The following is a 62,281-nucleotide window of genomic DNA, read 5'->3' as shown; positions in this document are numbered from 1 at the left end:
GCACTATTGACATTTGAGGCCAGAGAATTCTTTGTCATAGGGGCTGTCCTATGCCTTGTAACACCTTCAGGAGCATCCCTACCCACTAGATGTCACTAGCACCCTCCCGTCCCCCAAGCTGTGATAACCAAAAATGTCTCCTGGGGGGCAAAATCGTCCCATATGGAGAATCATTGTTGTAGGCCAGGGGTCAGCAAACTTTTTCTATAAAGGACCATCTGGTAAGTTATTTTACACTTCGCAGGCAATGTGGCTTCTGCAACTGTTCACTGTAGCGCAAAAGCAGCCATAGATAATATGTCAAAGGGTGAGCATGGCCGTGTGCCAATACAACTTTATTTATAGATCCTGAAATTTCAGGGCACCTCAGTGGCTCAGTGGTTGAGCCTTTGGTTCAGGGCATGATCCTGGGGTCCTGGGATCAAGTCCCAAGTCCTGCATTGGGCTCCCCCACAGGGAGCCTGCTTCTCCCTCTGCCTATGTCTCTGCCTCTCCCTCAGTGTCTCTCATGAATAAACAAATAAATTATTTTAAAAGATACTGAAATTTGAAATTCACACGTGAATTTCATTTTCCCATGTCCTGAATTATTATTCTTTTGATTTTTTTCAGCCATCAGATAATGTAAAAACCATCCTTAGCATGAGGACCTTACAAATGCAGGCAGTGGGACCAGATCAGGGCCGTGAGCCATAGTTTGCCGACCCCATTTCTAATGCATTTTAGTGCTGGTTGGTGTATCATTGAACCTGAAGGTGTTACAAGTAACTGGCCAGTCAAGAGAAATCCAAAATGAAGACAAATGGCTGACAACTTAATGCAAGTTAGTGGGGTGTGTGTGTGTGTGTGTGTGTGTGTGCAAGGAATGGGCTTAACTAAAATTTGCATACAGTTTTGCTAGAGCATAGATGTGGGGCAGGGGGCTGCTGTGGCATTGAGGGACTGCTCCTGGAGCACTGCTGAGCAGGTGACAATGCCAACTGCTTCTAGGGAGAGAACTGGGCCTCTGAAACCCTCCAAAAGGCCTAGCAGCCAGGGCTCCAGTTGTAAGCACTGAGGTTAATCAGCATCCTCACTCATCTGAAATGGGAGATTCATTGCTTTGCTAAAAGCACAGTTTTCTTGCAAAGTCATTCTTTTAAAATGTGGGTACCCCTGGAAAGAGTTGTGCATCAGACAGTAGTACCTCACAGTAGTTTTGGCACCTGGTCCTACCTTGACATTGGTGTCTATCCAGATCCTGCACTACCTCTTACCTTGTTTGGCTTGGACTTTAGAAGGTACCTGCTCTAGGCTCAATACCTATAAAAATTATAAGTCTATCTGTTATGTGTAGACCTGGGGCCAAGCACCTTATCTTGGTTTGGGGCTTAAATTACTCATCCTCAATCCAATAATAAGGATATATTGAACACTTCCCGGTGGGTTTGGCCCTGTGCCCCATGCCATGGAGTGTATTGTTGCATGAGATCTAGTTAGACACTGCTCTTGAGGGACTTACAGACTAGCCACATCTTATCTACTCAGCCCTATTTTTCAATCCTTCCTAATATCCAGTCAACATTCCAGCTCATCAGCCTGCACATGCCTCTCCTGGAGTTACATGAACTATTGGTTAACTTTGTCTGAAATATCCTCTACTGATTGAAATCCTGCTTTTGAGGCCCAGGCCCCTCTTTCTCCTTGAAGTCTTTCTTGATCCCATCCAAATACCCTGATCTCTTCTCCATTTTCATACTTTCTTTCTTTTTTTTATTTTTATTTATTTGTGATAGTCACAGAGAAAGAGAGAGGCAGAGACATAGGCAGAGGGAGAAGCAGGCTCCATGCACCGGGAGCCCAACGTGGGATTCGATCCCAGGTCTCCAGGATCGCGCCCTGGGCCAAAGGCAGGCGCCAAACCGCTGCACCACCCAGGGATCCCCATTTTCATACTTTCTAGTTGAACTTTTATCATCTTTTCTGCCTCCTGTTTGAGAGACCTCCCTTCTCAAGAGATGGTAAGCTTCCTATGGGTAGGAACATCATTTATAGCCTGTCAGAAAGCCCAGTCAAGAGCCAATACACAACAACATGTAATTAAGAGGTAGCTAGATTGAGATTCTTTAGCAGTGTAGGGAGCTATTACACTTAAAAAAAAAGATTTTTATATATTCATGAGAGACACAGAGAGACGCAGAGATATTGAGAGAAGGAGAAGCAGACTCCTTGCAGGTAGCCCGATGTGGGACTCAATCCTAGGACCCTGGGATCACGTTCTGAGTCAAAGGCAGATGCTCAACCACTGAGCCGCTCAGGTGCCCAACTATTGCACTTTTCATTTTTTTAAAAGATTTTATTTATTTATTCATGAGAGACAGAGAGAGAGGCAGAGACACAGGCAGAGGGAGAAGCAGGCTGCATACAGGGAGCCCGACATGGGACTCGATCCCGGCTCTCCAGGATCAGGCCCTGGGCTAAAGGTGGCGCTAAACTGCTGAGCCACCCAGGCTGCTCCTATTGCACTTTTCAAACATTTAATTTTGGAATTGAGTTATGAGAATACTATAAAGTATATCCACATACTCTTGACTCAGATTCACCAGTTGATAACAATTTGCCTCGTTTGCTTTATCATTGGGTGCTCTGTGTATACAGATATAGATCTATGGATAGCTATACATTTTTTTTCTGAACTATTTGAAGGTAATTTACATGTATCATGGCTCTTTTCCCGTAAATATTTGTGGGCATTTCCTAATAATAAAGACTGGGTGACGGGCACTGAGGGGGGCACTTGATGGGATGAGCACTGGGTGTTATGCTATATGTTGGCAAATTGAACTCCAATAAAAAAAAATAAGGATGTTCTCTTATATAATCACAGTTATCAAGTTCAGTAAATTTAACATTTTTACAACACCTGTATCTATTGAATAACATGCTTTATAGCATTTTTTTCTTGCCATATAGGATTTAGTCTAGGATCACCCATTGTGTCCTATCTATGCTCCTTTAATCTAGACTCTTCCTTTGTCTGTTTTGACATTGATATATATTATCAATGTATGCATGTGCAGGAGAGGGAGCAGAGGGAAAGAGAATCTTAAGCAGGCTCCATGCCCAGTGTGGAGCCCAACACAGGTCTCGCTCTTACAACCCAGAGATCATGACCTGAGATGAAATCAAGAATGATTCACTTAACCAACTAAGCAAGCCAGGCACCTCATGACATTGATATTTTAAAAATCCCAATCTAAAAATAGATTGTTCTCGGGACACCTGGGTAGTTCAGCTGTTGAGCATCTGCCTTCGGCTCAGGGCATGATCCCGGGGTCCTGGGATTGAGTCCCACATCGGGCTCCCTGCATGGAGCCTGCTTCTCCCTCTGCCTGTGTCTCTGCCTCTGTGTGTGTCTCTCATGAATAAATAAAATCTTTAAAAAATACATTGTTCTCATTTTGAGTCAAGTTGTTGCCCAATTTCTCAACTATATAATTATTGGGTTTTTCCCCCTTCTTTGCTACTAATAAACAATTTGTGGGGAGAAACTATAAGTCCATGCAGATATCCTACTCCTCGTCAAAAATTTCCCCTGAGATTTAGCATCTATTGATAATTCTTGCCTGAATCCATCTACAAAATGATGATTTTCCAACTCCAGCACTCCCTTCATATTTATCAGTCAGCACATAGTGTTCGATTGTAAGCCAAGGCCCTCCCTTCTCCCACATTACTTCTTCATCTGCTTAGTACACTGTGGATTTATGGCTTCCCATTTTTTTCAATAGTTCATTGCTGTCCTTAATAATTTTGATGCTCAAATTACCAAGATTTGGCCAGTGGGAGCTCCAGCTATTGCTTTTAATCTGCTACGAAACATTCCTCAAGAAGATATTGTAGCGCAGACTACTCTGGTCAAGAACTTTTGGTGATCTAATTTCTGGGATAACGTATGGGGGGTGGGGCCAGGCTCTACGTCTCTGTCCTTTGTCCTTTAATCAGTCACTGATTCCTCCATAGGAAAGGGTAGGGAGGGAAGCTCAGAGCTGTTAGTGTGTGTAGTGTAAAGACAGTGGCAAGAGCCTGTGTTGGAGCAGAGAAAGATGATGAAGGAGAGGAGGATGGGTGATTTCAGGAAGTTTCTGTATCATTTTAGAATTGTGATGGCTCCCTCCTACACTTCTCTTCAACCATTATTCAAATAATTTACTTCTGTTTAGAGATCTCAGCTCCTGCTCACTAAGGAAATCTCTGTGGCTTGTGAGAAGGGAATGGGCTGAACATAGGTTGGCTGAAGGATTTTTTTTGATTATAAGGATTACCAGGGGGACACCTGGGTGGCTCAGTGGTTGGGCGTCCAGATCTGGTCCCACATTGGGCTCTCTGTGGGGAGTGAGCTTCTCCTTCTGCCTGTGACTCTGGTTCTCTCTCTCTGTGTCTCTCACGAATAGATGAATAAATCTTTTTAAAAAATGAAGGATTGTCAGGGAAAGAAGGTCATGGAGAGTCATGCAAATTTTTGTTCCGTTTTCCAGAGGATGGAACTGTTTTTTTCACAGTGGAGTTACAAATGGAATCCAGTTATGGCTGTCCCAAAGCAAATGGCCTCTTTTTTTTTTTTTGAAGATTTTATTTATTAATGAGCGACAGAGAGAGAGAGAGAGAGAGAGGCAAAGACACAGGCAGAGGGAGAAGCAGGCTCCATGCAGGGAGCCCGACGTGGAACTCGATCCTGGGACTCCAGGATCATGCCCTGGGCTGAAGGCAGCACTAAACTGCTGAGCCACCCGGGCTGCCCGCAAATGGCCTCTAATATCAGTTTCACTGCCTCTCATTTTGTAATCCAAGTTCAAAACTCAGATTACAATAATTTGTTGCTATATGATGGAAAAGTTTTAATCCAAGCTGAGAGGAAGTCGTTTTTATTTTTTCAAATATTTTTCTAGGATATTGAATACAATGCTGATTTTTTTTTTTACAATGCTGATTTTGATCAAAGTTGGCAGTTAAGGCAGAAATTAATCCAGCTGTGAAATAACAAATCGGCTTAAAATGTAGGCTCCAAGAAAATGAATTTCTCAAGATTGGAACAATGGAAAGAACCTTCATTCATTCATTCATTCATTCATTCAATGATTCATTTAATTCAACAAATATCTCTGGAGTGTCTACAGGAGCCAGGTGTAGGTGCTAAAAGCAAGATGGATGAGTTTCTTGTTCTCATAGAGCTAACATTCCTGGGGGGTGGGAACAGTCAAACTTTAAAAAATAAATTTAAAAAGTTGATACATGCTGTGAAGGAGAAAGAGGAGGAGAAGGAGAAGAAGAAACAACCCAGGGCAATGCAGTGGCAAATGTCTGGGGAAACACCGGATAAAGGAGTCAGGTGACAGAGATTCTGATCTCAGCTTTGCCGGGAACAATCTGTACAGCCTACAGCAAGTCAATTCACCTCTCTGGCCTTATTTTTCTCACTCATACAAGGGTGACTTGAATGTATGATTTCAAAGCTTCCTTCCTAGTATGTTCTCTGATTTGATGGTTTAAAGACAGCCATTACTTCAATAAACATGAATGCTTACCATTGGGTCAAAGACAAAGCACACTCTGCATAATGGGACAGACAGAAATAAAATCATTATGAAACAGTGTGAAAACTGCTGATATCTTCTGCTCTTCTTAGTCCAATATACCCCTACACATAAGACGTGTCATATAATGAGAAGTATGTCATTTAAAGAGTTAAAGAGTGCAGTGAGTCAAAGCCACCTCATCCAATGGTCCTGCTGCCAGTGGTACGGTGAGTTTGATGCAAGACTATTTTCTCCCTCCCAAGACTGTAATCAGTTCTAGGACAACAGAGAAAACCCTGTTTCTTTTTTTTTTTTTAATTTTTATTTATTCATGATAGTTACAGAGAGAGAGAGAGGCAGAGGCACAGGCAGAGGGAGAAGCAGGCTCCATGCACCGGGAGCCCGATGTGGGATTCGATCCCGGGTCTCCAGGATCACGCCCTGGGCCAAAGGCAGGCGCCAAACCGCTGCGCCACCCAGGGATCCCCCTGTTTCTTTTTCCTTTGTATTTCTACTGTATTGAGCGTACAGGAGGTGCTGTGTAAATCCCAGCTGAGAGACATTTGTTGATTACTTGACTATCGCAGGTTGGCGCAGACACAGACTGAGGAAGCTGCCTGGAGCAGACCCACAGGTGGAGTGATCCGTGTGACGACAGAGTGATTTAGCCATTTGCTGCTGTGCAGCTTTTAACTTTCTACTTTGAGCTCTTTTTGTGTTTCGTAATATTTTGCACGTTTTAAATTGATACATGACACACAGAATTATTTGCAGTTGCGATCCGATCTGTGTAAACATGGTGCCTGTATTTGCCAGCAATTGGAATGGCATATGGATGATGCAAGTGGCTGACTGGAGAAGTGGCGCTGTGGATGATTTTCTTTGCAAGTGTCACATATTCCCTATGTTTTCACAATAAAATGCAAAGCTAATGGCTCACGATGCAGAGGTTTTTAAGCTGGACTATGAAGAAAAAGCCCCTCAGGGAGCTGACATTTTTTTAAAAGTGTAAAATCTAAACCGAAGTGTCCACCCCTCCCCCATCCCCCGCCAAAAGGCACGGTCCTACTGTCCCACGGCTCAAACCCCAGCAAAAGCGCCAGGCGAGCTGTTGGGCCAACAATCATCCGAGGTCGCCTTCCAGGGATTTCACGGAATCCTGTTCCCGAACCTTAGAGAACCTTCCAAAATTCCCTTCCCAAAGTCCCCGCCCTCCGCTTGTCACCGTAGTGCGTCAAAGGCCGTTAGTCGTCACAGGAGGGGAAAATCTACCTCGCGCGAGATTTGGCGACGGAATTTCGAAGTTAGGGAACAGCCGCGGCGCACGCGCACTGGCCTCACAACCTCGGGGCGGCACGCGGGTAGGTAGGCTAGAGCTTAGAGGAGGGGGAGCAGCGCGTGCTGGTGGCTCCCCCGGTCGCCGCGCAGTGTGTGGGTCTGCGGGTCGCTGGAAGTGCGGAGCACCGGGCCGGGCCTGGCCTCCCCGGCGCGCGTGTGACTGCGGCGGGCGCTCTCCTGCGCCTCCACGAGTTGGAGGAGTGCTGCCGGCGTGAGCCCCGGCGTCGGGACGTGAGCTCGTGCTCGCCTTTTCCTTTTAACGGTCGCCCCCCCCCCCCCCGCACACACTCCAGTCCCCTGAGAGTTGGTCTTCGCGCCTAGGAGCGCCCCTCCTCACCCGGCCCCTCCCACCGACCCCCGTTCCCGCTCGCTCCTGGTGGGTAGCCGGCTTCTTCCTTGGGGTCCCTGCTTGGGGGCGGAGAAGATGGCTGGCGGACGTCTGCTGTTGGGGGGCGACTTCCTGTCGCCGCCGCCGCTGCCCCCCCTCCCGCCGCCGCCGTTGCCGCCCCTCCCGCCGCCCCCGCCCGAGCCAGTGCTGGAGCAGTGGCGCTATAGCCACGAAAGTGACTGGCAGTGGGCTCTGCGGCGCAGCTTCATCTGTCGGCACCTGCACAGCTATCCCGGGGCTGCCCTGGACCAGCTCCTCGCGCTCTCCGCCGCCTGGACCAACCACGTTTTCCTGGGCTGCAGGTGAGGAAGGTGTGAGGGTCCGGTTAGGGACGGGGTAAGGGGTTCGATGATGGGGGTCGGGATAGAGACGGGGGCAGGATACGGACGAGGGGTTAGAGGCTAGAGATTTGGAGGTGCTGGAGGACACCAGAGGGTTCAGTGTTGGTTTGGGGCGATCAGCCAAGCGAGGTAGAGGATATGACATAACAGCCAGAAGAAGGGTGCGGGGATCACGGGAGCAGCTCCTCTAGGAGCAGGGATGGAGATAAAGCAGCACCTGTAAGAGGATTGTTGAGGGGTGGTCATTGTGGCGCTGGTTTTGGAGGGCGTGGGAAATGACGAATAGCAGAATCTCGGACCTGCGTAGGACCTTCCAAGGATGCGGTATCCGCAGAGATATTCGACAGTACGGGCTTCGAGGGTCTGCGCGGGCTGCGGGGGGTGGGGGGAGGGCGGTGGACGAGGGGAACCTTGCTGATCTCCTCCTGACCACTCCCTCTTTCTATCCCCATTAAATAAAACAGCACCAGCTCCCGGGCGGCGGGGTTTTTCTGTCTTCTCCTGGGGAGGCGGTTTGTATGAGGTCTCTCAGCTGCAGGGTCCGCCTCGCTTGTAGATTTGCGCATAATGTGCCTGGACGCAAACAAAGAGATGGATATATCTTACTCTAAAAATGGATTGCCCTCCTTTCACCTTAAATGTGATCTGGAGGATTAATATTTGGTCTCTGGGTGAGGTTTTAGGTGTGTTTGTCTCTGTGTCTGTGTGTGTGTGTCTGTGTGTCTGTGTTCGTTCCCTCCCCCCTTCCCTAGATCCTGGTGCGCGTTCTGAACAGGCCTCTTTGAGAGCTCTTTGCATTCAATGGAGACTGCAGTATGGTTCCAACGCATTTTTTTAAACAGGCTACTTGGACTTCTGTCCAAGTAGCACCCCCAAATCAGTCCTAGACTAATCATTCCTTTGATAGACTGAGAGGCTTCTTTTGTTGGACACTCCTGCCTCACCGTGAATTTTTTATTAGGAAGGATGAGAAATTCTGGAAAATGATCAGATCAAATTCAGCCAATTCAGTTCTAAGAATGACCATAACAGATTCAGAAAAATAGAATTGTCTACTTCTACCTGTAATTGTTAAACATAGTATCCAGTGTATACTTTATTCTGCTCTAATCACCAAAGTTTATTTTTTCCTATATTCTCTAGGTTAGTATAATTTCTGCCTCCAGAGACAATGATGATTTCACTGGAGGAACTGGTTACAATGGGGAAGCCTCAGTTAGTAATCAATTCAGATAAATCTAATTGACCTTCACTTAACAATATTGTTTTTGCAGTTAAAAAAGTATCCTTATCCTATAATCATACATCTCCGTGATATCACAGAAGGCCAAGGGAAATTTGAATCCTGAAAAAATTTTTACATGTGGGAACTATCTATTGTATTAATAATAAATCTTCTCACAAGAGTCTAAGCTCCTTTGGGGAAGAGGTTTTTGCTGTCTTGTTCACACCTTTATCCTCAGGGCCCAGAAGAGTGTCTTCTACACAGTGGCCACTCAATAAATATGTGTGGGGTAACAGATGAATATAGCTTTATAATGTATAAAATATTTTAATTTATGTATCTCTCGTAATACGACAATCTTGGGAATTAGATGGTATCTCATTTTTACAGCTAAATCAATGGAGGTTAAGAAGTTAAGTGACTTTTCCAAGATCCTACAGTCGGGGCTAGAACTCAGGTCCTCTGATGCCCTTTCCACTGAGACACCACTGCTATATTTGGGAAGGATGGACCAGGAGTGAAAGGAAGTAACTGACACAAGACACATCATTATTATCTCAGGATTTCATTCCAAGAACAACAGCCCTTTACATAAACTAGGGCATTAAGCAATACAAAGCAGGCCAAAGATAGTTGGTGTTAAAAGCTCAAGCATCCAGGACATTTTGTGTGCATATGCACTCACCCAAGCACATCTGTGTGTAGAGTGTGTGTGTGTAACATGATGAATATACACACACATGCACACATTATTATATCATGTAACATTTTAGTTAAGTCAGCTCTGTCACTGCAAGAATTGCCACAACATTATCAAATAGCTTTACTGAAGAATAATGTTTGCATTATATCTGATAATAGTTACAGGAGAAAGGGAAAGGGCAATAAAGAATCTTGGAAGCTAGGGACCAAGTGCAGCTTTCCACCTTAGTCAGACTTTATGTTAGCTGTCAGCTTCAGGTGGGTAGAGTCTATTTTCCAGTACTTCTTAAAGTTGATGTTGGCACAGCTCATATTCTGGTCTGTTCTTCCGGGACAGAAGACTGTTCTCTCAAGGGAACTGCAGAATACATGTGCAACAGCCCATTCTAAATTTAAATTGTTAATTCGTTGTTCATCCCTTGATTTTTGGAACAGGTTGTAAATAGTAGCACTTTTTTTCCCCAATGAAGGGCTTTTTGTGTTCTTTTTAGTGGGGGCTGAACTCTTAGGTCAAGGATATCTTTGGAAACTCCTTGATCATAAGACCAAGCCAGGGGGAGCTCAACATGTACAGGGAGGCAAACTGTTTCATTCCTTTGGTAATAGTGGCGATTTGCATGTAACAAATGTAACAAGCTCAAATATCTCAGTTCTGTAACAGTGGTTCTCAAACTTAAGCATCAGAATCAACCATTAGGCTTGTTAAGCACAGACTGTGGAGCCCCACCGCAGGCTTTCTGATTCAGTAGGTCTGAGGTAGGACCCCTGAGTTTGCATTTCTAACAAGTTCCCTGGTGATACTGATGATTAGGAGATGCTGGTCCATTGATTATACCACAAGAACCACTGATTTGCAGTGTTTTCCAATCTGCTTTTTGATCATTTTTCCCTCATAGGCCCAGGCAACTAGGAAGCTCAAATAACTGAAGTTATTTCTCTTCACTATTTTGTCTGTTTCATAAAAGTAAACAACTGTCAAAAGAATTTCTTTTGCTAGCAATTTCTAAGATATATCTTGTGGCCAATGAAAGGTTAGTGCGGGTGGGTGAGGGAGTGGGATAACGGGGTGATGGCCATTAAGGAGGGCCCTTGATGTAATGAGCACTGAGTGTTATATGCAACTGATGAGTCACTAAACTCTACCTCTGAAACAAAGTTAGTGCGGTCTTCTAATCAATTGCATCTGTAGCACTTACATAATTGTTCATATGGACGCTGGGGAATTGTACAAATTTTTTAAAGATTTTACTTATTTAATCATGAGAGACACACAGAGAGAGGCAGAGACATAGGCAGAGAGAGAATCAGGCTCCATGCAGGAAGCCCGATGTGGGACTCGATACCAGGATTCTGGGATCAGGCCCTGGGCCGAAGGCAGAAGCTCAACCGCTGAGCCACCCAGGTGTCCCATGGAACTGTATGATTTTTACTTAAAAACTGTAGATAGGGATCCCTGGGTGGCGCAGCGGTTTAGCGCCTGCCTTTGGCCCAGGGCGCGATCCTGGAGACCCAGGATCGAATCCCACGTCAGGTTCCCGGTGCATGGAGCCTGCTTCTCCCTCTGCCTATGTCTCTGCCTCTCTCTCTCACTGTGTGCCTATCATAAATAAATAAAAATTAAAAAAAAAACTGTAGATAGTGTATCTATATTTTAAAATGAAACCAGGTTTGCCGCCTTGATGGTCTCTTCCTTGTTGCTGTGAGACTGGTTTTTGTAAGGTAGGTGCCAGTTGAGTTCGTGTTGTGAAACTAACTTTGCACATAGGTAGTGTGCATCAGTCACCAGCTAAAGAAGTGTGAGAGCTTTCAAAAGATTTATCAATTATCTGGTTGTGTGTTATTCACTTATGATGTTAAGAATCTTATTGATAGTTTTAAATAAATAAATTTATACTTGGAAATCTAGATTTGTTTAGTTTTCAAACCTCAGCGTTTTTTTGGACCCAGGAGAGCAGTTTAATAAATTTTTTTTTTAATTTTGGAAGCATTGCTAGATATTTGTTAAATTACAGGTGCCTTGTAGATCATAAGTATGTGCCTATCTTTTTTCAAGAATGTAAGATTCATGAAGTCACATGTCTTTGTCCATTATAAATCATCTTTATGTATGTCAGGCTTGGTGGGACGGTTGAATAGCATCCTGATTTAAAAGCTTAATACATCCTGATTTAAAAGCTTAGTACATAATAAGCTATCTTTAAAAACCCTAAAGACCTGCTGAGGCTTTTTGATTTTGTTTTTTAAGCATTTATGATCAAATGGGTAAATTAAACTTAAATATATAATATGCATGCATTGTAAAATTACTGTATTAGATTTGCCTTAATGATAAATTGGATCATGGTCTGTCCATAAGGTAAAATACTGTGTAGCCATTAAAACTCATGTGGTAATGGCATAGAACAAAACTTATACAGTAAATTAAGAACAACTCCCTATCCTGCCAGATTGCAAATCAACATAGGTGATCTCATAGGAGTTTTTTGGGGGAGGTGGAATGGAAAGCATAGAACAAGGAATAAAAAGTAAACTCCAAAATTTTAATGAAGTTATCAGTGGTTGGGTTTCTAGGTGCTTTTCTTGGTGGGTTCTCTAAAATTTCTGGAGTAAAGATGTTACTTTTTTAAAAGATTTATTTGTTTATTTGAGAGAGAGAGCAAGAGAGAATCTCAAGCAGACTCAGCGCAGAGCCCCAAGGCGGGGCTCAATCTCAGAACCCTGAGATCAGGACCTGAGCTGAAATCAAGAGCCAGGCACTTAACTGTCTGTGCCACCCAGGTGCCCCTCATAGTAGGTTTTATCTTTTTTTTAAAGATTTTATTTATTTACTTGACAGCACAAGCAGGGGGAGCAGGAGAAGGAGAAGCAAGTTCCCTGCTGAACAGGGAGCCCAATGCAGGGCTCAATCCCAGGACCCCAGGATCATGACCTGAGCTGAAGGCAGATGCTTAACCAACTGCACTACCCAGGTGTCCTATAGATTTTAAAGTAACACCTTTAGATGAGCATGGGTGGCGCAGTTGGTTGAGCATCTGACTCTTGATTTTGGTCAGGTCCTGACCTCAGGGTCATAAGATCAAGCCCCGCATCAGGCTCCGTGCTCAGCACAGAGTCTGCCTGGGATTTTCTTTCCCTCTCCCTCTCCCTCATCTCCACCTGCTCGTGTTCTCGTTCTCTCTCTCTCTCTCTCTCTTTTTCAAATAGATAAATCTTTTTTTCCCCCACATGTAGAGGCTGCTTTTATTTTTATTTTTAAAAATATTTTATTTCTTTATTTCAAAGAGAGCAAGAGAGCGCATGAGTGGTGGGAGGGACAGAAAGAGAAGGAGAAGCAGACTGCCCACTGAGCAGGGAGCCTGATGCAGGGCTTGATCCTGGGACTCCAAGATCATAACTTGAACTGAAGGCAGATGCTTAACTGACTGAGCCACCCAGGTGTCCCCATTAAATAAATCTTTTAAAGATAAAATCTACAAAAAATATATAATGGAAAACAGTAATAAAAGCTTTACTGGCTTGGCTTATATAAAATTTGTGGAACCACTTCTTTATTCTTGGATAGCTATTCTCTGAAGAATTTTAGAGGAGAGAATGAAATCCTAATGGTCTTATTAAAGATTCTAGATTAATATTTACATTGTTCTCTGAATAGTCAATAGTTAGGTACTATAGAGTCTTTTCCATTATTGTTTGAGCTGGTTGGGTTTCCTCAGTATTATGACTTCCTAATAAAGGACTGAGAAGCTGACTGTGTTCACAACCTACGCAAAGGTTTATTTTTATAGCCCATGGGTGATGTTGAATTTTGTGGCAGATGTAATGAATAGGGAAGAGTAAGTAGGTATAATCATCACTGATGCTGGAAGAAACTGGAGAGAAAAGTGAATGGAATGAGCCCCAAATGCATCATTCATGCACGCTTCTATGTATGACATACATGCCATTTACAGTTGTATGCCATATTTGGAATCAGGCTGGAATTGAAGTCTGGACAATTTTGACTGGAACTCAAGGTGAGTGGCTTGAGTGTAGTACCAATTCAAGTAGAAAAATTGGCATTACCAGGTTAAGATGCATAGACTTTTATTGTCATAATCTTTTGTTTTCATTCTATACCTTAGAGATTGGACTCCCAAATCTGAATGGAAGTGATATATAGAAAGTATAATGTTTTAGGTTTTACTTTCTTTTTTTAAAAAAGATTTTATTTATTCATTCATGAGAGACACACACAGAGGGAGAAGCAGGCTCCAAGCAGGGAGCCCGACATGGGACCTGATCCCGGGTCTCCAGGATCACGCCCTGGGCCAAAGGCAGGCGCCAAACTGCTGAGCCACCCAGGGATCCCCACCTTCTTTTTTTAAGGCTATACTTTCTTTTTTTTTTTTTAATTTATTTATTCATGAGTGACAGAGAGAGAGAGGCAGAGACACAGGCAGAGGGAGAAGCAGGCTCCATGCAGGGAGCCCGACATGGGACTCGATCCCGGACTCCAGGATCACACCCTGGGCTGAAGGGAGGCGCTAAACCGCTGAGCCACCCGGGCTGCCCCAAGGCTATACTTTCTGATGTTTAGATAAGAATAAATGAAAATAGGGGCACCTGGGTGGCTCAGCAGTTGAGCATCTGCCTTCGGCTCAGGGCGTGATCCCATGGTCCCCGGATCGAGTCCCACATCAGGATCCCTGCATGGAACCTGTGTCTCTGCCTGCCTCTCTCTCTCTCTGTCTCTCATGAATAAATAAATAAAATCTTAAAAAAAGAATAAATGAAAATAAAGTTACTCTTGGCATTTAAAAGCTGATGTTAGCAGCCGCAATATGAGCAATTATCCGTGGGAAGTGCAGGTTACAACTGAGCTAGCTCATGCTAATCTAATCTGTCAGTGAAGGCCACCATGTCTTGACTTCTCTGCTTTGCAAGGAAAGATGTCCGATGGGTGTGGAACCAGTTGTGCCAAATGTGGAAAATGTTTCCTTCAAGTTCAGAACCTATTCATGTAAAGGTGTGATAGTTTTTCACATTCAGAACATTCTTCCCAAATGCCACCAGTAGTCTCTTTTCTTTGGTTATAGGCCAGGAAAAGCTCTCAAGGTAGGAAGGGTGAGTAGGTCCCCATGATAACAAAAACTTCACTGGAGCTTGTATGTTTGTTTCTCTGCAGTTATATGATATTCTGTCAAGCAGCCAATCTACTTTATAAGGAGCCCTTTTAAAAATTATATGTTTCGGGATCCCTGGGTGGTTCAGCAGTTTGGCGCCTGCCTTTGGCCCAGGGCGCGATCCTGGAGTCCCGGGATCGAGTCCCGCGTAGGACTCCCTGCATGAAGCCTGCTTCTCCCTCCTCCTGTGTCTCTGCCCCCCCCCCCCCGTCTATCATGAATAAATAAATAAATCTTTAAAAAATTATATGTTTGGAGCACCTGGGTGGCTCAATGAGTATCTACCTTCAGCTCAGGTCGTGCCTGGGGTCTTGGGATCAAGTCCTGCATTAGGCTCCCTGCATGGAGCCTGTTTCTCCCTCTGCCTGTGTCTCTGCCTCTCTCTCTCTCTCTCTCTCTCGTGAATAAATAAATAGAATTTTTAAAAATGAAAATGATATGTTTTGAAGCTTTCTATTATGGAAAAAATCAAACACATAAAAATAAGAGTTTATTGGACCTCCATGTACCCATCACTCAACTTCAGCAATATCAAGGTCTGTCATGCTGCCCTTCTCATTTCTTCTGTTGTGCCCCGTTTTTTTGTGGGAGATAGTTTGGAGTATAGTAAAGAAAATCTTGACACCATTCCTGACCTGCAAATACTTTAGTATGTATCCGTACCAGATAAGAAATTTTTTAAAAAAATTTTTACCAGGGGGAGGGGCAGAGGGACAGGAAGAGAGAATCTTAAGCAAGCTCCACTGGGTGTGGAGCCCTTTGCTGGGCTCCCATCTCACAACCCTGAGACCATGATCTGAGCCAAAATTAGGAGTCGGACGTTTAACCGACTGAACCACCCAGGTGCCCCACAGATAAGAATTTTTAAAAAATAGAATCATAATAGGGGTGCTTGGGTGGCTCAGTTAGTTAAATGTCTGACTCTTAATCTCCGCTCAGAGCTCAGTTCTTGATCTCAGGGTCATGAGTTCAAGCCCCATGTTGGGCTCCATGTTAGCTATGGAGCCTACTTAAAAAATAAAGTCATAATACCATTATTTCACTCAACAAAATTAACATTAATTTCTTAAAATCATCTAATGCCTACTCCATGTTCAGTTTTCTCCATTTGTTTCAGTTTTTAAAATATTTTATTTTTTTATTCATGAGAGACACACAGAGAGAGAGGCAGAGACATAGGCACAGGGAGAAGCAGGCTCCAATCAGGGACCCCGATGTGGGACTCGATCCCGGGACTCCAGGATCACTTCCTGAACCAAAGGCAGACATTTAACCACTGAGCCACCTAGGCATCCCTCTCCATTTGTTTCAAAGTGTTTTTTTTTTTTAAAGATTTTTTATTTATTTATTCATAAGAGACACAGAGAGAGAGGAAGAGACATAGGCAGAGAAAGAAGCAGGCTCCATGCAGGGAGCCCGATGTGGGATTTGATCCTGGATCCCAGGATCACGCCCTGAGCCAAAGGCAGACGCTCAACCGCTGAGCCACTCAGGCATCCCCAAAGTGTATTTTTTGAATTTTATTTTTACACAAGGGTTCGAACTTTAACAACCCCAAGATCAAGAGTCACATGCTCTACCAATGGAGCCAGCCAGGTTCCCCTCGTTTGTATTTATACAGTTGGTTTGTTTGATTCATGATCCAGACCAGGTCCATGCGTTGTATTTGGTTGATCTGTCTCCTTTAATCTGTAACCCCATTCCCCTATCCTTTTATTTTCATGCTGTCTATTTGATGAAGAAATTGGATTGTCACATAGTGTTCCCTTCATTGTAGATTTGGCTGGCTATGTTTTTATGGTGATGTTTAACATATTTCTGGGAGTAAAGGGCTTGATTAGGTTCAAGTTCAATTATTTGAAAGACAGTACTTTATAGATAGTGCTTTGTGTTTCTTGTCATATCCTATAAGGGGACACATGTCTGCTTGTCTCATTTTTCAGTGATAGTAAGATTATAAAGTTCTCATCAACTTTTTTAATTGAAATTTCTATTGAGTGAATTGTAGATTCACATGCAGCTGTAGGAAATAATACAAAGAGATGCCCTGCACTCGACCCAGTTGCCCCAATGATAACATTTTGCAAAATTATTGTGTTATATCAAAACCAGGATAATGACATTGTTAACAATCCATTGATTTTATTCAGTCTCCCAGTTTTATTTTAGTCTCTCAGTTTTATTAGTATTTGTGTGTGTGTGTGAATTTAGTTGAATGTAGTTATTTTATTTTAAAGATTTTATTTATTCATGAGAGATAGAAAGAGGCAGAGACATAGGCAGAGGGAGAAGCAGGCTCCTTGCCAGGAGCCTGATGCGGGACTTGATCCCAGGACCCCGGGATCATGACCTAAAGCCAAAGGCAGACGCTCAACCACTGAGCCACCCTGGTGTCCCTGAATGCAATTTATTACACAGTCAAGATATTGAACAGTTTCCAGTACTACAAGGAATCCCTCACACACCCTTTTATTTTTTTAAGATTTTATTTATTTATTTGACCGAGAGAGTGAGCAAGCAAGGAGAGGCAGAGGAGAGAGAAGCAGGCTCCCCCCAGAGTAGGGAGCCCGATGCGGGGCTCGATCCCAGGACTCTGGGATCATGACCTGAGCCAAAGGCAGACGCTTAAGCAACTGAGCCACCCAGGCACCCCTGTTAAAGGACTTCTGAGCTGATTGTAGTTTTGGGCTATTACAAATAAAACTGCAATGAACATTCCTGTGCAGGTTATCGTGTGAACATAAGTTTTTATTTCTCTGAGATAAATGGCCCAAAAAGTGCAGTTCTTACATCATGTGGTGATTGCATGTTTAATTTATAAGACACTTCCATGTGAACTGGTACAGCCACTCTGGAAAACTGTGTGGAGGTTCATCAAAGAGTTAAAAATAGAACTGCCCTACGACCCAGCAATTGCATTACTGGGGATTTACCCCAAAGATACAGATGCAGTGAAAAACCGAGACACCTGCACCCCAATGTTTATAACAACAATGTCCACAATAGCCCAACTGTGGAAGGAGCCTCGGTGTCCATCGAAAGATGAATGGATAAAGAAGATGTGGTTTATGTATACAATGGAATATTACTCAGCCTTTAGAAACGATGAATACCCACCATTGGCTTTGACGTGGATGGACCTGGAGAGTATTATGCTGAGTGAAGTCAGTCAGTCAGAAAAGGACAAACATTATATGGTCTCATTCATTTTGGGAATATAAAAAATAGTGAAAGGGATTAAGGGGGAAAGGAGAGAAAATGAGTGGTAAATATCAGAGAAGGAGACAAAACATGAGAGACTCCTAACTCTGGGAAACGAACAAGGGGTAGTGGAAGGGGAGGTGGGCTATGGGATGGGGTGACTGGATGACGGGCACTTGACGGGATGAGCACTGGGTGATATGCTATATGTTGGCAAATCGAACTCCAATAAAAAAAAAACATATAAAAAAAGGCACTTCCATGTTGTTATCCAGAGCAGCCATACCATTTTCCATTTCCACCAGCAGTGTATGAATGGTCCAGTTTCTTTGTGTCCTTGCCAGCATTTGATGTAGTTGCTCTTTTTTACCTTAACCATTCTAAGGGTGCATAGTGATATCTTGTTGTGGTTTTAAATTACATTTCTCTGGTAGTTAATGATGTTGGCTATCTTTTCATGTGCTAATTTGCATTATGTTTGTCCTCTTCGGTTAAATGTTCTGTTCATCTTTTAATATATGTATTTTTTTACTGTTGCATTTTGAGAGACATACTACTTTTTGTTTTGTGTTTTTTTTTTTTGTCAGGTGTATGGTTTGCAAATATCTCTCCCAGTCTGCAACTTGCCTTTTTGTCCTCTTCACAGGGGCTTTTGAGAGCAGAAGTTTTTAATTTTCATAAAGTCCATTTTATCCATTTTTCCTTTAATGGATCACGCTTTTGGTGTCAAGTATGAGAACTGTTGGCCTAGCCCTAGATCCTGAAGTTTTTCTCCTGTGTTTTTAAAGAAATTTTATAGTTTTACATTTTCCATTTAGGTCCATGATAACATTTTGAATGAATTTTTGGATGAGAAGTGAGGTGGAGGTTGAGTTTGAGGTTTTGTTCATTTGTTGCTGACGGATGCCCACTTACTCCACCACCATTTGTTGAAAAAGATGTCCTTCCTCTATTGAGTTGCTTTTGTACCTTGAACATGTTTATGGGGGTCTCTTTCTCTCTTCCCCATCGACTTTTAACCTAGTAGGTTTATTTTTTTCCTATAACGAGATATTTTATATAAATTAAAAATGCAATAGAAATGGTCATTTCATGACGTATACATGAATCAATATATCACATTGTACACCTCAAGAATAATTTTAAAATGCAATGAAATAACAAGGATATCTGTACACAAAGTTGAACACTAAGCATATTAGAATGGAGATGGGCAGCAGTGGGGAGTGGATATAAATGTTCATGAGTGAGTGAGGAAGCAAATAAAAGAAAAAGGGGCCCAGTGTTGGCAATATGCCATGAACTGGGATATGTGGTTAACCCAACCCTTTGCTTCTGAAGTCTATGAATAAGTAAAAGAATATCAAGTATTTAAAAAAACTCATGGATTCTTCTTCCTTTCTACTTGTCAGAGTGTGAACCTATCAGGCACACAGATGCCAGGTCATCTCGCTATAACTGCCAGTAAATGCGGTCTTCTAAATTGTGCCTCTTATCCCTTTGCAATCAAAGTTGTATAAGTCCATACATCTTGGATTGAAATGCAACAGCCAGGCATTCTACTAAGCCTGGCAGTACCAGCATCCTGTTAGTTGACTTTTCTCTTTGTTAATGATGTTATAACTTAGTAGGTTTAGCAGCCATTGATGATTATTTATTTTATTATGGGTTGCAATGTGGCCGTAGTCTATCATTCCTTCCTTTGTTAGCTCCAATGCTAATGGAATGCTAATGAGGTTTTTCTCATCAACTCTTAGTTCTGATGTACAATTTGTACAGGAACATGGCAGATAAATGCTTGCTTTCTTCCTTTAATAATACCTGTTTTTGGAATAATGACTTGATTCCCTACTATCTTCCAAAAGTGACCAATAATGAGTTTGTAAGTATCAATACAAACCAATAGATTGTCAACATATTTGATGTGTCTGAATCTACTGCAGGTTCTTATTCTTAGTGCTACTCAAGTTGGCTCGCTTGGCCAGTAGGAGTGTGTTCAGATTGGCTTCTGAGTCCATTTGACACAACCCATGAGATCTTTCACAGCTTCCTTGTTTCCAGACGCAAAAATATCTCCCAGATTTACCTTGTACATCTCCTGCCCCAGACTTGGAATCAGCCATTTCTCTAAGGACCCAGATTCCTTTTTGTGGGAAATGATAGAGACCACAGTTGGGTTGTTAACAACCCAGCCACTCTTAACACTCTTAGTACTTTTGTAAATAAACAAATGTAATTGTTTGCATATAATATGCATATCTGATAGAAAAATCTTGAGTTTATATGGATGCTTTTAATTCAAATTAAAGATAAGATCTTCACTTAAATTTCTTTATTTTATGTTTGTATGTCTTCTAATGACAGTAACATAACTACTCATTTGATAGGTAAGTATTATAGGGCAAATTCTTCTGTTTTATAGCCAAGATAACTCTGTTGATAAAGTCCTGTGGGAGCAATTACAAGATTGGCTCATCTAGAAGCTTTTTTAAAAACTGCATTCATGAGGCAGCCGGGTGGCTCAGCGGTTTATTGCTGCAGCCTTCAGCCCAGGGCGTGATCCTGGAGACCCGGGATCAAGTCCCATGCCAGGCTCCCTACATGGAGCCTGCTTCTCCCTCTGCCTGTGTCTCTGCCTCTCTGTCTCTGTCTCTCATGGATAAATAAAATCTTTAAAAATAAATAAAAATAAAAACTGCATTCTTACCTGTTTTAACTGTAGATTATATAATTTAAATAGGTACAGCCCACGCCTGATGGAAAAAATTCTCCAAATGGCTGAAGGTATTGATATTGGGGAGATGCCGTCATATGATCTGATGCTGTCCAAACCTTCCAAAGGCCAAAAACGTCACCTCTCAACATGTGATGGTGAGTATACTTGTTTCTGGAAGGTGGGATTTGAAGAGAAAACATGTTTTTAAAAAAAAAATGATATGAGTGTGATATATGATTTTAAATAACATTGGTAACATTGGATGTTACACAAATGTAAAAGAGTTCTAACTTTTAGTGCTGTGCAGTTTTTTTTTTTTGAGGGTGCTAAATAGAATGGAAAACTAGGAATAGTGAAGTCACACTATAATGCTATCCTTGAAGTCCATGCCATGGAACCTCCCTCTAAATACAACAACCTTATACTCTGATCATTTGAACATCTAAGTAACTGAATCCTCTTGGATGCGTCCAAGGTGGACCAGCTTTCTACTGAGCAGCATTATAGGGAGGAAGCTCTAGTGTCTGGTGTGGCCTCAACAGAGAGTCTTCCATAGCTTTAAATTCGATAGTCCCCACAAACCATTAGTTTCCAGCTGCTATTTGTTCTATAAATAAAATATAGCAAACAACCCTTTTGTGCAGAATAGGTCAGAACTAAGATGTTGAAGTTGAAAACCTTTGGGATCTTTTGATAATTATTTTTTTAAATTTTTATTTGAGTTTTAGTCACAACCATGTAAAGGACTATGCAAAGTTACTTACCTCTGAAAACAAAGAGAGAGGCTGTATAAATGCCCCTGGCCATCATCTCTTTCGCATTAGAGCCATCTAGTCCATTTGCAGTTTTTAAGAAGGGCACTTTCCAGCATGGGTGGTATGAGATGATACTAGAACAACCTCTTTCTCAGTACACTTCACCTGTGCTTTAACTCATTACATACAGAAGCGTCTGCCAGTCACGTGTGGTGGTGACCTGCATACTTGATTCAGTGGCATGTTTTTTGTCGAGTTTCTTCCCTTACATGTGGGACAGGGAACATCCCTTCTTATGCTGGAATCCTACATTGATATTTGAGTCCCTTCACCTAATGACCTGAAGTTTTTGTGATGGGAAATATCTTGTACCAACAGTGCAGCTTGCAAATAATATGGTTGGTACTATTTTCCTGTTTGCTTCTTTTTAAATATTCCCTTTTTAATGAATTGTAAATTTCACTCATTCTATAGGTCAAAATCCTCCTAAAAAGCAAGCCGGTTCCAAATTCCATGCGAGACCTCGTTTTGAGCCTGTACATTTTGTAGCTAGTAGTTCAAAAGATGAAAGACAGGAAGATCCTTATGGCCCTCAGACAAAAGAGGTAAATGAACAAACACATTTTGCCAGCATGCCAAGAGACATCTACCAAGATTATACTCAAGACTCTTTCAGTATACAAGATGGGAATTCTCAGTATTGTGATTCATCAGGATTTATTTTCACAAAAGACCAGCCTGTAACAGCCAACATGTATTTTGACAGTGGGAACCCTGCCCCAAGCAGCACATCACAGCAGGCAAACTCTCAGTCAGCTCCTGAGCCTTCACCATCACAGACATTTCCTGAGTCAGTAGTAGCTGAGAAGCAGTATTTTATTGAAAAATTAACAGCAACTATCTGGAAGAATCTTTCTAATCCAGAGATGACTTCTGGATCTGATAAGATTAATTATACATATATGTTAACTCGGTGTATTCAGGCATGTAAGACAAACCCTGAGTATATATATGCTCCTTTAAAAGAAATCCCTCCTGCTGACATCCCCAAAAATAAAAAACTTCTAACAGATGGTTACGCGTGTGAAGTTAGATGCCAAAATATCTACTTAACCACAGGTTATGCTGGCAGCAAGAATGGGTCCAGGGATCGAGCTACTGAGCTAGCTGTAAAACTCTTGCAGAAACGTATTGAAGTTAGAGTTGTCCGACGGAAATTCAAGCACACGATCGGAGAGGACCTTGTGGTGTGTCAGATTGGCATGCCTACATACGAATTTCCTCCAGCTCTGAAACCACCGGAAGAGCTGGTGGTGCTGGCTAAAGATGCTTCTGGGCAGCCAATTTTTAATGCTTCCGCCAAACACTGGACCAATTTTGTCCTGACCGAAAATGCAAATGACGCAATTGGTATCCTTAACAATTCTGCCTCATACAACAAAATGTCAGTTGAATACAAATATGAGATGATGCCAAATCGCACATGGCGTTGCCGAGTGTTTCTGCAAGATCACTGCTTAGCTGAAGGTTATGGAACCAAAAAAACAAGTAAACACGCAGCTGCTGATGAGGCGTTGAAAATCCTTCAAAAAACACAACCCACTTACCCTTCCGTCAAAAGCTCACAATGCCAAACAGGCTCTTCACCCAGGGGATCCGGAAAGAAGAAAGATATAAAGGATCTCGTTGTTTATGAGAATTCTTCAAATCCGGTGTGCACGCTGAATGACACAGCTCAGTTTAACCGAATGACAGTTGAGTATGTCTATGAAAGAATGACAGGCCTCCGATGGAAATGCAAGGTGATCCTAGAGAGTGAAGTTATCGCAGAAGCAGTCGGAGTGAAGAAAACAGTCAAGTATGAAGCTGCTGGGGAGGCTGTGAAAACCCTCAAAAAGACCCAGCCCACTGTCATTAACAATTTGAAGAAAGGAGCTATTGAAGATGTAATTTCCAGAAATGAAATTCAGGGCCGCTCAGCAGAGGAAGCTTACAAACAACAGATCAAAGAAGATAACATAGGAAATCAGCTGCTGAGAAAGATGGGCTGGACGGGTGGTGGTTTAGGTAAATCTGGTGAGGGCATTCGGGAGCCAATCTCTGTCAAAGAGCAGCATAAGCGGGAGGGGCTTGGTCTCGATGTAGAGAGGGTAAATAAAATCGCCAAGAGAGATATTGAACAGATCATCAGAAACTATGCCCGCTCAGAGAGCCACACAGATTTGACTTTCTCTACAGAGCTGACTAATGATGAGCGGAAGCAGATACACCAGATTGCCCAGAAGTATGGTCTTAAGAGTAAGTCGCATGGGGTAGGCCACGATAGGTACCTGGTGGTAGGTAGAAAAAGACGGAAGGAAGACCTACTAGATCAGCTCAAACAGGAAGGCCAAGTGGGGCATTATGAGCTTGTGATGCCTCAGGCAAATTGAGCTCTTACTGATTTATTTTGTAAATGCCCAATGAGGCAGATTTATGAATTAAAGAAATGCCACATGTCCTGGTTGCAGAGTATATTCATTCTTAAGATGTTTCACCTTGTTCATTTCATATAGTGCTTTATTAGATATTGGAACCTGAAGAATTCTGTCCACTTGTATTAGCTTAATCCAGCAGATGAAATTGTGCAGTTACTGTTTGTGTCTTTGATATTGCTGTGTCCCTCAGATTTTAGTAGTTTGTACAAAGGAAGAACACATATCCAAATGGAATTTCACCCCGAGGAAGAAATTCCCATTTTAAAGGGCATAGCACAGCCATCTGCAACAATATGTAAAGTTGATATTGACTACGATAAAACTACAGTCTTAATTCCAGACTTACTGAAAATGTCAGATCATTTTGTATTACTATTTTCATCTTTGTGTGAAGCCAGTTAAAGAATGTTTAACAGTAAGTTGTGCTGTATGTGTAAATGTCCTTACCGACTAAATGATGTAAAACTTTCTTAAAGTAATTTTAGTGTTCATTTATTTATAACTTCTATCATGTGGTTTCCAGAATATTGGAAGTGATTTACTGTTATCTTGTGATATATGAATTTTAACAAATTCTAGTCTTCATGCTGAGAGAGCACTACTTGAGAGAGCAGTTGAAAAGTTTCAAAAACTTTGATTCAATCTGAAGAAAGGAAGCTGGAGCTGTTTGTTCTTGGTGCCTTGCAGAGAGACTCACAGCAACTCTCCGTTATAGCTTTCACGCGGTGTGGATGTACAGCACATCAGGGCGGCCACAGCTGTGGCAGAGCTTGGTAAAAGACTGAAGACACATTGGTGCTTTGATGAAAAAGGTCAGTTGGCTGGTCCCTCTCTCAAAAAGCTTATTAAGCCCCAAAAGCCAACTTTGTAACATATTTAAAACTGCTATTTTCGCTTATTTCTGGAATGTAAAAAAAAATGTATAAAAAGAATTAGTGTATGCTTCCTGAATAAAAAGGAGCTGACGTTGATCAAAATGGCAGTGTGCTTATTTCTGGGCAGCAGCTTAGTAGCGACATTTTGGGTCTTGGGAGAGGGGAAGTGGTGTTTGCACAAAATATTTCAACACCAGAGCACATGTGGAGGCACATAATGACTTAGGAGATCCGAACAGCTAATCAGTCACCCATCACGTTTTTCCTATAGACCAACATGCTGGCTGCAGCCAAAATCTCAGGCTGTGTACTTGTACATGATTTTGGTTTTGTATCTCAGATAGATCAAGGATTAGTATTTAGAGGTGAATATTAATATCGATAGTTAAACAATGAAATGCTAGAACAATTAGGTTGTTTACGGTGTCTGTAAACATTTAGTACCATACTTGGCATGTAATTGGCCCACAATAAACAGGAATTTCCTTTCCCCTCTCTTTTATATTTTGCATCAAGAAGCTGCCCGTTGTAGTTAAATTAGTATCTTAAAAATATAAAGGGAATGGCTTTTGTACCTGGATCTCTAAGTTTTAGTCACCTATTGTGATTAACTGTGTGATATTTGCTTTTCCCTAACTCCCTTTCTTCCTACAGTGCGTGGTATTTCCTGATGGTGGTAGGAAGAGAAATGAGGTGTGCCTTTTATTTTGGCACATAATGTTTTAATAGTGGCAAAGGGAATATAAGCTAGAAAGTTTATAGATTTTATAGGATTTTTTTTAAAACCTACAGAGCTCAGGCCAACCTTGAGAAGCTGTGGTTCAATTAGTGAGTTAGAAAAGCCAGCCATTCTTCAGTTCTCTTGAGTAAGAGTGGCTTTGCGGATTGGGGGGGGGGGGGGTGAAAACTCATTTCTCTCTCTACATTTCTTTCCTCTTCCCAAAATGATCAGGCGGGGGAGGGAGGTGGGGAGAAGGGACATGTTACACATAAATCTGGTTTACGTAGGTATGTTCAACAGAACAGGATATTAACGTCACAGTTGAGCCTCCCAAATAACAGGGCCACCTATACATTTGGTTCTGGTTCTGGATTTGAGGGTTCAGATTTCCTAACTTCTTAGATCAGCTTTGGTATTGATGTGGAATAAGGGTGAAGTTACTTAACTCTGCTTGACAATAAAATTATGTTGAGAAATGGGTTTGGCAAGAATGAGCTGCTGACAACCTTGCCATTCTGTTTTGTCCCCATTCTGTAGGCTCCTGTATTTCCCCTTTCTTCTAAAGAGCAGTCATTTTTAACTCAGTAACTTTGCCATAAAACCTCACAGATAAACAAGCTGCTTCAAGTTTTATTTGAATTACTTAAATATGTTCTGAGGAAGTAAAGTCTTTCAGTTATATAGATAGCCTTGAGTCTGACAGATCTACTTTTGATTTTTTTCCTTCCCTTTGATTGCAAAATGAATGGGAACTTTATGCATTCTGTTGGGATCCTTTTTTTTTAGTAGAATACAGTGCATTCACTTGGCTGTGAGTAACCCCTGAAGCTGGAGATGGGTCCTAAATAAAGGACTCTTGATTATAACTGGTTCTTCCGCATGTCCCCTTCCCCATACCAGCAGGTGCAGAATTGAAGATTCAAGTTCAGATCAGACTGCCTTTTGTAAGGGGACCTCACAGATTTGTTCTAACTTTATTGTTATATGCAGGCAGACCGTGGCATTTGTAAAAAAAAAAAAAAAAGGCAAATTTGCTTTAAATGTTTGAGTGGTTTTTGTAGTGCCTTTGACCATAGATACGATGCTTTTAGAGATTGGCTTCTTGACTGTTGTAAGGGTTTAAAAGGATTATCCCATGAAAAGATTGGGAATAGTGTTTCTCAGGAGGTGTATAAAAAGAAAAACATTAAATCTGCACATTATGGATCTCACCTTAATTTTTTTAGAGCGTACTACCAGTGTCAAAACTTAAGGTACTCAGCCACAGGATGAAAAAATTAATGTAAAGCTAATCTATCAAATAAAGACCAATTTAATGTGGTTCTGCTTTGAAGCAGAAATGGACTTGAGGAAAAATATTAAGCATATTTAAGGATGATGCTCCTAGGTGGGACAAACCAAATCAATGTGCTGAATGAATTGTGCCTCATTGTGGCTCCTTTAAGTGCCATGTCCTAAAGGATGTATGTAGTACATACACCACAAAGATTTATTTTTAAGATTGGTTTGAGAGAGAGCAGGTTTGCACACAGAGGGAGAAGTAGACTCCCCGCTGAGCAGGGAGCCAGATGCAGGGCTCCATCCCAGGACCCCCAGATCATGACCCAAGTGGAAGGCAGAGGCACCCCATGTAGAGACTTAATTTCATGTAGCCCCTACTCCAGACGACAGGTGAGAGTTTCTACAAAGTCACTGTTCTTGGCTCTTTCAAATGAGACAGGTTGCTTCCCCAGAAGGAAACAGTTTTGTTTAAACAAGATTGAGGATACTTGCACTCCCAAACTTTACACAAGAATCAAAATACCATTTTGTAATAGTTTGGTACTATTTGTTTTTAAGCTAGGGCTTCTTAAAGAGGTGGAATGTCAGGATCAACAAGTTAGAACTTGGTCTTTGTGGACACTGGTAAATACCCAGGTTTATCAACTCCCCCCAACACCATTTCATTCGCTTGATTGACCATACTAGATGCTGAAGGAACTTTGTTTTATTTAACAGTTTTACATTCTTGTTAAAACGTTAAAAAAAGAACAAAGCATGAACACTTATAACAAGAAGGTCCTCTCCAACAGTATCTACTCCTTTTTTTCCTCTCCCAGAGTGTGTATTTTCTTTTACCATGTTTATTTCAAGGGGGAAAGTGAGTAGATATGAGATTCCAATAAGTTAATACTAAAAGTTCATAGTGAGCTAAAATATACCTTGACTACAAAATTTTAAGGTTATTTTTATTTACAAGTTTTGAAAAATGTACATTTTTTTACATGGGTTACTTGTGCAAAGTTAGATTTAGAAGAGTGACAAATGCACAAAAGGTGACGATGGAACATTAGACAAAACATGTACAAGCCTCGTCCCACACTGCTACTTAAAGGTACTATCTAAAGTATAAATATCCAAAGAAAGATCACAAACGTGACTTTAAGGTTCTTATAATACTGAAAGGGAAGACGGAACTAAAGCATGCAGCATTAACTCAGGGTTTGAGGGATCCCTGGGTGGCACCGGTTTGGCGCCTGCCTTTGGCCCAGGGCGCGATCCTGGAGACCTGGGATTGAATCCCACGTCGGGCTCCCGGTGCATGGAGCCTGCTTCTCCCTCTGCCTATGTCTCTGCCTCTCTCTCTCTCTCTCTCTCTCTCTGTGTGACTATCATAAATTAAAAAAAAAAAAAACTCGGTTTGAGTGGAAAATAGTTTGCCACAGATATGCTCCCTTCCTTGGGTTAAAACTCTAAAAAAAATGACGGGGTTTTATCTAGGGTAGCACTGCTCCTTTAAAAAGATTAAAGGATCTTCCACCTTCCCTAGCTTAAAAACTAATGATTGTTTTCCATTCCTCTGCTCCCACACCTCTTTAAAAAGCAAAAACCCAGACTTTAGAATTCTGAAACTTAGCACGGATGAGCCCAGTGAATATCTTGCAAGGAGAGGATGTGTCAGTTACAACAATTGCCGCGTTCCTTTGGCTGAGTCCTTTAACTTTTTCCTTCCCACCAGTAAAAACCACCTTGTAACTCGTATTGGTTAGATCTCAGTATAACAGCCTTTAAGCCTCCATTGCTCTTTCAGAATGGATAGTTTATGTGGATTTGTTTCCCTGTTTTCCGTAGGCCGTATTCCAAACATTCACTTCGAAATCCAACACAAGTGAAGGACCAGCCAGGGTGAAACACTTTAGCAATCATTTTGTTAAAAATAACATCCCGGTCATCAAGCTATGCATAAGCACCACTTGTATAACAATTCACTTGAAAAGCTTAGTGTAAAGTACAGTAATGCAATACTGCCCTAAAACTGGAGATGAGACACAACGGAAAGGGAATGAAGCAGTAGTAATTTTTGCACGTAACCCAGGTACAGTACATTTGATCTCATAGAGGGTGTTTTCTGATGTTCAAGGAGAGGGTAGAAGGGGTAGGAAAAGCTTGGCAAGGGAAGATGGAAACAGCACAACAGCTATTTTGCTTTTAATAAAGTAAATGTAATGACATTGAGGAATAAGAAGGTGACAAACACATCGATAGATATTTTTCTTATGACCAGCCTCTTCTTTAGCTGCACCCGTGTCAACAGTCGCGCCAGCTCTGTTCTACTATCGCAGAAACACGTTTCTCATATTCCCGCTTGTTCTCCTGGTAGAGCTGTGCAGCCTGGCTGTTTGCTGGACTATTGGGATTGGGTTCATCCAGTAGGGACTACAGAGACAATTTGTAAAAGGTCAGTTCATCCGTGCAAAAAAAAAAACCACACATATTCAAAACACTCAACTGAATTGTCCTCAGCAACAACTAAATGTACTCTCTTAGCATACTAACCTAGAGTAACATTAATCTGCTGGTAGCTAGGCAAATGCATGTTTTCTGGGGGCGTGGGTTAATGACCTGCCCTGTACCTTAATTTAGGACTTTCAGAAACAATTCAAGTGCTAATATAAAGATATCAAAGGCCATAGTTGGTGACATTAAGGAAAATTCACCTGTATGGATGTTAAAATGGAAGACACATCATAGGTTGGACTCCAACGGTTCTGAAGTATGTCCAGACATATACTACCATCTGCATAGACTAGGAGCATAGAAGTAGGTATGTTAAACGTAGTAACACCATTAAGATTTTTAACATCACAGTCAAGACAAACATAGTCAAGAACACTTTGCTTGTGAGGTTTAAAAAGATTCCTAAATTGCTTCTCAGTTATCTTCCTAAGAAGCAAAGTCCTAATTATTGCTAGTGAATTAATCAAAGAATGTCAAATACATTTTATATAAAACTAGAAGATACTTAGTGCTCTTTCTTCTGAGAAGACTGCTCTATTAACCAGGAAATAATACACATTTTCCAACAGGGTCCATCCAGACATGTGGGAAATTTTTTCCACTAAACTTGCAAACTCTATCTCCTATATGAAAGAATAAAATATAGCTCAGAGTTCAGAAGATCTCATTTTGCCATGAAGACAAAAATATCTGATATCCAAAAAAAATACTTTATTAGCCCGAATTTGAAAAGCAAGCTGTTTTAGGACTACCATTAGCCAAAAAGGCAGAATGTAAGTTACAATCACCTGCTGCTCTTCCAATATACTGTAGCCTTCAGCCACAGAATCTGATATTCAGTAGGTCTGGAGTGGGGCCAACGCATCTGTATTTTTAAAGTGTTCTGTGGGTAATTTTGATCTGCATCTAAAGTTGAAAACTATCGTTCTAAATAAATACATTGTTCTAAATGTTGTGAAAGCAGTCACACGACTACCCAATCCAGCCTGATGGTAAAAGGAAACATCAAGAGTGTTCTTATTTTGTGTAATAAGTAAATGATAAAGATCGTCAAAACCAGGAGGCTTGTAGACTTCAAGCAAAGGCAGAGAGTACCTTCACTGCTTCAGTTCTGGGACTAGAGATCAAGACAGCAACAGACCATCATGAACAAGTTATTTTCAGGAACAGCAAGATGCCTAAACAAATACTCAGGTACTATGGACAGATACAGAGGAAACATGGAACACCTCCTATAATTAACAGTGTAGTAGTTTAAAATACTGAATTAAAAGTTATACTTGCCATTTGGATGAAACATCTTAGAGACAAATCTAACCGTAGGTGGTTTATTTGGATATTCTTCAGTGAATTCTATTGTAAGCTTAAATGTTCCTGTAGTTAAAAAAGAAAGGTTTAAGAAACAGATTTATTGCTTTGTTCAGCAGTACTTTCTTTTTAATGCTACATGCCATTTTTTTAACCAGTACTAAATGAAATAATGCACAGATGCAGGGTAGAGAGGAAAGAGAGGCCAGGTAAGATCTCCAGGAACTGCTCTAAAAATAGACACATATTCTAAGAACCACCACCCAAGGAGATTTGTTTTTTGTTTTGTTTTGTTTTGCCATCATTCTCCCCCAAACTTAAATAGTCATCTTAAACTCAAAAGTACTGTCTGCAGGATAACTTTAGCCACGGTCCATTTGGAAGATATCCTTAAAATGACAAGTAACTAGAGCCAAAATTTGGCACTCTTCCCCTTGAAAGACTGAAAGACCTCAAAGGCCTATTTTAAGCAGCCGCCATCTTAAACTCTCCAGTGATTCTGACACAGGCTAGAGAGAACGAGAGTATAAAGGTTCCAAAATCAGTGCTAGAAATACAAATCGATAACCAAATTAGTTTCTTAAATGGAAGGGAATGAGTATAAAAGTGTTCACTGGCTCCTTTTCATATAATAGCAACTCTATAATGAAAACATAATTGTATGTATGCCAGGAAAAACTTTACACTCTCTCAAAAATCCTTAACTATGACTCATGAGCTACTTCACTATAAAGTCAACTCAATTATTCACACTAATGGGGGAATTAGTGGCAGAAATAATTTAAAAATCACATTAGATTGCATTCATGTCTCCAGCAAATATATCTAATGCTGTTTGTTTAGGCTACTATTGAAATGAATTTATTTTCCTTGAATACATGTCAACTAAGGTGTAGCAGGAGGCCGTAAAGTGTACTAGGTTATAGATTTATTTATAAGGAATGAACAAACTTGATCTCATTCAAGAATTGTAGGGTGTTGTGATCTGGGGAGACTTTGCTTCAAAATATTTTTCAAATTTAAGTTTAATAAATCCAAGAAAAACAGTTGGACAATTTTTTCCTGACTGAAATCTCTTCAAGTAAACTTAAGGAATCACACTGTCTGACATAAAATGATAGATGTTCCACTATATTACTCTGGTTCATTTAATAATTTTATATTCTAATAAAATATACACTTCAGGTAAATTATATTTTGTTACTGGTTCCTTCAGAGTTGGCAATTTATTTCCTCCTTCCATTAATAGGTTTGTCACCAGTTAAGAAAAAAACTACATTTTACTGCTAGATCTGTTACATAAAAATACCAATGTCTGTTTCCTACTAAGAAACTCATAGGAAACAATTTGCTAACAAAGTTGCCTTTAGTATGAGGAACAGGTTTTCTAAAGTTTCCGAATTTAAAGTGCGACATATAGAGACTTAATCCTCAAATTACTGAACAAACATGCTATGGCCCATCAGAATATACTTCACCTTATTACCACCTGGTCATAAATCTTCCTACTTTGGAGGAAGAAATATTGGTTCTTCCTTTTCAGTACTATTGATATTATAATATACAGGAAAAAGTGGGAATGGGTGTTAGAGAGTTCAAAATTTTGAGCTCCCTGATGTATCTGAAGTATAAACACATCTGGTTCCATGTTGAAATCTGATTAAATTAGGTAAGAGATTGATCAAGGAACTGCTCTAAAATTGGGTGGATTTAATAGCACAAGGGTACTAGCTCCCAAGTACTTTAAATTAAGACCATTATCAAATATGATACCCAAAAGTGGTAAAGCAACACATAAGACAGGTGTTAAGTGGAAACAGCAGAGCATAGTGGGGAAGAGCACAAGCTTTGCAGTCAGACCTGGTCTCAATTCCTTGCTTTGTTACTTACTAGTTGTGAGACCTTGAGGAAGCCACTCAACTTGACTGAACCTCAAGTTCCTCATCTGTAAAATGGGGTTAATGATAGTACCCACCACATTACATTGGTGTGAGGCTTAAATGAGGGAAATATGCACAGTGACAAAAAATAAGTGCTCCATAAATATTGTAGATATAACAATCCCAAAATTTCACATCTCTAGACCCAACCGAAGGAGGCAAAACCCAACACCCAAACTTGTAAGAAACATACAATTGATGAATTTAAATATTAAATAGTACTTTCTTCCTGACCTACATCAAATGCTCACAGCTGAATTCAAGTTGAGTGTATATGTTGGTGGCTCTCAAAACCTTTGACTTGAACTTTCTGCCTGATACTTGCCCAGAAGTTCAACAAGGTGGTCACCTTGCTACCAAATAAGCTAATCAAGTCTTCTCAAAGAGCTTGTTTACTATCTTGAGAAAAGAAACAACCTGCTTATGTCTACTTAAATCTAAATTAGGACTGACCCCAAATCTTATTTCAAATATATATTTAAAAGGGGGATAGTTCATACTTTTAGCCACATTCAACAATCAGAACCTTTTAAAATACAACCCACAATGCAATTTCTGAGATCCAAAACAAATGTTAAGGAAATTAAAAGTCCTGGAATGTTATGCAGTTGAGACTAGATCTTATCCTCTGGATATTTAGGCTAGGCTTTAAAATAACTGAAAATTTCAGCCTCCCCATTGTTGTATCCAGTCTGTACTGATTTTGTTCATCTTCCCGAGGAGGCCTTCTTAAACCATCTATACAGAAGGACTGTGAAAATTACATGTGTTCAATGGTAGAGGTATGGCAATAAGGAGTGAAATGGTTACATTAGAGAGTTTGTGTCCTGCTAAAGACATTCACAAATCCCAATTTTGAAAATGCTGTGTTGGCCAAAGAAAATACCTGTGTTTTTCTGCCATTTGGCCACCAGTTTGTGACCCCAGAGGAGAAAACCAAGTACATGCACTTAAAAAAAATTCTTCTTTTTTGATGACTGGAAATTCTGATTTTTAAGTTAATACCCAAATACTCTTCACCATAGGATATATTTATCTCAAGAACACCCTCAGTGGATTTTAAGTGATTAACCTTTAAAAGACTTAAACCAAATTCTTAAGAATACAACTATTACAAAAAGCAAATACTGGGATACCTAGGTGGCTCAGTGGTTGTGTCTGCCTTTGGCTTGGGTTGTTATCCCGGGGTCCTGGGATCAAGTCCCGCATCAGGCTCCCTGTGGGGAGCCTGCTTTTCCCTCTGCCTGTGTCTCTGCCTGTCTCTCATGAATAAATAAAATCTTAAAAAAAAAAAAACAAAAAGGAAATACTAGTATCTTACTGTGTGTAATCAACAATTTTTAGATGATGTGATGGAGAATACTTTATTCCATAGTTTTTGTATTCAGCATATCTTGATGAGGAAGCATTGCCCCCCCCAGTGTTTTTGTTTGGTAGTATTAAGTTCTTGGGAACATTTTCCTCTTACTTTAAGTGTGTGAAGTTAAATCAAAATACCTTCAAGAGTTCCTTTTCTTAAGTCTTCATCTTTAATTGGGGCCTGGCTGTTCCAGAAATGTCCCCCAGTTTACAAGGAAGCAGCAAAAGTAGTTTTGGGACTGCTGATTTACATAATACATTGGAAACAGCAAAATCAATTATGCCCCTTGTCTCTAACCAGTCTTTTCTAGTAAATGTCCTAATTGTCAATAAAGGGTATTAAAAAATAGTCAAAATATTTTTTGTAGCCACAGTTTGTGTTCTAGACACCTGAGGAAGCATCCACGGATAGCAGACTGCTCAACAGAATGAATCAAAATTGTCATTTAGCTGGAGTAGTTCCTTTCAGTAATGCCAGTATGGAGATACACCATCATCAAGAATAGAACCAGTGATGTCACTGGGGAAGATCCAGGTAGATAATGGATTCCTTAAGTACCTTCTCAATTCATACCACTTAAAACAAGTGAAGCACCCTTGAAATATTTAAGTAGCCAATCCTCCAGCAAAGTGATGTACTATTAATAAAGCTGTGCCCAGCAGAAAGCTGTCTGAGTAAAGTCAGGAGGGAAAAAAAAGCAGCCAATGAAAACAAAGCCTGCCAGAGCTAAAGCAAACACACAGTTAATCTGCACACAATGCTTAGGTATAATGAACTAGCACCAATCTAGTAGAGGAAAATTAAGTCAAGCTAGCTCTTGCCATGGATCAGTTCAAAAGATTTGCTGCAACAAAGTAGTATGCCTTTAGAATCACTCTCTTACTGTCATTTCTTTTTATTGCAGCACTGAAGAGCAGTGACATTTACTCAGGGGGCGGAGATAGAGAGGAGGCTAAAAGTATTCAGGTGACTGTCCATAGTCTCTTAGGGAAATCTGAGTATTGGAAACAAATTAGAGAAATGGTTGATACTGCCCTCCCTCATCACACTTTGTGGACTGGTAGCATCAAAAAGAAATCCAAAAAAAAAAAAAAAAAAAAAGCAATCCAACTCAGCACTATAAAGTATATACTTAGTAGCTTGCAGAATGTTTTTGTTCCCACCTTCAAACTGAGTTCTGTGCATGCGTGTGTGTGTGTGTGTGTGTATCAAGTACTAAATAAGTAAAGGAAGATGGTCATTGCAAAAATTAACAGAAAGATCCTTTTCTTTTTTAAATACCTCAAATATTAAAAATGTCGATCAGTAGTTCAAATACTTTTAATCGTGTTTTAAATGTATTAAGCTTTTCAAAAAACGACTACACAAGCATGCACACAATTGAATGCAAATAAAACTATATCAATGTCAGTTTCCTGGCTGTGATATTTTTGTCACATTTTGTCCTGAATGACAGTCATTCAAGATGTTAACAAAGGGGTGGGAGAATGGGTGAAAGGTATACAAGGTCTCTATTATTATCATTATTAGTAGTAGTAATTTTAACTGCAGGTGAATCTAGAATTATCTCAAACAGTTAAAAAAAAAACAAAACAAAAAGCAACTAACATGTTTTTAAAAGTCAAGCCTAAATCCCTTAAAAATCCTGTATCTACAGGTACACATAGTACCTCCAAGTAGGTTGCACACTCGTCAAGAGAGTACATTAAGGCTCCCCTCAATTCCAAAGCTGCTTTGAGAATACTGACCATAAAGTCTTGATAAAAGCACACCAAAAACTCTTTTAAAAATAAGAAACAACATAATATTCAAACTGGCCATTAAAGGTGCCATTAAAGACCATCTTAGAGCAGTAGGCTGACAGGCATTCAATGCCAGATGGTAGAAACTGGACAGTTCTGTGCAAGGGATTCATGCACTCATCCAAGAAACACATACCAAGCAGCTGCTGAACACAGTTCCTGCCCTTGTGGCAGAATTCTGAACTAGGGGGTCTCTGTGTCTATCAGCAAGTGATCGGGTTGATACTAAGTCAGTTTCCTGATAGGGGGCCAAATTTAGCAGGTTCACAGCCCAAACCCCAAAAATCCTTAACATCAATCTATGATGCTCCTCTTAAAAAGTGATTGCCTTACCCGGGTTGGGGTATTTTTTTTTTCTTTCTTTCTTTTTCTTTCTTTCTTTCTTTTTTTTTTTTTTTTTTTAGCAAGCAAAAAGCAAGAAAAAAGGTGCAGTTCTAGTCAAGCGGACAATGGCCAGAACAACCTGCCACACTCGGGATTCCACTCAAGCCTTTAGCAGGCAGAGGCTAGGGAGAAGCGGGCTCTTAAGTAGGAGGCACTTCCAGCATGACTGGGAACCCCTTCCCCCAGATGATCAGGCTCCTGAAAGGTGGGTAAAGAAACTCTCTTACCATCCTCAAACGGGGTCCCTTCAGGCCTGCAACACAGAGAAAAACAGTCAGTTCCCGCTTAAGGGGCTCCCTTCTCCCTTAAGAGGTTCACCTTAAGAGAGGGCTATTCCCAGCTCCGCCAACTCCACCTCAGGTAAAGCGCCGCTTCCTGGGGCAGGAAGCCACCACAGAGAGAGGTTTCGGGCTCGGCAACCGGGCGCAGGCCGCCGCGCCTAACCGCCACCACTCCCCGCTCCGCCCCCCTCAGAACCCCAAACGGTTCCCCTGGCAGCGGGAACTGAGCTAATCGAGGCACAGGCTCCGGGGAGGCGCCTAGGCCCAGCCGGACCCAAACATTTCCCCTCTCACCCTCCGTCCCCGCCGGGGGCCGGTGCCCTCGGGCAGGCTGGGCCAGCTCGAGTCCCTCACCCGTCGCCACCTCCCGGAACGCAGACTCACCCAAAAATGACCGCGTTCCAAACCATTATGTTGTTCTCGGACGGAGCCCCGCTGACTCCAGCCGGAGGATCCTCCTGCAACCTTCAGGGAAACAGACAGGGGCTCCGCAATCCGGCACTCGCGTCCGCTCCGGGCCGCCCCCCGCCCCCGGCCCGCCTCGGGACCCGCCCTGTGCCCCGCCTGGCAGCCCCCGGCCTCGCCTCAGCGCTCCCCGGCGCGTTACCTCTTGAAGTCCCGCATGAGGCGCCGCCGAGCCGGGGTGGACATATCTCTAGCGGGGTCAGGGGTGGGGCATACACCGAGGTCTCGGGTCCCTGCGGACGCTGAGGAGGCCGAGGAGGCTGGAGGAGCCGAAGCGGCCGCCGAGGAAGCGCCCAGAGGAACGGCACTGCCCCTCCGAAGTCGAGGGTCGGTCTGGCGCCGGCTAAGCACCACCCCGGAGTAGACGGGGGCTGAACCAACCTGGAAGGAGAGGGGGGGTGGAACGCCTAACGCCGGACAGGCCGTACCAAGACAGGGCGGGGGGGGGTGGCAAGGAAAGTTGCTTAGGTCATTAAACCCCGGCGGGAGGCGGGGAGCGCCGGGCGCGTGCGGGAGTGAAGCGAGCTGCCGGCTGCGCGTCAGCCTGGAATTCGCTAGCAATTAGTGGTGGAAGGGGGTCCTTCTTCACCCGCCCGGGCCAAGCCGAACCCTGAGGAAGCTTTCTTCTCTTTTTCTATCTTTTTTTTTTTTTTTAAAGATCAGATCACTTATTACAGTGCGCACTGTGGCTGGGGGCGGGAGGGAGGGTGGGTAGAGAAGAAGGTTGGAAGTCCCCAAGGAGAAGGGAGGCGAGAGTAGGTGGAGGCAAATCTGGCTCTCGGAAAGCGGGAACTCTGGGGACACGGGAGGCTGGGGAGGAGGGTGTGTGACTGGTTCAAACCGCTGAAAATCAAAAGAATAAATCGGCCACGGCTCTGAAAGGGAGCTGTGGGTCCCTTGTCTGGGAGATGAATGTACGGGATTCCGGTCCTAATGTTTTAGGCCAATGATCACCCCAAAGCAAAAATAAAATAGTGGGGTGTGTGTGTGTGTGTGTGTCCTGGGGGAGGGAATGTGAACTCAAGGCAAGCAGAATGAGGTTTTCGCTCTGGGCACTCACAATTTGGCTCTGGAACCACATTTTCCCCTTGGCAGTTCAACAAGCCAAGCGGCTACTATATATTCAGAAGAGTCCAAGGTATGAGAATATCCGACTGCGGAGAATTGGAAGGGCAGAGAGTCTGAAGTAAAAGTAACGGTAAGATGCACGTGAAAAAGCTGCAGGCTGCAGAGAGGAGTCACAGTTAGTATGTGGACCTGCAAAAGCAATAACAGTTTTAAAGAATAGTTTGTAAAGGTAAACCCAAAATAACTTAGAAGGTAGGCAAAACACTCATTTTAAAGAATTTCTGAAAACATGAGAAAGGTGAGTTTCGGTTACATCCGGGAGAGTTTGGAATTCCAAGCTAATGGATTCCTTAGAAGGTGGCTGCACATAATTAGAGCCAGTGCTAGTCACAGATGGGTCCCAGGAGAGCAGCTGGGAGACACTTGAAGTAGTCCAGGTGAGAAACACTGAGCCAGGCAGTGACAACAAAAATAGAGCAGAGGCGGTGAATGGAGAGGACTCAGCGACAGATTGAACTTGGGGTCCAGAGGGAGGAGGGAATCAGCAAAGGCTTGAGTTCTAAGTCCCCAAAGTAAACTGGGGCTTTGAAGGTGCCATGAACAGAGTGGGGAACATGGTGGGGAGGGACAGTTTCAGGACTTACTGAGTTCATGGGACTAGTGAGGCATCTGAGCAAAGACATCCGTAAAATAGCAGATGTGCAGAAATTTGTTTCTGAGGCGGGAGACACTTGACAATGGTAATGATTCTAGCTGCTGCTTAACAGCAGGTACTTTGATGGGCAAGGATTTATATCTCCCATTGACACCAACTTTCCCCTAACAACATTCACACTGTGACTGTGGTGGGCAGGGGGTACAAAAATGAGTTGAAAATCTCCTTTTCCTCTCATCTCGTAATTGGCAGGCAACTGATACACACACAGGTAATCTACAAAAGCAAGTGCATTTGTTTTCATTTGCTATTTAACAGATTACCACAGGCTGTTGGCCAAATTCAGTTCCTTGCAGTTGTAAGGACTGAGGCCCCCATTTGCTCACTGGCTGCCAGCCAGGGACCATTCTCAGCTCTCAGAGGTCACCCACATCCCTTGCCACTTGGCCTGTTCCATTTTCAAGTCAGCACCAGAGAACTTCTCTCCTGCCAATGCCCCCTCACACTTGGAGTCTCAAGAAGAGCCCCAGTTCACTTTAAGGGCTTATCTCATCAGGTCCGGCCCACCCTGGGTAATCCCCTTACCTTTCTATCGTCTGATTTGGGACCTTAAACACATCTGCAAAATTCCCTCACAGAGAACCTAGGTTAGTGTTTGATTGAATAACTGGAAGAAGGTGTGTGGACATCAGTGGCCAGGGATCTTCAAATTCTGCCTGCCAGAGCAGCAGCGTGTGCATCTGCAAATGCCAAGGGGCCACACAGCAGGGGAAACCCTCAGTCTGATGAGATTAGAACAAGCTTCCTGGAATGGGTCTGTTTCAGTTTTCTTTCAAAAGAGGTGATAGCAGGGAGAGACTTCCTGGGAGAGAAGTCAAACAGTTTCTATCAGTGCAACAGAATGAAAGAGTACATGGAGCTCAAGCGTTTTCTGGGGTTATTGCGCAGACTAGCAGGCCTAATGGGGTGGGGGTGGGGGATGCTGAGACCTCTGCTTGCAGAAATGAGGGCGACTGAAGTTGGTTAAATGCCCTCAAATGAAAGGATGACAGGGCTTTAGGTTTCATAGACAGCTTTAATAAATATATTTTATTTATTCATGAGAGACACACAGGCAGAGACAGAGGCTGAGGGAGAAGCAGGCTCCATGCAGGGAGCCCCATGTGGGACTCATCCTAGGACCCCAGGATCACGGCCTAACTGAAGGCAGACACCAAACCACTGAGTCACCTAGGTGTCCCTATAGACAGCTTTTATAGGTTTTCTAGGTCTAGTTTGTATAGGTGCTGAAATGCCGTGTATATAACGTACTGGAGAGCAGGGAAGGACTGGAAGCGGAGGCTCTTCTGCCACTGGGAGTAAATGTCTGAAACTAATTGAAGGCCAGAGATGTATCTGAGTTTGCTGTAGGTTTGTTTATCTTCTGAAATTCCTTTGCTTTAGCTAATGAGTAGCTCTTGGACTGTCTAATTAAGAAAACTCGAGGATGTGAACCGAAGCACTTTGGAAGCCCCATGACACCAAGGGATGGGGAGAGCACTCCCTGGCTGCACAGCAGAATTGCATTGCAGAAATACTGTACCCCCACATTCCTCACCAGAGACAGGGTTGTCATAGCAAGCAGCAACACAGAAGATTGTTCTCTAGCACAGATGATTATCAGGCTAGAACATGCTAACTATAGCATAGTTGGCCAAGCATTCCTTCCATCCCCTTTTCACCTTGACATCTTTTTTTTTTAAAGATTTTATTTATTTGAGAGAGAAACAGAAAGAGCACGAGGTGTGTGTGTGGGGGGGGGGGGGTGGAGGTGGCGGCAAAGGGAGAAGTAGAAGGAGAACCTGAGCGGGAAGTCGGACACAAGGCTCGCAAACCCAGGACCCTGAGATCAGGGCCTGACTGAAGGCAGCCGCTTAGAAGACTGAGACATCCAGGCACCCTCACCTTGACATCTTGAAGAAATACCCTCTTCACAACCAACCACCACTCTCCTCCCCAAAAGCAGAGGTCAAGAATAGAAGCCCTTTTCAAATGAAAGAAAAGTGTGTTAGCATTGCAGCTGCCAGGAAGATAAAAAGTTCCGGGGCAGCCTGGGCAGCTCAGAGGTTTGGCGCCGCCTTCAGCCCTGGACCTGATCCTGGGGTCCCGGGATCGAGTCCTGCATCGAGCTCCCTGCATGGAGCCTGCTTCTCCCTCTGCCTGTGTCTCTGCCTCTCTCTGTGTGTGTATGTGTCTCTCATGAATGAAATCTTTTTTTTTTAAAGTTCCAAACCATCCATAGGCGAGGACTTGAGAATTTTCACAAAAGGGAGGACCATGAGGTACAGGATATATAACTAGGGAGATTGTGGAATTTCATTCATGAAGCTTTCAAAATGCAGACTGGACTGTGATTTTCCTGAACTATTTTGGGTCAGGGAGAGAGAGCCTGAATAAACTATCATTTCCTGCTTTATGAGGCTGTGAGTTCATATTTCTGTTAGCCAGAGAAGGCAAGGAATTTTATTTTCCTATAGTTCCCACTTCCATCTAACATTTAATACAGCAACTATGAAACAACAGAATATAAAAATCAAAAAGTCTTTCTTGACTCCATTAACCTCAGAAGACAAGTCAAGAGAATTGCTTATAGGAAACGACAGTTGTCACAGTGTGTATTCTTGGCAGTAAAAGTAGCAGTATGCTGTCCATCCATAGACCCTAGGACATAAAGAGAGAAAGAGGGAGAGAGAGAGGAGAGAGAAATAGTGAAGTTTAGAGAAATGAGGAAATTAGAGCCATGAACATAGACTTTCACTATCTGCTAAATTGCAGAATCAGAAAAGTCATGGCATGGTAAGCTGAATAATGCACCCCTTCCCCAAGGTCTTCTTGTCCTCATCTCTGGAATTTGTGGATATTACCTTATATGGCAAAAGGGACTTTGCAGATGTGGTTAAATTAAGAATCTCGAGATAGGGAGATTATTCAGGATAAAAACCAGTGGGCCTGATGTAATCACACGAGTCCTTATAAGAGGGAAGAAAGTCTGAATTCAGAGAGAAGGCCATGTGACTATGAAAGCAGAGATGGGAGTGATACAGCCACCAGCAAAGGAGCCAAGGGACACCGGTAGCTTCTAGATGCTGCAAGAGGCAAAAGTGGGTTTTCCCCTAGAGCTTCTAGGAGCAACCAGTCCCGCTGACCTCTTGACTTTAGGCCAGTGAGATTGATTTCAGACTTCTGATCTCCAGAGCTATAAGATAATACATTCGTGTTTTCTTAAGTCACTAAGTTTGTGGTACCTTGTTACAGCAGCAGTAGGAAACTAATATACATTGTTTTGATATTGGGTATAGGAATTCAAACTGGCCACATCCACCAACAAACTACAACCAAATCTAGCCCGCCATCGTTTTTCCTAGGGCTTGCCAGCCAAAAGTGATTTTCTATATTTTTAAATGGTTGCAAAAATCAAAAGAATATTTAATAATATTTCAGTACACATAAGGATAACATGAAATTCAGATCTTCAACGTCCATAAATAAAGTTTCATCAGGACACAACCATGCTATTTCAGTTGTGTGTTGTCTGTGACGGCTTTTGTATTCCTATAGCAGAGTTGAGGAGCTGTATCAGAGACTGTATGTGGCATAGTCATCACCTCACACTGTTGGTGGGTGTACCATACATCACAGTGATGCAATTATAACTCAACAGCATTTTGAATGCCACATGTATCATGGTATTATGGCATTTTTTATTACCCATGCATAACCTATCATGTCAAAAAAAATAAAAGTGGATTTTGAATGTCATGCTTTTAAGGCACAGTGGAATGTAGATTATGTGGTTATCACATTAGATGTCAAAGCACCATGTTTATTACACAATGACCCTGTAGTGTTGCTAAAAGAATACGGTACACAACAACATTACCAAAATAAGTGCTCATTGCAATGTTCCTAACTCCAAGGAAAGCAATGGTTAGAAAAACTAGAAAGTTTAAAATGGAATATCTTATCATAGCAAAATTCTTCACAGAAATAAAAAAAAAATGAAAATGAAGCTGCAGCCACAGTAATTTTCTGAGTGGCTCATTTGTGAGCTGAGCAAGGAAAACCATTTACTGATGATGAGTTAATTAAGTCACATTTGATTGCAGAAGCCAAAGAAATGTGTCCAGGGAAAATAAACTTTTCAAAGACTATTAGCCTTTAGGCAAGAAGACTGGCTCAAAGAGTTGAGGACATTGGAAGCAACACCAACAGTCATTAAAAAAAAACAAAACAAAACCAGGGCAGGGGCACCCTGGTGGTGCAGTCGGTTTAGCCACTGACTCTTGGTTTCAGCTCAAGCCCTGATCTCAGAGTCATGAGATAGAGCTCCAAGTCGGGCTCTGTGCAGAGTGCCCAGTCTGCTTAGGTTTCTCTTTCCCTCTCTCTGCACACCCCCTTTTCTCAAATAAATAAATAAATCTTAAAAAGAAAACAGTGCAATTTCAAGTTATTTTCCTCGGCTCTCAATGAGATGACAGATGTTACCAATACAGTTGTTGTACTTTGCTCAAAAAGTCAATGCTGAATTTAGTGATGGAAAAATTGGCCCGTGTGGATAGTCTGTGTGGAATAACTCAGCTAAGAATATTTCCTTTTAGGGATCCCTGGGTGGCGCAGCGGTTTGGCTCCTGCCTTTGGCCCAAGGCGCGATCTTGGAGACCCGGGATCGAATCCCACGTCAGGCTCCCGGTGCATGGAGCCTGCTTCTCCCTCTGCCTGTGTCTCTGCCTCTCTCTCTCTCTCTGTGTGTGACTGTCATAAATAAATAAAAAAAAAAGAATATTTCCTTTTAAGATTTTATGTATTTATTTGAGAGGGAGAGAGACACAGAGCATGCACAGAAGTAGGGAGACAGAGAAGCAGAGTCCTCACTGAGCAGAGAGCCCAAGATGGACTTGATCATGACCTGAGGCTAGTGCAGATGCTCAACCAGCTGAGCCACCCAGGCACCCCAGATGAGAATATTTTCAGAGAAGTCAAGAAAATACTAATTCACTAAACCTAAAGTAGAATCTGCTAAGATGTGTTACAAATATGTATGGAGGAGAACAAGGCTTAGGCAAATGTACAAAGCTTGTGAAAATGTGAGTTTTTTAAAGCCTCTGGTTATTCGTTGTATTATTAAACTGTATTTTTGCAGGAAAATATTTGAGTCTCTCTTGTCTATTTCAAGCATTAGTGTCAACACTTCATTTACTCAGGGGCTAAACCACTGTTAATTACACAAGTTTTTGTCAGAAATAGAAGCAGAAGATTCTGACTTGCTCAACCAACAGTTCAGTAGGTAAGCGAAGTTTTTCTGAGTTAAAAGAAATTTTTTTTGAGCTTAGGGCTGAGCTTGAAAATTTTCTGAATGAGGGGATCCCTGGGTGGCTCAGTGGTTGGGCATCTGCCTTTGGTTCAGGGCATGATCCTGAAGTCCCAGGATCGAGTCCCACTCTGGGCTCCCTGAATGGAGCCTGCTTCTCCCTCTGCCTGTGTTTCTGCCTCTCTCTCAGTGTGTCTCTCATGAATAAATAAGCTAAAATCTAAAAAAAAAAATTTCTGGGATCCCTGGGTGGCGCAGTGGTTTGGCGCCTGCCTTTGGCCCAGGGCGCGATCCTGGAGACCCGGGATCGAATCTCACGTCGGGCTCCCGGTGCATGGAGCCTGCTTCTCCTTCTGCCTGTGTCTCTGCCCCTCTCTCTCTCTCTCTCTCTCTCTGTGTGTGTGTGTGTGACTATCATAAATAAAGAAAGAAAATTAAAAAAAAATTTCTGAATGAGAAGAATCACCCGCAACCACTATTATTGAACACTGGATGGTTTTTTAAATTAACTTTTGCTGTAGACTTAATGTTACTTAATACACTTAAACTCAAATTACAAGGCAAAACACTGCTTATATGCGAAACTTACATTTCAGTAAAGTCATTTCAATGACAATTAACATTGTTTGAATCACAAGTAATGTCATTAATCTCTTCCTGTACTGTCAAAAATGAAAACAAAAATCAAGATTTGCATTCCCACACCAATCTACAATGAATATATTTTCTGAGCTCAAATTACAGTTCCAGTGTTTTTCGGAACTTGATGCAAAGTGCAAAAGAAGTTTCTGTATTTAAGAATCAATTTCACTGTGCATTTTAGGAGCTTCCACCTAAATTTCAATTGGAAGTGATTATTCTTTTAGCAATGTAATGACATGCTAAAAGGCAAATATCAAGAGAAGAATGTAATTGAATTCCGTAAAAGCCTTCTAAAAGATGAATATGCTCAATTAAAATCAGGTATTTGGTATCAGTATTTGGCAGTACTTATCTGTGTTAAAAAATTTTTCAAAGATGAAATACATAAAATCTCATTACAGATAAGTATTAACAGATGGATATTTGCAACTGATTTATTAAGTCCTTTATTATTAACAGGTGCTGGGGCGCCTGGACGGCACAGTCGGTTCAGCATCTAACTCTTGGTTTCGGTTCAGGCCATGATCTCAGGGTCATGACATCGAGCCCTGCTTTGGGTTTCACATTTAGCGCAGTGTCTGCTGAAGACTCTCTCCATCTCCCTTTGTCCCTGCCCTCTAAAAAAAAAAAAACAAATCTTTTAAAAAAAGACCTTCATTAACAGGTGCTTTCATTTTATTGGCTCTTGTAAAAAGTTGTAAACTTTTATTAGAAATTAAAAATGAGGGATCCCTGGGTGGCACAGCGGTTTAGTGCCTGCCTTTGGCCCAGGGCGCGATCCTGGAGACCCGGGATCGAATCCCACATCGGGCTCCCGGTGCATGGAGCCTGCTTCTCCCTCTGCCTATGTCTCTGCCTCTCTCTCTCTCTGTGTGACTATCATAAATAAATAAAAATTAAAAAAAATTAAAAATGAGGTTCTTAGGGGATGCCTGGGTGGCTCAGCAGTTGAGCATCTGCCTTTGGCTCAGAGCGTGATCCTGGAGTTCCGGGATATAAATATAAGTTATAAGTTCCACTTATATGCAGAATCAAAGCATGTTGTTGCAAATGATAAGCTCTCCTCCTTTCTATGCTTGAGTAATATTCCATTGTGTTTGTGTGTGCGTGTGTGTACCACATTTCTTTTATATTTTATTTAATTCGTATTCATTTGAGGTCTAGCAAATGGCTTTAAATTCCCCTTGGTTTACATTTTGTCTATCTTAAACCCTACATTTCTTCTAGCCAAACTGTCAATTTTTAGTTGCAAGCTCCTGCTGCCTTCAGTAAGTTCTCTGTTAAAAATTCACTATTTGAAAAAAAAAATTCACTATTTGGTGTCTTCATTTGGATTTTTGAAGTTATCTAATGGACTCTATCTCAGTGTCCTTATTCTGGATTGCTTCAGGCAATGTCCTCCACAAAGAATGTTCTGGGAATTTCTGGGTTGGGAAAGGAAGAGTGGAAGATGTCCACTTATGGCTGTGGCAAACAGGATCATTAAGATGCCTCTGTTTGCCAATCATTTACATGAATTAGTATTCACAATATATAGCTCTTACAATTCAACAATCAAATGACAGCCCATTTGAAAATGGGCAAAGGATTTGAATAGACATTTCTCCAAAGATACATAAGTGACCAATCAGCATGTGAAAAGGTGCTCAACATGAGCCAGCAGGGAAAGGAAAAACCACAGTGAGATATCACTTCACACTCACCAGAATGGTTATGATCAAAAAGACAAAAATAATTATTGGTGAGGCTGTAAAGAAATCAGACCTCTCCCCCATATATATTCTGGTGGGGATGTAAAATGATAGAGATGCTTTGGAAAACATTCTTGGCAGTTCTTCAAAACGTCAAACAAAGTTACCACATAACTCAGCAATTCCACTCCTAAGTATGCAACAGAGAGAACTAACAACATATGCCCTCACAAAAACTTGTCCGCTGATGTTCACAGTAGCATTGATCATTATATCCAAAAAGTGGGAACAGCCCAAATGTCCATTAACTGATGAATAAACAAAATGTGGGGGCAGCCTGGGTGGATCAGCGGTTTAGCGCCACCTTCAGCTCAGGGCCTGATCCCGGAGCCCCAGGCTCGAGTCCCACATCGGGCTCCCTGCAAGGAGCCTGCTTCTCCCTCTGCCTGTGTCTCAACCTCTCTGTGTCTCATGAATAAATAAATAATAATAAAATCTTAAAAAAATAAGCAAAATGTGGGATAGCCATGAAAAAGAATGAAGTTCCTTTTTATTGATTCATTACTATTTTTTTACCCATTCACACTACAACATGGACAAACCTTGAAAACATTATGCTAAGAAGCCAGACACCAAATGGCACATTCTATATGATTTCATTCGAATGAAATGTCCAGAAGAGGCAACTCCATAGAGATGAAAAGTAGATTATTGATTGCCAGGGGCTGGGAAAAAGTGGGCAGTGACTGTTAACTATATGGGATTTCTTTTGGGGATGATGAAAATGTTCTGGAATTTTTTTTTAAAGATTTTATTTACTTATTCATGAAAGACACAAAGAGAGACACAGGCAGAGGGAGAAGCAGGCTCCATACAGGGAGCCCGACACCGGACTCGATCCCAGAACCCCGGGATCACACCCTGGGCTGAAGGCAGACACTCAACCGCTGAGCCACCAGGGCTGCCCAATGTTCTAGAATTAGATAGTGGTGATGGTCCCACAACTTTGTGAATATACTAAAAACCATGGCATTATACCCTTTTAAGGATGAACTTCATGTTATATGAATTCTACCTCAAGTTTAAAAATACCTCTACTTCATCAGGGACTCATCCAGAATACAGCCATTAAAATCAAAATCATATTTAGAGGCACACCTAAAACGTGTATTATGCCTATAACGTGTAAATGCAGTTCTTTGTTCTACCTGGTTTTATGTGTCTGCATATACGTACGTGTACAGAAATACACGTGAATAATTGAAGTAGTACTAAGGGCGTCCCAAGTAAAGCCGTCCCAGCTAACTCAGGCCAAAGCAAAGGAGGTTCTGAGAGGCTGAGGACCCCCCCGCGCATCCCGGCCTAATGGTACTGCCCGGAAGTCCACCGGACTCCTACTGACACGTGACCAGCGTTGCGGCTGGGAAAGGGCTCGACGCGTGTCTCTGCCGTCATTTCTGCGCGACCACAATTTTTTGGCCTTGAGTTTTTGTGCTTCTCCCCCGAACTATGCCTAAAGTAGTGTCCCGGTCGGTAGTGTGCTCCGACACCAGGGACCGGGAGGAGTATGACGACGGCGAGAAGCCCCTCCACGTCTACTACTGCTTGTGTGGCCAGATGGTCCTGGTGCTGGGTGAGTAGTCGGGAACCCGAGGGCGCCTGCAAGAAGCCAAACTTCGGGGTCTCCAGGGTGGATTTCCTCTGGCTGGGATCTGGGAGGCGCGTCTCTTTAAAGATTGGTGGGCTTTGCCGCTCCGCCGAAATCCTCGCTACACATCCCTGCCCCCACTCCGGGGCAGCTATTCTGTTTTTCTGTTTAACCTTGTGAATGTATCCAGACTTCCCTCAAAACTAAATTCCTTCTGCAGAAAAAATAAACTGTTTATTTTCCTTTCCTCCCATTCCGCCTTCAGAACCTTTGTAACTTTTCTGCTGGATGCTGAGATGCTGTCATAGCTCTTATCTTAAACGAGAATAAAACCCTCCCTTGATCCTACATCCTTGTCCAGCTGTTACCCCATTTCATTGCTTCTTTTATAGCAACATTTCTAAAAAGAGTTGCCTGTATTGGCTGTCTCTGCATCCTCACTTCTCATTCCCTGTTTACACTTCAGGCAGGCTTCCCTTCCCCACTCACCATCTAAACCATATTTGTCAAGGTCAGTAACGGAACCTGTTAGTAGTCTCAGTGGTCAATTATCAGTGCTCATTTTAGTCCTCTTCTCATTGTCATTTGATAGAGATGATGGTTCCAGCCTTCTTAAAACATTTTTTTTTCATTTGCTTCCAAGACTCCACTCTTGATTTTCCTCCTACTTTGATTTTGCCCCTGGTCACTATCTAGCTCCTTTTCTGACTCTGATTTTTAGGCATTGCAATGTTCTAGGGCTCAGTCCTCTCACCTCTTCGCAGTCCGTACTCTCTAACAAACTCCAGCATCCATGTCTTCACTTGGATGTCTAATGGGTCTCTTAAAGCGATCGTGTTCAAATCGACTTCATGATCTCGTGTTCAAATCGACTTCATGATCTCCTAAGTCCAGTTCTCCACTGTTCCACCCTAGTGCAATCAGTGGTACCACTATTCACCAGGATCTCAGAATCAATCATGACTTCTCTTACCTTACACACATCCAATCCATCAACACATTTTGCCAGTACTTCCTTGAAAATCTATCCAGAATCTGACTACTACTTACCACTTCCATTTCTGCCACTCTACTCTAAGCCACCATTGTCCCTCACCTGGAATTGCCACAGTCTCTTACTCTCCACTCTTGTCCACTCTTTGTCTCTAGTGGTCTGTTTTCCACACCACAACCAGAATCCTGTTCCAAACTGGTGTCTTCCTGTAAAACCAAAGTCCATACCTAGACCCTGCATGATCAGATTCTCAGCTACCTCTCCGACTTCACCTCCTAACACTCTTCTGGCTCACTGCACTCCAGTTACAGTAGCCTTCTTGATTTTTCTTCATTGTGTCAAAATGTTCTACCCTGAGGGCCTTTGGGATTGGTATTTTTTCCTGCCTCGAACCTCTTCCCTTGGTGCTTCCTTATTTCATTCAGGTCCCTGCTGAAATGTCCTTTCCTTAGAAAGCTTTTCCCTGACTATCTAAAATGGCACCTTGTTACTCTTTGTTCTCTTACCCTGCCGGATTTTTCTTGGTAGCACTTATGACTCTCTGGGATTGCTGTCCATCCTCTTTAATATCCTGCTAATTTTTTTATTAGCACTTATTATTATCCAAGGTCATGTTATATAATTTTTGTTGTTAAATTTTCTGCCTCTTCCACTAGAATGTAAACTTCATCAGGGCAGGGACTTTGCTTTGCCCTTTGCTGAATCCCCAGCACCGTGTTTGAACTGCACCTGGTACACTGCACCTGGTATGGAGAATGCCCTCGCATCTTAGTTGTGTAAATGAGTTCTCTTTTGATTACGTAGAGTTGAACCTGAATTCTTGGTGTTTTTAGTAAGTGTGTGGCAAGGAAGCCTCAATACGCTCATTTCTATTTTTTAAAAAATCTCTTTTTAGAAATTTATTTATTTGACAGAGACTGAGAGAGCACAAGCGGCGGTGGGGGGTGGGGGAGCAGCAGGCAGAGGGAGAGGGAGAAGCTCAGCGGGGAGCCTGATGCCTGGGCTCAATCCCAGGACCCTGGGATCGTAACCTGAGCCGAAGGCAGATGCTTAGCCCACTGAGCCACCCAGGTGTCCGAATTCCCTCATTTCTATATTAGGAATACAAAATGTCTACTGTAGCAGGTCATTGTGAAGATTAATGAACATGCGAACTGCCTGGTGCTCTCTAACTCCCCCTCCTTCTCCTCTATTAATCTCGAATCACTGTGATCACTTCCCTGTAACCCTGTGGGTACTTAATTTGCATTATATCAATTTCCATCTGCTTTTTAAATGCTCCTCATTTATTTCCTGTATGTTTTTATTGTTTTCAGGTTGACACTCTTCGAGCTGGTTGAGGTCATTTGCATACCACATGTAGCACATCACTGACCCTCTCTCCTTTTCTAAGCACTTAACCACTTTTCCCAATGCTTTCCTCTTAGGGATTTCCGGATGCTTGATTGTCTGGTTCTCAGGCATTAGAACACAAACTAAGCATACCACAATCACAGAAACACTCATAGCAAACTCGCAGTGCTGGAAAGGATTTTTGAGATATTGTCACCTACTTATTATCCTTTAAGGGAAAAAAAAAACAAAGGAAGTAATTTGCCAAGGATGGCAAGATGGTCACAGAGCTCCAGATCTTCTGACACCAAGTTATTTTCAGTTGGGGAATTGAATAATAGGCTTCAACAAGCACAGTAATTTTAGTAAAAAGTTACAATGCCGAGGGCCCCACTGAACACTTGCAACTGCCCCAGGGTATTTTTCAGTGGCTCTAGTGACCGAATCTTTCTCCATTTCTTCAGACTGTCAGTTAGAGAAATTGCCCATGAGGCCCCGGGATCGGTCCCGTGTGATTGATGCTGCCAAACATGCCCACAAGTTTTGTAACACAGAAGATGAGGAGACCATGTATCTTCGGAGGTAAGAGGTCGATGCCCTCTGTCTAGGATTTCCTTGATGTGTTTTGGTCAGGTTGTGCAGAATATAAGTACCCTACCTCGTGCTAACCAGGTCTTCCTTATGGGCCCAGCCCTTCGATGTTTGTGTTAGCTCTCTACCTTCTGTTAATGCAGCAGTACCTTTGCTGTGCTCTGTTAAAATGCTGTTGTGATGTGATTCTGTTGCTATTTGAGAGCTGTAATTTGGTGGGGTTTTTTCCCAAGTAGAATGAGTTTATTCAGCCTGTGATCTCTTGGAGCATGCCATGTGCCAGGTACTCAGCTAGAGACTGCCTCTGTGGAGATGAATAAGGTGCTGCCTTTACCATTAAAGAGCCCATGGCTTTGTGGGGGGGACCGGCCACCTGTTGTGATATGATAAAGTGCTGGTGTGGTGAGCAGAAAGCTACAGGAGAACAGGTGGGAGTGGGTCATTCTCCTGAGTGGTGGTCAGGAAAAGCACCAAAAGATGATGGCATTTGAGTTTGGCCTTGAACTAGGATCTCACTAAGGAGATGAAGGGGGCTGAGGAGCATCCCAGATGGAGGGAATATGGAAGCATTGAAAGGAGCATTTATGGTGTGCTTGGGAAATTTGAATGGTCCTTGGTGACTATAGCCTGGGTTACTTTATAGGAAGGGGTTCATGCATCCTGAGACGGGGACAGAGTGAAATGCCAAAGTAGATGAGTTTGGACCTTACCTGCCAGTGAGAGACATCTCTCTCTTTTAAGCAGGGGACTGACATGTCTAGATCTGTTTTAGATTTGGGAGTCCTTGGTTGAGATAAGGAATTGAAACCTGGAAAGGCCTAACATTATGTGGAGCATGGAGCAAGAAGAGAGTGGACTGAAGATATAGTCCTGGGAAACGTTGGCATTTAAAAAGCAGACAGAGTACTTGGAACCTGGCCATGTGGGAAACAGGAAGAGAGAGTATCAGGAAGTGCGTATTTCTGGGGAGAGTGGTCATCAACAGGTGCCTGATGCCACAGAGAAGTCGGTTGTAGGGAATTAAAAAGTCCATACATTCCCTCATGTACATTTCATTTCCTGAGCTCCTTCTCTGTGCCAGGTACTGTCCTAGAAGCCTACGATGTGCCAGTGGATTCGTTTGGTAGGGCCCCTGTAACAAAGTACCACAAACTAGGTGGCTTAAAACAACAGAAATAGTCTCACGTTTCTGGAGGCTAGAAGTCTGAAATGAAGGTGTTGTCAGGCCCATGGTCTCTCTGAAGATTTTAGGGGAGGATCCTTCCTTGACCCTTCCTAGTTCTGGTGGTTGCCAGCAGTCCTTGGCATTTCTTGGCTTTTGTAGATGCAACATTAAGGTCTCTGTATCATCACTTGGCCTTCTCCCTGTTTCTGTTTTTCTTCTTTTCTTTTTATAGGGACACCACTCACAGTGGATTAAGGGCACATTCTGCCTATCTACATGACCTCATCATAACTAATTATATCTGCAACGACCCTCTTTCCAAATAAGGTCACATTCTGAGGTTCCTGGAAGGACATGGCTTTAAGGGATACCATCCAACCCAGTACAACCAGTAAACAAGCAAAGAACCCTGCCTGTATGGAGCTTGTATTCTACTATTGAGCTGGGAAAAGCGACAGGCTGACATGGTACTATGTTAAGAAACCAAACTCTTGTCAACCCATACTAAAGAAAAGAATCAGAAGTACCGCTAGGTGACATTCAATAGCAAATCAGGCCTTGAGCACCATTTTGACAACTGGGCTTCTAGAATTGTGCAGCAGAAGAGAAAGTTGGTTATATACAAGATACAACTTTAGGCTGATAATACAACCAGATCATAAAATTTGATGAAATCTACAAAGGAATATCCTTTGGGATACATGGGGAAACCCTTCATTATGATACATAGGAAGTTTACAAGTAAGATGTTCAATCTAAAACCTGTTGTCTTGTGTTTTTTCTCCCTTCATTAACCCTTACTTAGTTTTCTGATTTTGAAAATTGCGCACTGTCTTTAAGATCACTAAGATATTATATATTTAATATGTATATCATAATTACATATAGCAATGTGTAACAGTATTAGTATATATTGAATGGATGTATATTATTCACTTAATACAGAAACTGATCTAAGGGCACCTCGGTGGCTTAGTTGGTTGAGCATCTGCCTTCAGCTCTGGTCATGATCTCATGGTCCTCGGATTGAGCCCTGCATCAGGATCCCTGCTCAGGGGGGAGTCTGCTTCTCTGTCCCTCCCCCTGCTTCTGCATGCACACATACTCTCTCTTAAATAAATAAATAAATAAATAAAATGTTTAAAAAAATACAGAAACTGATCTAACAACACAGCCAGGCCACAGGTCCCTGTGGCACTGAAAGGTAGGTGCCCTCACCTCTAAGCCAGAAAACGGAGTGGCCTTAAGCTGAAGTAGGAACCCTGGAATCCAACCAACTTGGTCCTAGAAGTGAGCCAGCTTTGGGACTGAGCCTTAGGTATTGCCCAGGCTTGTGGCCTCTGGCCAAGTGACTCTGTTGGGCCAGAGAGTTTTTTTTTTTAAAGACTTATTTATTTATTCATGAGAGACACAGAGAGAGGCAGAGACATAAGCAGAGGGAGAAGCAGGCTCCCCACAGGGAGCCTGATGCGGGACTCAATCCCAGGACCCCGGGATCACAACCTGAGCCAATGGCAGATGCTCAACCACTGAGCCACCCAGGTGCCCCTGGCCGGAGAGTTCTTAGAGTTTACCAACAAGGCAGGGTTAGCTTCCCCTTTAGTTGACATAGTTCCTGCTCTAATCACGAGCAGTCTTTCCAGTGGCCCACTCTAGTGCATTCCCCTGCTGGCCAGGGTGGAATTTCAGCCTGCTCTTCCTCTTTAGCCTGCTGTATTTGAGAGCACTGGTTGCTAAACATGAAGCAGTCTGCCTGCCATATGCCCTGGAGCCAAGGGACGCCTGGGTGGCTTAGTCAGTTGAATGCCCGACTCTTGATCTTGGAGCAGGTCTTGGTCTCAGGGTCATGAGTTCGAGCTCCACGTTGGGCTCCATGCGTGGAACCTACTTAAAAAAAAAAAAAAAAAAAGAGTACGTATGCCCTGGAACCTATCACTGTCCACCTCCAAGTCTTCCATTCTGAAGTTCCTCTCTTCTTTTTTTTAAAGTTCCTCTCTTTTGACACTCTTGTTCCCCCAGCCCTCTTTCCCATCCACCAGTCCCATGGTTGTAAACCCAGTGCTTTTCTGTCTGTATCTCTGTATCATGCCTCCTTTGATGCTCTCCTTCCTTGATTTCTGTGAAGCTGCTCTTGAGATTCTCCCAATGTTTTGGCTTTCTCAGTCTTCTGGATTCTGTGAGCCCATTAAATGTTGGTATTTCCCAGGGCTTTGACCTTGATTTTATCCCCTCTCTCTTTATACTCTCCTTGGACGTTCTCATGATCTTTCATGGCATCAGTTACACTTATATGCTGATGACTCATAAAATCTAGATCTGCCTACATTTCTCTCCCATACCCAGAACTGTAGATCTGTTTCCTCTGCCTCTTCACCTGATGTTCTATCTCAGATCCAACATGACTAAGGCCAAGCTCATCATTTCTCTAATATGGGAAATACTGCAGTTTAGCTGACCTGGTACCACTGTGACACTCTTCTTTTATACCCACCTATATACTGGTGTCTGCAAAGTTAGGATATATATTCCAGCGCCCCCCCCCCCAAAAAAAAACCCTTAAGATTCTGAATGTGACTTCACTTTTGCCAAGTAAAAGGGATAGAAGTCAAAGTTGTTAGGTAGGGCTTCTGAGGAAAGGCCTTTTTACTCTTCTATTCTTATTCCTTCCTGCTTTTTGGGAAAATGGACATAATTGGAACACCAGCAGCCATCCTGGAACTAGGAAGGAAAGGCCACAAGAATTGCAGAGCTTTCTCTATCACTGTCATTATTAGGTCCCAGTCACTGCCATAAACCACAATTTTTTTTTTTTTTTTTTTTAAGAAACAGAGTGTGTCCCAAGGAGGCACCATGCCCATCATGGAGCCCATGTAGGGCTTGATCTCACAACCCTGAGCGCTCCCCCTTCTGGATGTCTTTTATAGGAGAACAAACCATTGTGTTGAAGCCACTGCAGACAGGTCTCTAACTATCAGCCAAACATAGTTCCTTCCTTCTCCTCCTTTTTTTTTTTTTTTAAAAAAAAGATTTATTTGTTCATTCATGATAGACTTAGAAAGAGAGAGAGAGAAAGAGAAAGAAAGAGGCAGAGGGAGAAGCAGGCTCCATGCAGGGAACCCAATGTGGGACTCGATCCCGGGACTCCAGGATCGCGCCCTGGGCCAAAGGCAGGCGCCAAACCACTGAGCCACCCAGGGATCCCCCTTCCTTCTCCTCCTGTGATGACACCTCCATTCGTGCAGTGGCCCAAGCTGGAATCTGCAAACCAGTCCTCCTTTTGTCTGATCCATCCCCAACCCCACCATCCCATGCACACATCCAGTCGCTCACCATGTCCTGTTGACTCTACCTTCTAATCTCTCTTGTGGTTACCTCCTTCTGTTTAGCCCTGCTGCAATGCCATCATTCCAGTACCTACCATCGCTTGCTTGGGCTGTTGAAGTGGCCTCTTATCTGGTCTTTTCGCCTCTCATTTTATTCTCCTCCAGTATGTTGTCTACTGCCTGAATAGTCTCAAATGCACGTTACATCGGTCTCCTACTGCATATCTTTTAGTGACTCTTCATCACCTACAGCAGTGCTTTCAAACATCTTTAGACAATGAATCCTTTCTTCAAATGAAGTGCTTGTCCAGAAGTATACATAAGCGGAAAGCTGCTGTGTTTGGGGAAGAGTCGAGCCCAACCATTTAAGGACTCCTCCCCTTCCCCTATCCAGTTTCATTTAGGAGTTATGGTGGAGTACATTATTAGAAATAATGGTTAGCAGGGTAAAATGAAAGTCTGAAGGCTCTCTATGATTTCACCTTGGCCTGCCTGTTCATCCTCATCTCCTGGTACTTCTTGTTTTTTTTTTCTTTTTATTTTTTTTTATTTTTTTATTTTTTTTTTTTAATTTTTATTTATTTATGATTGTCCCACAGAGAGAGAGAGAGAGAGAGGCAGAGACACAGGCAGAGGGAGAAGCAGGCTCCATGCACCGGGAGCCCGACGTGGGATTCGATCCCGGGTCTCCAGGATCGCGCCCTGGGCCAAAGGCAGGCGCCAAACCGCTGCGCCACCCAGGGATCCCTCTTTTTATTTTTTAAGTAAGCTCTACGCTCAAAGTGGGGCTTAAAGTCATGACCCTGAGATCAAGAGTCGTTTGCTCTATCAAATGAGCCAGCCAGGTGCCCCTTGATGTGTTTTTTTTTTTTTTAAAAACAACAACATTTATCACCTCATATGGTATCCGTGGGTCAGCAATTCAACAGCAGTTTAGCTGGGCGGTTCCTGTCTCTTCATGAGGCTTGATTAAAAGGTCAACCATGGGTATGGTCATTTTGAAGTCTTGATTAGGGCTGGGGGTTCCACCTCCAAGGTGGAACTTACATGGTTGGCAGCTGAGTGCTAACCTCAGTTCTTCACCACAATGATCTTCCATAGGGCCACTTGAATATCCTTGTGTAGTGGCAGCTAGCCTCCCATAGCATGAGTAATCCAAGAGAGAGCAAGGTGGAAGCCATGATATATTTTGTGACTAAGACTCAGAAGTCATGCACCATCATTTCTGCAGTGTCCTATTGGTATTACAGGTCAGCTCTGTTCGTTTTGGAAGGGGACTATGCAGGGTATCAGTACCAGGGTGCAGGGAATATTGGGGGCCATCTTAGAGACTGCCACAACCAGGAGAATGTTTTGTTTTGGGCCTTCTCTCCCTCACATATTCCTAGAGATTAAGGGTAGGAAAGAAAACCAAGGTCATTTAGTGCAGAGATCTAGCTCATATTAATTACTTCCTTATATCAGTTAAATATCAAGTCTCACTTATATTAGCATCTTGGTATCAAGGTGAACTTTATTTAAAGATTTTATTTATTAGAGACAGAGACACAGAGAGAGAGAGACAGACAGGCAGAGGGAGAAGCAGGCTCCATGCAGGGAGCCCAACGTGGGACTTGATCCTGGGTCTCCAGGATCACGCCCTGGGCTGAAGGTGGCACTAAACTGCTAAGCCACCGGGGCTGCCCAAGATGAACTTTTTGAGAGCAAGAATCCTGCCTTATACTTTCAAAACCCTTCATATATCTTGTTTGATTCTTGGCACATAGTTTGAATAGATACATTTTTGTAAACTTGACAAAATCCCATTTGGAATTGGTATTTGAAAATTAACTCAGTGAGAATTATATAGTCCCCTATATTTGAAATCCTGTGTTTTAAAAGCTCAAGCTTATGAGATTGGCTGACTTCAGGATTCTAGAAGTCTGTTGTATAGTGAATCTCTCTCTTCAGGCTGAGGTTGAATTTAGAGTCCCAGTAGGAACCAGAAGTTACACAGAACCATAAATCGTGCTAGGGCCCTAGTTGCATGATGTTAGTGAGTCACTGCACATTTGACATAAGCGATACTTGTAAGTGGAGGGGCGGAATGTTAAAGATAGTGGAGAGCACAGACTTTGGAGTTCTATTCCAAGCAGCACTACTTTGTGACCTTGAGCAAGTCACTTAACCTTTACGGGTCCCAGTTTCTTTATCCCTCAGCTGGGAAAATAATACCCATGTGTTGTCAAAGAGCAGGTAGGAGTCTCTGCAGTAGTAGAAGGACCATAAATAGTTACAATGACTTTGGAAAGTCCTTTGGCATTATTGTGTAGCTAAAGATGCACACAATCTATTCCTCAGCAATTCTACTCTTCATATACACCTTTGTGAAATGACTCTCAACCCTGGGTGTGTTAGTACCATCTGGGGTAGTTTTTTAAAAGTCCTAATGTCTCAGCTCCACCCTCAGAGATGTAGTATTTTTAGTTGAGGGTAAGTCATATATCATAAAACTTACCATTTTAAAGTGTACAATTCAGTGGTTTTAGTATATTCACAAGGTTGTGCAACTATCATCACCAATTCCAGAGCATTTTCATCACTGCCCTAAAACAGACCTTGTACCTATTAATATTCACTCCCCCATTTCCTCTTCACCCAGTCCCTGGCAACCATTAATCTGTGTGTTTGCCTATTCTAGACACTTGACTAAAAAGGAACCATAAATGTTGTAGCTTTTTGTGTCTAGTATCTTTAACTTAGCATGTTTTCAGGGTTCATCCATGATATACAATGACTCAGTACTTTATTCTTTTTTGTGGCTGAATGACATTCCATTGTATGAACATATCACATGTTTATTCATTCATCAGTTGATGGGCACTGGACTGTTCCCTTTTTTAAATTTTTAGATTTTTTTTTTTTTTTTACCATTATGGGTAATGTTGCTGTAAGCGTGTACAGGATTTTGTGGGAACATGTTTTTGGTTCTCATGGGTGTATACTTATGAATTACTGGGTCATATGGTAACTCTATGTTTAACCTTTTTAAAAATATTTTATTTATTCACAAGAGAGAGAGAAAGAGAAAGAGAAAGAAAGAAGGGCAGAGACACAGAGGGAGGAGCAGGCTCCATGCAGGGAACCCAACGTGGGATTTGATCCCAGGTCTCGAGGATCACGCCCTGGACTGAAGGCAGCGCTAAACAGCTGAGCCACTGGGGCTGCCCTATGTTTAACCTTTTGAAGAACTTGTATAATATTTTCAAAAGTGATTGCATTCTCATCAGTAATGTATGAGGGTTCCAATTGCTCTACATTCTCACCAATAATTGTTATCTATCTTTTTGATGATAGCTATCTTAGTGTGAAGCTAGGGTACCACAATGAAGTAGTATCTCATTGTGATTTTCTTTTAAAGATTTTATTTATTTATTCATGAGAGACACAGAGAGAGAGAGAGACAGAGGCAGAGGGAGAAGCAGGCTCCACGCAAGGAACCCAACATGGGACTCGATCCCAGGTCTCCCGGATAAGGCCCTGGGCTAAAGGTGGCACTAAACTGCTGAGCCCTCATTGTGGTTTTGATTTGTATTTTCCTGCTGGCTAATGATGTTAAGCATCTTCTTTTTTTTTTTTTTTGAGCATCTTCTCATGTACCTTTTGGCCATTGTATATCTTCCTTAGAAACATGTCTATTTAAATTCTTTGCCCATTTTTTAATTGGCATATTTGTTCTTTTAATTGTTGAGTTGTAGGAATTCTTTACATATTATGGATTCAAACCTGGTATCAGATATATGATTTGCAAATATTTTCTTCCATTCTGTGGAATCCCTTTTCATCGTATTTTGCTAATATTCTTAGAAGCATAAAAGTCTTTATTTATTTATTTTTAAAGATTTATTTATTTATTTATTCATTCATTCATTCATTCATTCATGATAGACACAGAGAGAGAGAGAGGCAGAGACACAGGAGGAGGGAGAAGCAGGCTCCATGCCGGGAGCCCGACGTGGGACTCGATCCCGGGACTCCAGGATTGCGCCCTGGGCCAAAGGCAGGCACCAAACCACTGACCCACCCAGGGATCCCCGCATAAAAGCCCTTAATTTAATCAAGTCCCATTTATTATTTTTTTGTCTTTGCTTGTGCTTTAGGAGTGTTATCTAAGAAACCATTGCCTAATTCAAAGTCTTGAGGGTAGGGATCCCTGGGTGGCGCAGCGGTTTGGCGCCTGCCTTTGGCCCAGGGCGCGATCCTGGAGACCCGGGATCGAATCCCACGTCGGGCTCCCGGTGCATGGAGCCTGCTTCTCCCTCTGCCTGTGTCTCTGCCTCTCTCTCTCTCTGTGACTATCATAAATAAATAAAAATTAAAAAAAAAAAAAAAAAAAAAAAAAAAAAAAAAAAACAAAGTCTTGAGGGTATGTGCCTACATTTTCTTGTAGGGGTTTTATAGGGTTTTTTAAAAAGATTTTATTTATTTATTCATTAGAGACAGAGAGAGGCAGAGACACAAGCAGAGAGAGAAGCAGGCTCCTCACAGGGAGCCCGATGTGGGACTCGATCACGCCCTAAGCCAAAGGCAGATGCTCAACCTCCTGAGCCACCCAGGTGTCCCAGTTTTATATTTTTAATTCTTAGTTTAAGTCTTTCATCCATTTTGAGTTAAACTTTTTTTTTAAAGATTTTATTTTTTTATTCATGAGAGACACAGAGAGAGGCAGAGACATAGGCAGAAGGAGAAGCAGGCTCCATGCAGGGAGCCTGATGTGGGACTCGATCCCAGGACTCCAGGATCACACCCTGGGCCGAAGGCAGGCACTAAACCACTGAGCCACTCAGGGATCCCCTAGTTAAACTTTTTTTGAGTTAATTTCTTTAGATGATGTGAAGTAAGGATCTAATAAATTCATCTTTGTACATGTGGATATCCAATTTTTCCAGTACCATTTATTGAAAGCCTGTCCTTTCTCCTTTGAATAGTCTTGGTACCCTTGTTAAAAATAAATTAACCATATATGTATGGATTTATTGTAGACTCTCAGTTCCATTCTATTGCTCTATCTTTATGTCAGTACCACCCTGTCTTGATTACTGTGGCTTTTGTGGTTTTGAAATCAGCAAATGTGAGTCCTCAAACTTTGTACTTTTTCAAGATTGTTTTGGCTATTCTGGATTCCCTGCAATTACATGAGAAGTTTAGGATCAGGTTGTCAGTTTCTGAAAAAAAAAAAAAAAATACAGCTTGAATTTGTAGTGAAACTATAGATTCATTTAGGGAGTATAGCTATCTTAATAATGTTAAATCTTCAATCCACGGACATGAGATATCATTCCATTTACTTGGGTGTTCTTTAATTTCTTTCAGCAATGTTTTATAGTGCACAAATCTTGCACTTATTTTGTTAAATTTTTCCTAAGTATTTTATTCTTTTTGATGTTATTGTAACTGGAATTTTTTTTAGATTTATTTATTTATTTATTCACGAGAGACACACACACACACACAGAGGCAGAGACACAGGCAGAGGGAGAAGCAGGCTCCATGCAGGGAGCCTGATGTGGGACTCGATCCCGGGACTCCAGGATCACGCCCTGGGCCGAAGGCAGACGCTAAACTGCTGAGCCACCACCTAAGGATCCCCAACCTTTGTCTGATTTTCCTATCAAAATAATACTGGCTTTCTACAATGAGCTGGGAAGTGTTTCCTCCTCTTTTGAAAAGTTTGTGAAGCGTTGATATTAATTCTTTTAGTAGATTTCACCAGTGAAGCCACTTGTCCTGGGCTTTCCTTTGTGCAGTTTTTTGATTACTAATTAAATCTCTTTACATGGGATAGTCTGTTCAGATTTTCTGTTCCTTTTCCAGTGACTTTTGGTAGTTTGGGTTATTCTATTGTTCCAGGAGTTTGTCCATTTCATCTAGCTTACCTAATTTGTTGCCGTACTGTCATTCGTAGTATAATCTTACACATCTTTTTATGTCTGTCAGACCAGTAATACTCTCTTGATTTTTTAAAGTCCTAATAACATTAGACTATTTGTAACTCCCTAAATATGCTGTGATATTTTGGCTTTGCACATAGTAGTCCCACTGCTTGAAATATTAGTTTCTATCAGGACTGTTGGCTTTCTTTCTTTCTCTCTTTTTTTTTAAGATTTTATCCATTTGAGAGAGAGCACACACACAAGCAGGGGAAAGGGGTAGAGGGAGAGGGAGAAGTAGGCTCCCCGGTGAGCAGGGAGCCAGATGCTTGATCCCAGGACCCTGGGATCATGACCTAAGCTGAAGGCAGATGCTGAACTGACTGAGCCACCCACTGCCCAGGACTGTTGACTTTCAGTCACCTCCTCATGAAGCCTTCCATGACTGCTTCACATAGGCTTGGTGCTTCCACCTCTGTGTTCCCATTACACAGTATACATTTTTCTATTTAAGAACTTACCTCCAGGGATGCCTGGGTGGCTCAGTGGTTGAGCATCTGCCTTTGACTCAGGTCATGATCCCGGGGTCCTGGGACTGAGTCCCACATCGGACTCCCTGCATGGAGCCTGCTTCTCCCTCTGCCTGTGTCTCTGCCTCTCTCTCTGTATCTCTCATGAATAGTCTTTATTTATTTATTTTTTATTTTTAAAATTTTTTTTATAAATAAAGTCTTCTAAAAAAAAGAACTTAACCTCCATTTAATTTTCCTCACTAAACTGAATTCTTTAAACCAATGTTTATTGCATGTCTGTTTTCTTTCTAGTACTTTGCTCTGGGGATAGAGTAGTTAGACAGGCATGATCTCTGCTAATCTCTGATCCCATGGACCTTACAGTCCAATGGGATAACAGAAAAATAAAGTAATTATGATTATGGGAAGTCCTGTGAGTGAAACAAAGGGCTCATACAGAGAATCTCATGAAAACCTCTTTGAAAAGTTGGTCAGAGAAGGTCTCTATGACTAGGTGGTATTCGAACTGAGACCCCAAAAATGAGAATCGGAAAGAAGTGAGAAGAGCATTCCAGGAAGAGAGAAAAGAGTATATGTGAAAGGTCAGAGGTAGGAAACCACTTGTTTGTTC

The 62,281-nt window shown here is 42.3% G+C and overlaps 3 protein-coding genes across 5 annotated transcripts in view; 2 read left to right on the top strand and 1 right to left on the bottom strand.

The window, feature by feature from the left end:
• Positions 1-6,939: 6,939 nt before the first annotated feature.
• On the top strand, positions 6,940-24,837 carry NKRF (NFKB repressing factor). Of its 3 annotated transcripts, none has more exons than XM_038588179.1 (3): positions 6,940-7,583; positions 20,653-20,783; positions 21,858-24,837. In XM_038588179.1, the coding sequence occupies exons 1-3, from the start codon at positions 7,318-7,320 to the stop codon at positions 23,813-23,815; spliced, it is 2,355 nt and encodes a 784-aa protein (XP_038444107.1). In that variant the 5' UTR covers positions 6,940-7,317; the 3' UTR covers positions 23,816-24,837. The 3 variants fall into 3 exon arrangements, with proteins under 3 accessions (XP_038444107.1, XP_038444109.1, XP_038444108.1); XM_038588181.1 differs by lacking the exon at positions 6,940-7,583 and adding an exon at positions 7,807-7,841; XM_038588180.1 differs by lacking the exon at positions 6,940-7,583 and adding an exon at positions 7,883-7,968.
• A 2,830-nt stretch (positions 24,838-27,667) lies between these two features.
• UBE2A (ubiquitin conjugating enzyme E2 A) lies at positions 27,668-37,161 on the bottom strand. Its single transcript, XM_038588178.1, has 6 exons — positions 36,916-37,161; positions 36,693-36,773; positions 36,255-36,280; positions 30,518-30,607; positions 29,434-29,522; positions 27,668-29,152 (listed from the first exon to the last, which is right to left on the bottom strand). Exons 1-6 carry the CDS (start codon positions 36,957-36,959, stop codon positions 29,024-29,026), a joined length of 459 nt encoding a protein of 152 aa, XP_038444106.1. The 5' UTR covers positions 36,960-37,161; the 3' UTR covers positions 27,668-29,023.
• A 10,415-nt stretch (positions 37,162-47,576) lies between these two features.
• The window catches only part of STEEP1 (STING1 ER exit protein 1), a 25,193-nt gene continuing 10,488 nt past the window's right edge, over positions 47,577-62,281 (top strand). Inside the window, exons 1-2 of the mRNA XM_038588177.1 lie at positions 47,577-47,809; positions 50,615-50,732. Coding sequence (XP_038444105.1) covers positions 47,686-47,809; positions 50,615-50,732 — 242 coding nt within the window. The 5' untranslated portion in view covers positions 47,577-47,685. The remainder of the gene's footprint in view (positions 47,810-50,614; positions 50,733-62,281) is intronic.

Source organism: Canis lupus, chromosome X (assembly GCF_011100685.1).
Source record: "Canis lupus familiaris isolate Mischka breed German Shepherd chromosome X, alternate assembly UU_Cfam_GSD_1.0, whole genome shotgun sequence".
Taxonomy (NCBI): Eukaryota; Metazoa; Chordata; class Mammalia; order Carnivora; family Canidae; genus Canis; species Canis lupus.
The sequence above is the reverse complement of the archived record's forward strand: the minus strand, read 5'-3'. Positions and strand labels throughout refer to the sequence as shown.

Bases quoted from the DNA above. Each gene is read 5' to 3' on its own strand.
- NKRF (XM_038588179.1), top strand. From the start codon at position 7,318: ATGGCTGGCGGACGTCTGCTGTTGGGGGGCGACTTCCTGTCGCCGCCG. The intron at 7,584-20,652 runs GTGAGGAAGGTG...TAATTTAAATAG, and splicing joins CACGTTTTCCTGGGCTGCAG to GTACAGCCCACGCCTGATGG. The intron at 20,784-21,857 runs GTGAGTATACTT...CTCATTCTATAG, and splicing joins TCACCTCTCAACATGTGATG to GTCAAAATCCTCCTAAAAAG.
- UBE2A (XM_038588178.1), bottom strand. From the start codon at position 36,959: ATGTCCACCCCGGCTCGGCGGCGCCTCATGCGGGACTTCAAGAG. The intron at 29,523-30,517 runs GCAAGTATAACT...CTATGCTCCTAG, and splicing joins TAAGATGTTTCATCCAAATG to TCTATGCAGATGGTAGTATA. The intron at 29,153-29,433 runs GTGAATTTTCCT...TTGTCTCTGTAG, and splicing joins CCATTTTAACATCCATACAG to TCCCTACTGGATGAACCCAA.